The 72089-nt window shown below is 43.2% G+C and overlaps 1 long non-coding RNA gene across 1 annotated transcript; it reads left to right on the top strand.

Moving 5' to 3' along the window:
* Window positions 1-25844: 25844 nt before the first annotated feature.
* LOC109571016 (uncharacterized) lies at window positions 25845-71290 on the top strand. Its single transcript, XR_002182576.2, has 5 exons — window positions 25845-25943; window positions 56895-57051; window positions 65118-65239; window positions 65938-66077; window positions 70977-71290. It is a non-coding gene; the product is annotated as an uncharacterized lncRNA (long non-coding RNA).
* Window positions 71291-72089: the final 799 nt, after the last annotated feature.

Genomic DNA, 72089 nt, shown 5'->3' with positions numbered 1-72089 from the left:
CTGCAGAACTTTCCAGTCTCTCAGATGTTCATGTGCATCTTGTGATTTTTTTTCCCCTAGATGGATCCAGTAGGTCACATTTCTGCAGTCTCTTTTGGACCATGGAGTCTTCAACTTATGCAGTATATTGTGAGACCAGCATTCCATGGAACACTTCGGTCAAGGCTACTGTGTGAAATAAAACAGACAAAGGACTTAGAACAGGGCATACAGCCCTGTGTATGCCCTTGGTAAATACCAAATATTGTTGTTAATATTATAGAGGGGGTTGAACTTCAAAGGCACCTCCAAGTCTAAAAATCCATGATTCTAGTTATGGTGCTATCACGCAAAAAAAATGATTCTAGTTATAGTGTCACCACAAAATAAGTGGGCTTGTTGGCTTGGGAAAAATGAAAAAAAAAAACAAAAAAAAAAGAAATCAAATAATTAGTAAGGCAAGTCAAATAATCTCCAAGACAAACTCTAGGTTACTCATTTCAGCGTTTGGAGGAAAGGCATTGTCTTGGGAAGGTGGCATAATTCGGTGAAATATGGGTTGGATCCATGTCCTACTTGGACCTGCACGAACCAGGACCATATGGAAACCACCTCACTGCTTGGGTCCTGGGCTTCCTAACTGTCAAAAATAAACAAGAGATGAAAATATCTCTTTGCCACTTGTAGCGTGGTCCACAGAGATTAGCAGCGTTGACACTGCCTGGGAGTTCTTCTCTTTCTTGGAGACCGTTCCACCTACTTACCATTTCCAGGCTCTGTTTGGAGACTTGGTAAAGTGGCCACTTGCTTGGCTAGATGTGACAACACAATTTGGAATTCCAGGTTAAGAGGGCAGTTCCCGTTTTAGGGAGAGGACTGGTGCTGATTGTAACGTACATCTGTGGTTCTGGCTCTCTATGAAAAAAACCTCATCAACCTGGAAGACTAACTCTGGGTTTCCTGTCACCTCGGTGATCCTTTGCTCTCTCTTTCTCTCTCCTCTTTTCCATAATAAAACAGAAATGTAATCAGACTCTGGAATGTGCCTTGGCAGAAGGAATAAACTCAGGCAGCTTAGTTTATTAGCTGTTTCCATGGGAGAGAACTCTCGGGGCCAAACAGATATTTACAAATATTGAAATACTGTGCTGATCCCCAGTAGTGTCTGGAGATAAATAGCTTCTCAGAGAGGTGGTACTTTTTTTTTTTTCCTGCACCCTCTCCTCCTCCATCCTATTTATCCATTCTGCTTTCATCTGGATCATCCAACACGGAGAAGGTCTCCAGAAGAAAATTCTTCCCTGCCTGTGCAAATTCAGGACCCAAGGGCATGGAATTTAGTACTTCAGGGGATGAGACCATCAATGGGGTTTTGAAAGATGATTGTTTTGGTACTTTCAGTGATTTAGCCAGCTGGGAGCCTTTGTGAGCAGAGGTGAGAATTCCGTAAGAGGTGTTCTCAGCCAAAGAGCTCCTCAGAGTGGTCAGAGGACCAAATTCAGGGATTATGTTAGCATTCTCTTCCTCTGAGTATGTATTCATTCAACAAATAGGCATTGAATCCCCTACACATACAAGGCAATGTATTCAGCACTGGAGTTTCCATGTTGTATCTGTGAAGACGTCATGAAAGTTCCTTCAAGCAGAGAGCATTCAATGCAGGGGATTGAATCCCTAGGTGATGGAAGAGTCAAGGCGGCAAACGGGGAAATGAGGCAACTCAGAGATTACCAAGAGCAGGAAGTCGTTACTCCCCCTAGGGAAAAGGGACAGAAAGAGAAGCTTGTGTTATGAGAGCTCAAGTGCCAGGACCTCCACATGGTTGGTTAGCTTCTGCCAAAGCAGGATGGATGAGTGGAGTGAGAAATACCGTGGCTCTTTTCTCCTCCTTCCCTCCAGCCTGCCACCATTGACTGAGCAGGAAACCAGAAAGCAAAGCAGTTTGGGAAATGTAGTTCTCTGTGATTTGGAGCTGCTCATGGCTGGCACACGTGGTAGATGGGACCCGCATAGTCCTTACTCTCTTGGAAGGATGTGGGTGCTGACTATTGCTTGGCCCTACCCATACTCTTGACACTCATTTCCCAAATTAAAACTGAATCTAAAGGGTAAGAGACCAGTCTTCTAATTTTTTTTTAAATCTGAAAATATGGGAATTTGCCAAGGAGAAAGCAAGTTCACGTTTCAGAAGGAAATCCACTTAGTGGGTGAGCAAAAATGTGGATGAAGGAGTCCACAGTGCTGTCACCTTAACTTTTGAGCCCCAGACTGAAGTTAGTATCAGGTCTTCTTCCAGCCCTGAAAACATCTTCCCTTGTAATAAGAACTAACATTTTTGGGATGCTGGGTGTGTCGTGGTCCTAGATGCTTTCCATACATTATCTCATTATGCCTTATATCATTATGCCAATCCCATGAGGTAGCTAGGCTTATTACACCCAATTTATAGATTTGCAATCTGCAGCTTAGCTAAGCAAATCACTTTCACTTATCCCATTGTCAGGAAGTAGTAGAGCTCAATTTGGAGAAAGTTAACCTGACTTCACAACCCATTTTCTTTTTTTGAACTTTTTATTTTTTATTGGAGTATAGTTGATTAACAATGTCATGTTAGTTTCAGATGTACAGCAAAATGATTTTTATACATATACATGTATCTATTCTTTCAGAATCCATATTCTCTTTTTTTAAACTTTTTATTTTATATAGAAGTATAGCCAGTTAACAATGTTGTGATAGCTTCAGGTGATCGGTGAAGGGACTCAGCCATACATATACATGTATCCATTCTCCCCCAAACTCCTCTCTCATTCAGGCTGCCACCTAACATTGAGCAGAGTTCCCTGTGCTATACCGTAGGACTTTATTGGTTATCCACTTGAAATGTAGCAGGTTGTATATGTTGATCCCAAACTCCCTTACTATCCTTTACCCCTATCCTTCCCATGAGTCAGAATCCTGTATTCCAAGCCTTGTCTCAACACTGCCTCTAATGTCTTGTACATGGGAATTGCATAATGTTGGTGGATTTGATTGTGTGGCAGATAAAAGGAGAATGCTACTACTTTGCGTAGGATATAGTTCAGCTGCTTGAGGAGCAATTCCAAATACTTATAGCTTAAATGAGGTAGATACTTAATTCTCTTGCACATAAAAAACTGTGCTGGCTGCTATGACAACTCTGAACCTTGGGATTTTTTCCCCTTGGGTTTCTTCTTTTTTTTTTCTTTATCATCCTTCAGGTGTTTTCACTGTCAACACTTTTTGTAATTTAGCACCAAGTCTATAGTCTAGCCCATGAAAAGAGGACAAAGAAGATGGGAAAGAAATGCCCCTTCTCCTTAAGGGCTTGGCTGGGAAATTGCACACATTTGTCTCCATCTCCATGGTTATAAATTCCCACTTAGCTGCAAGGGAGCTAGGAAAAACCCACCTAAAATCCAGTTGTTCTATCAATATAGTAGAAAAGAAAAACTGGTATTGAAAGACAACTGTGGTTCTCCTTTCTTCTTTAATTTTCTGATTGCAAAATTTTACCATGTTTCATCTCAGCTCATGTACAAATCTTCAACATGGGCTAATTTTGTCTGCAATTTACACACGAGGCGACAGAGGACAAAAGAGGTGAAATTATTTGCTCTAGGTCACCAACTGTGTCAATTATGCGGGGAATGAGGTTTTCATGGGAATTAATTTTATACGTGGCCATCCACTTATGAATTCTTCTTTATATTATAAATGGCTTTTTGCTTCCAGATATAACCTCATTACCGTGTTAGCGTTGGATAATAAATTCTTATGTAATGAAGACCCCATGCCTATAAACGCCCTTTTGTTTTGTGCTCAGAGCTGTTCAACTACTAAGAATTATTACTGAGAATATTACCAAACTCAAGTTTTGGACATTTGCACAATTCCAGCAAGTCTGAGCTAAGTACTTCATATGAAACAATAAAAAAAAAATTAGTGTCAGAGCTCAAGTGTCTGGAGGATTTAGTTAAGAATATTTGTTTTTGTGGACAGAAACTTAGTCTAGCTCACGCCAAGAGGATTAAGTGTAGCATATACCAGATGATATCCTGTGTACTCAAGGGTTAGAAATAAAGTTTAGGAGATCTCATTAACTGGGAATTCATTGTCTGAGCTCATGTTGTACAGAGTCATGCAGAGAATCAAATATTGTCATGATATGGTAAATGACCAATAAGCTCATCATGCATGCTAAGTTACTTCAGTCATGTCTGACTCTTTGTGACCCTATGGACTATGGCCCGCCAGGCTCCTCTGTCCATGGGGATTCTCCAGGCAAAAATACTGGAGTGGGTAGCCATGCCCTCCTCCAGAGAATCTTCCCAACCCAGGGATCAAACCTGTGACTCTTATGTCTTGTGCATTGGCGGGTGGGTTCTTTACCATTAGCTACCACCTGGGAAGCCCATAAGCTCATCACTTATGCACATATTCCCCCTTCCACGTCACACAAGCCTAATTGTCAACCAGGGCACCAACATCTTTATGGGGAGGTTGCCAGATGCTAGAGATATCCAACGTATGATGCAAATATGATGCAAATGCTTGCAAAGTGGAATTGCAAGTCTTGCAAAAGATGCAGGGTTTCATAAAATGGATGAAAATTTTGCTGGAGAGTGGCTCTAATTACAAGCAAAGCATTTGAGGGATGAGCATGTAGTAGCATCAGGCCAGTTGACACGACAGGTGCTTCAAAAGAGAGTGATTTGTGAATCAAAGGATTAAGAGAGTCTTTTTGGAAAATTGATGGAGCCCTCCAGTATTTCTGAAAAATTATCTTCTTTATGCTCCTGCTGCAGAAAGTTCTATGTGAAGGGAATGTGTCATATTACGGTGTCATATTATCTATCTATCTACCTATCTATCTGTACAGATAGTCTCTGAAGACTTGCCAAAACTTGATTCAAGCTTCATTTGTTCTAAGAACAAATGAACAAGCACAGTTGACATTACAGCTGGACTGTTGTTAGAGATGATAAAATAAAACCTGTTTTGATGATTTTCGGTTTGAAGAGTTTTCAGCCCCCTAGGGTCCCTTGCATGTTTTAGTAGATTGTGGAGTTGATTGCCTGCACCTTTTGAAAGGCGGGAATGGAGATCTTGACTTGCCTGTCAATCACAGAGCTTTCAGTTCAGTTCAGTTCAGTCGCTCAGTCGTGTCCGACTCTTTGCGACCCCATGAATCGCAGCACGCCAGGCCTCCCCGTCCACCACCAACTCCTGGAGTTCACTCAGACTCATGTCCATCGAGTCAGTGATGCCATCCAGCCATCTCATCCTCTGTCGTCCCCTTCTCCTCCTGCCCCCAATCCCTCCCAGCATCAGAGTCTTTTCCAAGGAGGTTTAGATGGCTGGAAGGGACACCAGGAAGTAGCATGTGATGGGGGAACACCAGTTCCTGGCAGTTGTCTGAGCACTGGAGTAATAAGGATGTTTCTGATGATGATAACAAAAACAATAATAGCAAACATTAATTGGGTCATTATTATGTTCTAGGCAGGGTGCCAAATACTTTGCATGGGTTATGTCATTCCATCTTCAGATAACTCTGTAAGGTAATTACTGTTTTATCCCCATTTAACAGTTGAAGTGATAAGAGTTTAGCAGAGTCCAATGCTCTGCCACTCATGTTCAACATTTAGTCCTTTGGGAGACTAAATTACCCCCTTTTTCAATTGTAGTAAGAACATTGAATATGACATTGAACAGATTTTTAAGTGTACAATACAGTATTGTTGACTGCAGATAGGATGTTATGCAGCAGATTCCTAGAACTTATTCATTTTGGATAACTGAACATTTATACCCATTAAGCAGCATCTCAGGGACTTCCCTGGTGGTCCAGTGGCTGAGATTCTGTGCTTCCAATGCAGGAGACTCAGGTGTGGTCCCTAGTCGGGGAACTGGATCCCACATACCACATGTAAAAGTTTGCATGCCACAACTAAAGATCCTGCACGCAGCAAAGATTACAGATCCCGTGTGCCTCACGTAAGACCTGGCACAGCCAAAAAAAAAACAAACCCTTCCCATTCCCCACTCCCTCCAGCCCATGGCACCCAGCATTCTACTCTCTACTTCTGAGGGGCTATATTAGATACCTCATTTAAGTGGAATCATACAGTATTCATCCTTTGGGGACTGGTTTATTTCACTTAGTGTAATGTCCTTCGGTTCATCCATGTTTCCCCTTAAGGGAAAGGATTTCCTTCTTCCTTTTTTAAGGCCGAATAATATTTCATTGTACATATATACCACATTTTCTTTATGCTAAGTTCCCTTTTGATTCCTGCAAGTTGATCAAAAATTGGAAAGTGACTGGGAGACATGGTAGAGTGAATTTGAGATCCAAATCAAGCAGAATTCACATCTTAGCTTGCTTTACTAGCAAGCTTGGGGAAGTGACTTAATCTACATCATATATTTCCATTACTTTTGTGTGTGTGTTGATAACATTTAAGATCTATACTCTTGGCAACTTTCAAGTATTGGGTTGGCCAAGAATTTCATTTGGGTTTTTTCATAACATTTTACGTCTTACAGAAAAACCCAAATGAACTTTTTGACCAACCCAATATACAGTCCAGGATTATGATCTATAACCACCATGCTGTACATTAGATCCCAAGAACTCATTCATATTATAACTAGAGGTTTGTGCCCTTAGAATACATTTTTACAAATAACGTTCTTTCTTTCTTTCTTTATTTTTGACTGTGCTGGGTCTCTGTTGTTGCCCTAGCTTTTCTCTAGTTGCAGAGAGTGGGGACTGCTCTCTAGCTGCAGTGCTTGGGCTTCTCATGTGGGGTCTCCTCTTGCTGCAGAGCACAAGCTCTGGGCACTTGGGTTTCAGGAGTTGCGGCATGTGGGCTCAGCTGTTGCGGCTCCCAGGCTCTAGAGCACAGGCTCAATGGTTGTGGCACATGGGCTTAGTTGCTCCTTGGCATGTGGGATCTTCCCCGACCAGAAATTGAATCCATGTCCCTGGCACTGGCAGATGGATTCTTTACTACTGAGCCACCAGGAAAGCCCCAGAATAATTTTGAAGATTTTCTTAGAAACTTATAACCAAGTCTAAGCAAATCTCCCCACCTCTCACTGCCACTGTGCTTTGCTCACAATGACTCTGATATGTACTGCACTTTGCACAATGGCAAGGATTTTTACCTTTATTCTCTTACGTCAGACTCACAGACTCTGCAATATAGAAAGGAATGATTAACCCCATTCTCAGATATAGAAAGTGAAGCTCAGAGAGGTTGAGTGACTGGCTTAAGGTCACACAGCTGGTAAACCTTATTCCCCACCGCAGTAATATTACTCCCAATCCTAAACTTCCATTCTGCCTTCCTAGCCTGGTCTCAGCATCCCACAGTCATCATAAGCTTGTCGATGCCTGTCTTACAGTCCTGTTGATAGAGACATTTGTTTATTCGTGCATATTTCCCTATCAGTTGAAAAGTTAGTAATGTGAATAAGGTGATGGTTAAGTTCAGGCTACAGTCCATAGGGTCGTAGAGAGTCAGGCACAACTGAAGAGACTTAGCGTGCACACACGCACAGGTTGGCTTTATCATTAAGTATACCCTTAGGTCACTTAGATGCCAGGCTGTCAGGAAAAGCTAGCCAGGTCTCTGCAAGCTCAAGGATGCCGCTGTTGATGGTTTCCTTATGTATCACCCAAGCATGGCAAATGCAGTTACCCAGTGACATCTGCGCCCAAACTTGAACTTATTTACAGTAACTACACCTGCTTCTCCAGTAAGGAGGTCCTGCGTAATTGAGTGGACCAGGCGGGAATTAGATCTGGGCCCATGATCTATACAGCCTGCCCATAGCTTAATCTATGTCAATTATTTCCACTGATCGTTGTTCTGTAGCAAAATTGAACCATGTGGCTTTTGGAAGGCCAAGAGAAGGGGCAGCAGCTGATACATTCAGAAGAGGGTCCTCAGGATAGCATGACTCGTCATTTCTAAGACGAGAATAGCTTTGGGAGTGGGCTTGGCTATTTTTTTTTTTTCCCCATAAACTCCAAAAGCTCTCTTCCCGGCACCCTGGGCATCTTCTTCTCCAGGAAGCTTTTCCTTCCCCTCCTAACAGTATCCACCCTGTTTTGAGATATTCTTTATTTGTCCGTCTCTCTGACTGGCATTTCCTGGACATCAGGATTGTGTCTTGTTTATTTCTGTATCGCTAGTATGTCATCCAGTGCTGGGCACATGGCAGACGCAGAGGGATTGCTAAATTGTTGAACTGGAAGTAACGGGGAAAAAAAAAAAGAAAGGAGAAGAATGTCTCACTCCACCCTAAGGCTCCATGGCCTTCCTTCCCAGAGGCTACCTCTTCCTTCTCACTAATGTCAGTGGAGGGTAAAGCATGGTTTGTTGTAAATAATGCATTTGGCATTCTGGAATCGAGACAGGATGTGAGAGGTAAGCTGAAATGGTCTCGAAATAAACTTTTTTTAAAAAAATTGAAGTATAATTGATTTGCAATGTTGAGTTTCAGGTGAGTGGCAGAGTGATTCACTTATGCATATATATGTATATCTATCTATTCTTTTTCAGATTCTTTTCCACTATAGGCTAGTATATTAAATATAATTCCCCATGCCGTACAGTAGGTCCTTGCTTATCTCTTTTATATCTAGTGGTGTGTATCTGTTAATCTCCAATTGCAAATTTATCCCTCCCCTCTATAAATTCTTGACTAGTATCCAAAGCTTTCTCTTCTTTCTTTCTCCTCCCTCCCCTCGCCTCCTTTCCTCTCTCTTCCTCTCTGTCTTTCTTTCTCTAGGACCCTGAATATTACATTTGATCATATTTTTCTTTTGAAGGGTCCACTTGTGTAATTAACACATAGAAGGTTCTGAGAAGCCCTATCATAATAAAGAAACTAGAATCATTTTCTTCAACTCAATATTTTACTGATTATTTTGACCCTGGGATCATTTTTTTTTTTTATTCCCTTCCTCCTCCCTCAACAAAGTCCCACGAGAAGTGTTCCCTCACACTACTTCTTGTTTTATGGCGGAGGGGTATATGGCAGGCCGGATGAGGGGGGATTGATCTCTTTGGAGATCTTTATTGTAATAGTATCTTATAATATTACATTATTGTAAAAATGTAGTTGACAATCCATCCCTGGGTTCTTTCATTCAAGTGTTCTCAGACTCATCTGAGATTATTATTATTATTCATTATTATTATTGAATTATTTGTGACTGTTTTGGGTAGCAAGTGGTAGAAACCCAATTAAAGAAGAGGAAAAAAAGGGAACTTCCCTGGCAGTCCAGCAGTTAGGATTCCATGCTTCCACTGCAGGGGGCTTGGGTTCAATTCTTGGCTGAAGAACTAAGATCCCACATGTGGGGGTATGTGCTGCCCCATCCACCCACCCTCACCCCCACCCCCCCCCCCAAAAAAAAAACAAAGAAGAAGGAAAAAGAACCAAAATTAATTTGTTGGATCATCTAACTGTGAAGTTCAGAGATGGACCTGGTTTTAGGACTATAAAGACTCTATGAATTGCCCTTTCTCTCTTTTTATTTTTTTCTTTCTTTCCATTTTTAGCTCCATTTCTCCTTCTATTTATACTGGTCTCATTTTCTTCTACAGCAACTGAATTTCCTTCTTTGGTGAGGGAGTCGAGAAGGAGAGGTGTGGTCAGAGGCGGTTTCAAGCTGATATTATCCTAACTTAGTCACTCCAAAGTAAAAAGCTCTTTGTTTCTCTAGTATCTTTGTAAAAACTCCAGGCAAGGAATATGGTTGGTTGGTTTGTGTTAACCCCTCCTCCTTTTTATGGCTCTCATTCTGGGCATTGGGATGAGAGTCTACAATACCCAGTTTGGGTGGCATGCCTACACCTGTGGACAGGAGGCTGGGATAGTTTGTGATTTTCAGCCCATCAAAACCTCACAGAATGGGTTTCTTAAAGAAAGAGGGAATGTTATTTCTAGAAGACAACTGGATATGGAGTACCAGGCAGACTGAAATAAGATTCCATTATACCTTCTTCTACTATCACCTTGTAATCTTTGACTTTTGTTTAGCAGCCATTCAAGAATTTATATTATATGCAAGATGGCAGAAATAATCATTTGGTCCCTAGTGGGGCCATACCAAGTTAGGGTGTCTCATTTGGGGGGCATGAAATGAACCAATATTACTTGCATCTGAAGATTAACTATCTCATAGAATTGAGGCCTGTTAGGAGAAGGGAGAAGGTTAAGTGTGTTACAGCCTAACCCTTTTTGGAAATGCTCTTCAGGTTAGTGCAACAGTTTACCACCTTGGGGGTGCCCAATATGGGTTTTCAGCTACTTATCATTCCCACAATCCCCTTCCCTGAAGACTGAATGACCTTCTTCTGTGGTGGTACCTACTTGGACAGCTACATTAATCAGGGTTCTTTGGGGTTTGAGGAATCTATGATCACTCAAACAAATCCAAGTTAAAAGGATTTTTATTGTAAGCTTATTCTCAATAGTAGGGAATATTATTATCATTATTGATAACAGACCCGCAATACAAGACGGAGAAGAGTACTTTGAGAGATTTGGAGTTGAGAACTGGGAAGTAAAGGCCATCGTTCCTTCTCCTGGGGGGGCGGGTGGGTGGCCCTGTGGTCCCTCTCATCTTTGCTCCCTTTTGGAGTCTTCTCCATTCTCATTTAAAAATAAAAATAATATGTCTTTTCATTCTTTTTCAATTTTTTTCCGTATTTAGATTATTATAGAATGTTGAGCAGAATTCCCTGTGCTCTACAGTAGGTCCTTGTTGGTTAACCATTTTAAATACACACTGCTGGTGGCTCAGATGGTAAAGAATCTGCCTGCAATGCGGAAGACCTGGGTTCGATCCCTGGGTTGGGAGGATCCCCTGGAGGAGGGCATGGCAACCCACTCCAGTATTCTTGCCTGGAGAATCCCCAAGGACAGAGGAGCCTGGCTGCAATCCGTGGGGTCTCAGAGTTGGACACGACTGAGTGACTAAGTAGGAGCAGGAGGAACCTATTTAAGATAGGTAACACATTCTCTTTTTGGCCCCGGCCTGTCACTGCCTGGGGTGGCTAGGCCTATGGCCTCAGCACTCCCCATCATGACCTCTCTGCTCCCGGTGACCCCCATCAACTAGCAGGTTGGTTTACTGATTCTAAATTCTTGGAGCAGGATTTATGGCCGAATCATGTCTTGGTGGACAGAACCTTATCTAACAGCATATGGATGGTCTCCTGTAGATCAGGTTACCTCCTCTGGACCAGCCTGGGGCTGGGAGCACAAGACCTACAGGCTTCTCACTGAGGGCTCTGGACCAGGATTCATCTCCAACCTCTTTCTTACTCCAGACAATTCGAGTAAGACACTGGGCTAGTGTGACCCACATTTTTAATAAAATAAAGACACCATGGCAACAAAAATGTCTTTAAGTGAAGTCGCTCAGTCATGTCCAACTCTTTGAGACCCCGTGGACTGTAGCCCACCAGGCTCCTCTGTCCATGGGATTCTCCAGGCAAGAGTACTGGAGTGGGTTGCCATTTCACATTGTCAAATATCCGCCGGAGAACTAAATTATCTTTCCCCAGTTGAGAACCCACGTCCAAGAGTCAGAAGATGACAAAATAGGTGCTGACTCAGTTTCGGCCGAGACCACAGGTTTCAAAGGACCTCTGTGTTTCAAAGCAAAATGCTAAATCACCTTAGTGAGATTTTCAAAGGAAGTATCTGAAAACCAAATGGTTGTCCCAGTGGCGTTAACCCATGGGTGCTTCAGGGCAAGCCTCCTTCGCCCCCATTTCCAGCCCAAGTCTCGACTTCTTCCCCGATTTCTTCTTCCCACTCGTTCTCGGCCCGTTCAGGAGGGGATGGCGGTGTCCATGTCCACTCATTTATCATCTTAGTCATTTTGTTTTCCACTCCACAGGCCACCCTGTCCCTATCTAATCAGGGGGCTGCTTCCTGTTTTTGTTCACTGCCATTCGTCCTGCGGGAGCGATTTTTATCATCAAACAATATGAAAATAGAATGCTAGGAATTGGCACCCCTCTCCTGTTGGGAGGCTGCGGGCCTGGCCAGTTGGCTTGGGCAGAAGATACGGAAACAGCAGGAGACCCAGTCATGTATTGTGTGTGGGACAAATACCAAAGCATGCCTCTAGTTCCCTTCACATGGAGGCCCCTCAAAAAAGAAAAATAATGATGCAATTTGTTTAAACCTAAAGACATGTATTTACAAGCATTTCATGGTCCTTCTTCCTGGGGAGCGGGGGGCAGTTTTCATAGTTTGATGAATGGGTTCCTTCTGCCATCCGGAATGTGCACAAAGGTGGGCATTCCCACTCAAGGGTGGGTCTTAGCTTCCTCCCTGGTCAATGTCTGCTGCCGGGAAGGAGCCATGGTTCTCAGTGTTGTGGGAGAATGGCAGCATATGGGTGAGATATCGGGGTGAGCAGGAAAACTCAATGACATGACATTCTCAAAAAAGCAGTTTTCTCTATAGGTTCATCAGTCTTTGCCATTGCATGAACTTAGGGGACTCATGATCTGCCTGGTGGGAGGAAAGGTGAAGTGTTGGGATTGGGCTCAGGCTCATGGGTCAAGCACCTACGGGGTGCCTAACATCGGTTGTTATTATTGTTTAGTTCCTCAGTCGTGTCTGACTTTTTGCATCTCCGTGGACTGTAGCCCACCAGGCTCCTTCCTCTTTCACGGATTCTCTAGGCAAGAATACTGGAGTGGGTTGCCATTTTCTGCTCCAGGGGATCTTCCTGACCCACGGATCAAACTTGTGTCTCCTGCTTGGCAGGAGGATTCTCTACTGTTGAGCCACCAGGGAGGCCCACTGGGTATCAGTAGAGCTGCTTCAAGGCAAGAGCAAGAATCAGAAGATCAAGAAGAAGAAAGTGTGGTAACTATGTTCTTTTAAAAAAGGTTACCACTTCCTTAAAAAAAAAAATCAGCACATTATTATTTCTTTTGCACATTCTTGGATAAACCCTGCTTCTCCTTTTTTTCTCATAAAAAAAAAATGACCCGAGTTCAACACCCCAACGATCCCATTAATTATACATCATTACAAGTCTGACCTGTGGTTGTAAATATGTGGCTTGCATGCCTTTATTCTCCGTCCCAGACCCACAGTAGACATTGCTGATCAATCATGACATTCTTTCTCCCATTTGTTGCTGTGGCTTTAGAATCATTCCTGGAACATCATTCCAAAGTAAAAAATATCCCCTCCTGTCCCTCTTGGAAGATCCCTTTCCTTCAAAAACTATCATAAGCTCAACAGGCAGCAAATCAGTTAAATTGATTCACATACATGCCAACAACTCTTAACCTTTTCCTTTCTGGTGGCTCAGTCAGTAAAGAATCCACCTGCAATGCAGGAGACCCAGGTTCAATCCTGGGTTGGGAAGATCCTCTGGAAAAGGAAATGGCAACCCATTTCAGTATTCTTGCCTGGGAAGTCCATGGGCCAAGGACAGAGGAACCTAGTGGGCTACAGTCCCTGGGGTCACAAGAGTCGGACATAACTCAGCCACTGAGCCACCAGAGTTGCCAGATAAAATACAGGACACTCAGTGAAATTGTAATTTCAGATAAATAACTAAGAACTTTTACTTTAAGTGTATCCTCATGTATTGCACAGGACATTCTTATACTTAAAAATATTTATTGTTCTTCTGAAATTCAGATTTTCCTGGGAGTCCTATATTTTTAATTGTGAAATCCGTGTCCACTGCCTAACACCCACTTCTAGAAACAGAGTTGGGAGGCTCTAACCTGTATAAATCTGTAAGGTTATCATTTCAGGCCCGAACCAAGAAGAGGTGAGACGTATACTAGTAGACCTTGGGAGGGGAACTACTTTGCCGCCAGCCATGGTGGGAGGTGAGAGTCTTCTTTGTCTTGATATTACACTCCATCTTCCTACTCAGCCTATAAAACAAATAGTGGATACTGAGACAATAAACTGTGGGAAATTCTGAAAGAGATGGGAATACCAGACCACCTGACCTGCCTCTTGAGAAACCTATATGCAGGTCTGGAAGCAACAGTTAGAACTGGACATGAAACAACAGACTGGTTCCATATAGGAAAAGGAGTACGTCAAGGCTGTATACTGTCACCCTGCTTATTTAACTTCTATGCAGAGTACGTCATGAGAAACGCTGGGCCGGATGAAGCACAAGCTGGAATCAAGATTGCCGGGAGAAATATCAATAACCTCAGATATGCAGATGACACCACCCTTATGGCAGAAAGTGAAGAGGAACTAAAAAGCCTCTTGATGAAAGTGAAAGAGGAGAGTGAAAAAGTTGGCTTAAAGCTCAACATTCAGAAAACTAAGATCATGGCATCTGGTCTCATCACTTCTTGGCAGATAGATGGGGAAACAGTGGAAACAGTGTCAGACTTTATTTTTTGGGCTCCAAAATCACTGCAGATGGTGATTGCAGCCATGAAATTAAAAGATGCTTACTCCTTGGAAGGAAAGTTATGACCAACCTAGATAGCATATTGAAAAGTAGAGATATTACTTTGCCAACAAAGGTCCGTCCAGTCAAGGCTATGGTTTTTCCAGTGGTCATGTATGGATGTGAGAGTTTGACTGTGAAGAAAGCTGAGCGCCGAAGAATTGATGCTTTTGAACTGTAGTATTGGAGAAGACTCTTCAGAGTCCCTTGGACTGCAAGGAGATCCAACCAGTCCATTCTAAAGGAGATCAGTCCTGGGTGTTCATTGGAAGGACTGATGCTAAAGCTGAAACTCTAATATTTTGGCCAACTCATGCCAAGTGTTGACTCATTGGAAAAGATCCTGATGCTGGGAGGGATTGGGGGCAGGAGGAGAAGGGGACGACAGTGGATGAGATGGCTGGATGGCATCACTGACTCGATGGACGTGAGTTTGAGTGAACTCCAGAAGTTAGTGATGGATAGGGAGGCCTGGCATACTGTGATTCATGGGGTTGCAAAGAGTCAGACATGACTGAGTGACTGAACTGAACTGAACTGAGACATACTGGGCTCACAAACTCAGTATTTTTGCACAGTTACACCCTTCAGCATTGCCTTGGGAGTGGGAGTTGGCTAGATAACCTGATTCTAGCCAACCAAGACTCCCTGGAACCAGCTGTGTTTTTGAGGATGTGGAGTTTTAGCTCAAGGGCATAGTGGGAAGGATCAGAGAGGAGAAACAGAGGCAGAGTCCCCCAGGGATCTGATTTCTGTGCAGGATTTAAGATGCTGAAAACTGGAATTAAGACACTCCACCGTGGCTTCATTGGCTGTGTCAACAGTGCTTTCTTCGACAGAGCTGGTCTTCACTGGGCACATCCAGGAATGGCCTCCCTACTTGTTTCCAGCAGGCAGACATTTCGATGTGACCTACTTTATGGACCACCCTTGATTTTAAAGGGTGCCAAGGTGGCAGATGGGCACGGAGAGTTGAGAACAAGTTCTCTGCTTCACCAGTAGTCCCCCAATTTTCCGCACGTTTGAGTCACGTGCGGAGGTTTTACTAGTCCTGTGTCCTGATGTCATGGCTCAGACCCCTCAGATCAGAGGTCTGGGGATGGGGACCAGGCGTTGCTAGAAGATCCCCAGTTGATTCCCATGTGCGGCCACATTTGCCAACTGCCGGTCTATGCTCAACGTGCTTCTCCTGCTCCAGCCGACGCCATCTCAGCTAGACATCCACGGATCTGACGGGGCGGGTGGTGGTGGTGGTGGCGGGGGGATATGGAAAGTCACCCTGCCTTGTCCGTCCAGGGGGAGGAAGAGGGAGGAGGGAGGGGGGTCCCCTCAGGATAGAGTGGCATTGTTTTGTATCAGTTTCTGGCTTTCTAGCTTGGCTGGGTTGGCAGAACAAAGAAGGCTTCATGCGGGACAAAAGCGCACTGTTTCACCTAATGAGGAACAGTTGAGAGGTCTGGTGACAGCGCCCCATCAGTGAGGGACAGAGGGCGGCAGAAGAGAGAGGCTGTCGGGCCGCCTAATGAAGACCAGTTGAGAGGTGCCGGCCAGACACCAGACTCAGCTTTCTTTTTGAGGCCCCAACACTCACCCCCCCACCTCTCCTGTCTCAAGAGGCTTGGCCCTGCTTCCAGAGAGAGAGAGAGAGACAGAGACAGGCTTAGATTCATCTGTCACGGTGACGGGTCCTGACCTCATGACCTCTTGAGCGGTGCCCTCCGGCCCCTGGATTTGACCTTTCCAAAGAGCCCCCGGTCCTCAGCCAGAAGGTCCCTATTGACTACCTGCTAGTGGCCACCTGCTGAAGCAGCCCCTGAGAAATGAAAGCCAGCAAATGGTCCACCCGGGACCCTTTGAGGCTTTGCCGGATGGAGTGCTGTGTGCGAGGCCCCTGAACCAATCTCTCTAATTGTGTTGCAAGATGCCTTTCTACTTCTTTTTAAGGGCTTGGAGCTTTGCTGAACTTGGGGGCTTGTAAAGAACAGCACCGTGAGACCGAGAAAGAGACAGAGTTGTTGGGAGGACCTCTGAAGTCCTCCTGCTTGCCCAAGGGTCCGGGTGGGAAGAGGGGATGGGTGCAGGCAGGTGATCTGGAAGGATGTTCCTCTAGCAGGGCACTGGCTTCCAGAAACACAGCCACTCTGCGGTCTTTATCGGAACAGTGTGCATCACGCCATAAACAGGCTGGTGTTTATCCAGACCCTTGAGCCCTTCCCTCGGTCATTGTAGAGATTGTACCACATGGAACTGCCATTTTGTTTGTGGTTAAGATGGTCAAACATTGGCAATTTCATAGCATTTAAGCTAATGAGGGGGCTTCCTTGATAGCTCAATTGGTAAAGAATTCACCTGCAATGAAGGAGACACTGGTTCGATTCCTGGGTCAGGAAGATCTCCTGGAGAAGGGAAAGGTGACCCACTCCAGTATTCTTGGGCTTCTCTTGTGGCCCAGCTGGTAAAGAATCCACCTGCAATGCAGGAGACCTGGGTTCGATTCCTGGGTTGGGAAGATCCCCTGGAGAAGGGAAAGGCTACCCACTCCAGTATTCTGGCCTGGAGAATTCCGTGGACTTCCATGGGATCACAAAGAGTCAGACACAACTGAGGGATTTTCACTTTCAAGCTAATGAGTGAAATTGGATAAAATGGATATTCCCTAAAAAAAGAAGTGATGATATAGCAGTTACCTATTACCCCCAAATTAGAGGCAAACATTTATCATCTGAGAGCTTCTGTCAGGACTTTGGGCTGCTTAGCTGGGTGAGTCTGGGTCAAGGTGTCTCTTGGGGGTATTGTCAAGATGTCAGCTGGGGCTGCAGTTTCATGTGAAGGCTTGATGGTGGTCAGAGGAGCCACTTCCCGGATGGTTCATTCACATGGCTGTTGGCAGGAGTTTTCTTGCCACAGGTGGACCCCTCATGGGGCTGCTTGACTGTCTTCATAACATGGCAGCTGGCTTCCTTCCAAATGAATGATCCGAGAGAGGGTGTGATGAGGAAGCAGTGTTGCCTTGTCTAGCCTTGGAAGTCACCCTCTGATGCTTCCACAATATCCTATTGGTTACGAAAGCCAGCCCTATTCAACAGAGAAGGGGAGCATACAAGTATGTGAATGGCGAAGGCCGAGTCTTGGGGGCCCATCTTGGAGGTTGGCTACCACTGAGGGACCTTGTTTCCTCCCTTCCTCTGCAATGTAATGATTTACTGCTCCCTGGTCACTTCCTCTCCCTACTTTCTGATGCATCTTCATGTTATTTGAAGGCTTAATCTCTCTGTCAGCTCTCTTCCTGCCTCCACTATGCTAAATGGGAGTCTGGGTTACCCAAGAGCTTTTAAAACTTGTAGCTGGAGAAGTAGCAGGAATAGACAGGGCCGGCAAGCACAGACATCCTTTCCTGTTCAGCTGCCAGGATTTTGGTGCCCAAATCCTGTTTTAAGAGAATTTCAAATCTGACAAAGTGGAACATTGGTATGGCATTTATTGTGTGATTAATTTATCAAATATAGTTAAGCCTCCCAAGAAACTCTAGCCTACACATTTTCCCACCAGCAAGCACAGAACAAGGTAGTGAAAGATGCTAATATTTATTGGGTGTTTACTGTGTGCTGGACCCTTGACTGAAGGCTTTGCCTGCCTTATCTCATTTAATTCTCATCATAACCCTGGACTGTCGGCACTACTATTATCTTAGTTTATAGAAAATGAGATTCAGAAGAGTTGGACTTGTCCATTGTCACATGGCTGTTTTGAGCGGTAGGATTTGAACGCCCGTGCGTGACTTTGGAGTCTGAGCTCAGAACCATGATAATGAACCAGTTTGAATGAAGGGGAGGGAGGCTCAATTGGATGACCCTTCACATCCATTCCATACTATGACTCCGTGATTCCAGACTTTGGTTTCTGCTGTGCCATGGTGGATGAGCTTCTCCAGATGACCTGACTCCGAGATGGAGATTTAGCATGCAGGAAGTTTATTAAGGAGATAACTTGGGGCCAATAACTGTAAAGGGAGGGTGGGAAACCAAGATTAGGTGGAGGAAGAAACTGAGCTTTGACATGAGCCCAGGATGGGCCTCAGCCAGCCCGTGGGGCATCTGGCGCTCAGATGGGTCCTTCACAGATGTCCCAGGTTGGGGTGAGGAGTCTGGTCTCTTACACCCTGATGTTAGTTACCTAGTGTGGGCTCTAGCCCCTCTTCCATCTTGGAAATATCCAAAGAGGGCTGAGTCCAGAGGACCGTCTTCCAGCGTCACTCTCAAGCAACAGTGACAGTAGAATCCTTCCTTTATGAGGGGGATCTAGGGCGTATGTCACGGCGTGTGGTGTCAGCTTCTAATACAACTAAGGAAGTCCAAGTTTATGGACCCGGATCCACAGATGCACATACATATGCACACCTGCACTCGCAATGGGCAGTTCTAGGCAGCAGTAAAGAATAAATTCAGCTATAAGAACCCACTTGAGTGTTCAGAAGAAGGGACAACATACATTTGAGAGCTTCACAGGAAGTTCTGTCCTTTGCAGTGTCCCACTATCCGTGTTAAATCCATCCACTTCTGCCCTCAGCGTAGATATACCCAGTCACCAAACAAAATATCTGTATGCAACACTGCTGTGTTTAACATGGATAACCCATAAGGTCCTACTGAATAGCACAGGGAACTCTGCTCAATGTTATGTGGCAGCCTGGATGGGAGGGGAGTTTAGGGGAGAATGGATACATGTATATGTATGACTGAGTCTCTTTACTGTTCACCTGAAACCATCACAACATTGTTAATTGGCTAAACCTCAATACAAAATACAAAGTTAAAAAAAAGAATATCTGTATACATGGTACAAAATGCAGCAACATATATGGAACACACACCTACTTACAGACATGATTTATTCACACACGACACTAACAAGTACCTACAATATCCACACATGTGTTTGTAGATATTCATAGCATGTATATGCCCATTCAGGGCTTCCCAGGTGGCTCAGTGGGTAAAGAATCCGCCTGCAATGGAGGAGATGCAGGAGATATGGGTTCAGTCCTTGGGTCAGGAAGATCCCCTGGAGGAGGGCATGGCAACCCACTCCAGTATTCTTGCCTGGAGAATCCTGTGGACAGAGGAGCCTGGAGGGCTACTGTCCATCAGGTTGCAAAGAGCCGGACACGACTGAAGTGACTGAGCATGCCTGCACATATGCCCACATAAACACAATACAGTTACATGCCCCCAACAAACATACAGATGGTGGGGTTAGTCTGAAGTCAGTGAGAAATATCTCTTAAAGATGAAATTATTTTTGTATAAAAATAAGAATATAGTTGATTTACAATGTTGTATTAGTTTTAGGTGTATCACAAAGTGATTCAGTTATACATATATATAGTTATACATATACGTATGTAAATATGTATATATATTCTTTTTCAGATTCTTTTCCCTTATAGGTTATCACAAGATATTGAGTGCGGTTCCCTGTGCTTATCTATTTTACATATAGTAGCATGTATATGTTAATCCCAAACTCTTATCTAAAATTATCTTTGACGAATCGATTAAATTACCACATTTTGAAAGACACATGGGGAACTAGACCAGTTTGGGGAACAACAGAAGCTCATTTTACACCTGAAGCCTTCCTGGGTCGTAAGATGTTCACTGAGTAAAATGGGTGTGTAGAGTTCAGTTAATATTATTTACTTTATCCCTCTATGTCTCTGTGTCTTGTCTCTCTTCTTTCCCCTATCTGTCTCATCCTCTCTCTCAGAAGTTGAATCAGTGTCAGATGAGGATGAGATGGTTAGATAGCATCACTGATTCAGTGGCCATGAACTTGAGCAAACTCTGGAAGATAGTGGAGGACAGAGGACCCTGGTGTAGCATAGTCCATGGGGCTGCAGAGTCGGACATAACTTAGCGACTGAACAACAACAAAATACACACATGATGTTTCTGCACAACATCATGTTATCTACACACACACACACACACACACACACACACACACACACACACACACACCAGCGATGGAAGAGAATTCCAGTAAAGATGGAAAGTCAAGAACTCCTGCCTTTCTGAGCCAATCTAGCAAATCAGTGGAGAAGCACCCAGAGCTGTGGACCATAGGCAGTGGGTCTGCTATTGTCCTCATCACCTTCGTATCAGGGCGCTGTGTCTACCAGCCTCATTGTCAAAAAGAGGGCAACGTGGAAAGAGATAACTAGACAGGTCTGGCAAAGGTCTCTGCAGTGATTGGCAGTCGGTCTCTTATCCCAGGAGCAAACACTCTGTAAGTTTGGAGGGCCCCATCAGATCTTGTAAGGTTACCTCTCACCATCACCCACAGTTGGAACAGAGCTTTATTTTTCTGTTCTTCTCCTTAAGCAATCAACTCCCTCTTTCCCTTTCCCACTGCCTTGAACCCTCTCTCTCTCTCTGCCTGTTCACCTTACATTGTTTTGAAATGACCATTCCTATTGCCACCTGTCCGAAATCAACCCACTTCTCTCTTCTCCTGATGGTGGGCTCCCCATCTGTGAGTTCACCCTTCATTTCTCATCCAAAGTTTCCTTCTGTTCCCAAGTCCCATTTCAGCATCCCCCTTCTGCATTCCCACAGCCCATAACTCTCAGACCAGGGGATTAACGTGCTGATTTATCTGCAAAATTCCTTGAGTGAGAGATGAGGAGGGAGGAAAGCCCAGAAAGACCTTTGTCCTTGAATATTGAGTGGCGATTCTGTACATTTAGCAAATGATAAAATAAGCTCTGGGGGTCTGGAATGGGGGGAGGTGACTGGATGTTTGAGTCCAGTTAGAGGGTATTGTCAGTCTGGAAAGTTCCAAGATTTCCTCTCCATCCTCTGCCCGACCTGTATGTATAGCCCAGTCCGTTTTTGTTAGCAATGTACCTCTCAGATATACATCCCCCTTCTGCATTCCTACAGCCCATAACTCTCAGGCCAACTCATCTACCTTCTTTCAAGACTCCCTCAGCCCCATGGAGATACCTGGTGGTTCCATTAGTAACCACTTAACCATACTTATAAACAGCCATGGACAAAAAGACCAAAGAAGCTGTCTTCTTGTATCACTGATCAAGGAAGGGGTAAGGAAAAAAATAGGAAGAAGGGATAGAAACAGAAAGTGTGATCGGGACTTCCTTGGTGGTCCAGGAGTTAAGAATCCATCTTCCAATGCAGAGGATGAGGGTTCCATCCCTGGTCAGGGACCTAAGAGCCCACATACCATGGAGCAACTAAGCCCACATGCCACAACTAAGACCCAATGCCACCCCAAATAAAAGAAATAAATAAAATAAATATATATTTTTTTAAGTGTGATCAAAGTCTCTTTCCCTCCCAACTTTGGCTGTGATAGTTACCATTTGTGATGAATATCCCTAAAGATTTCCACAAGGACAACTCCATTCACTACCTGTTGTTTGTTCTGTCGTAGGTGCCTTACTAGTTGGGAAGTGCTAATGCAACAGCACACCTTCTCTTCTGGCTGTCTTAGCATCCCATGCCGTCCGTAAGTCAACCAGCCTAGACCAAAGGCATAGTTCGTTGATGGAACATTAAAAGAAAGGAGCCCAAAGAATGTTTCCTTTTTCTTTGTCTTTAGTCCTTCCCTTAAAAATGGCATTTCAAGAGCTCTAGAACCTCAGTGCGGAGGGAGGTGGCAATGTCCCTGAGATACGATAAAAATGCATAGGGAATTCTTGGAGGTAGATTGTGGCACCTGAATTGTGTGGTTCCTATATTAACTATATTCTCTTCCTATATGTAGAGAATCTAGAAAAATGGTGCAGATGAACCTATTTGTAGGGCAGAAATAGAGATGCAGACATAGAGAACTGAAGTGTGGACATCGGGAGGGGCAGGGAGCGGGGGGTGAACCGGGAGGACAGGATTGGCATATATACACACACTACCATGTGTAAAATTGACAGCTAGCAGGAACTTGCTGCAGTACAGGGAGCTCGGCTTGGTGCTCTGTGCTGACCTAGAGGGCTGGGATGCGGAAGGGTGGGAGGGAAGCTTAAGAGGGAGGGGTTATATGTATACATATAGCTGATTCATCTCATTGTATAGTAGAAAGTAACACGACATTGTAAGGCAACTCTACCCCAATTAAAAAATAACAAATGTACCCGTATTGGTTCCTTACCTTGTGATAAAGGTACCAAAGTTGAGTTAGGTGTTAACAGTAGGGAAAACTGGTGAGGGGGACATAGAGAATGCTCTGTATTATCTTTTCAAATTTCCTGCAAGTCTAAAATGATTCTAAAATGTAAAATGTAATATAAAAGCATTTGTGTGCATTGGTATCAATAAAAAAATGCACCAAATAGAGACCCTCTAAGAAAAGGTAAAGATCCCCTGGTGAAGGGAATGGCTGCCCACTCTAGTATTCTTGCCTGGAGAATTCCATGGACAGAGGAGCCTGGTGGGACTGGGCTACAGCACAGCCCATGGGACTGCAAAGAGTCAGACAGGACTGAGTGACTAACACACACACACATGCACACACACACACACACACGCGCATGCACACACACACAAGAAAAGGTAAAGTGGATTTATTGGGAGGAGGGCTGAGACGCTGCCCAAATCACCTGTGAGATTATTCTGTTACTGCTGTTCATCTATCCAGAGGCTGGGGAGCTGGGGAAGCTGAGATAATGAAAGAGTACAAATAAACATGTGAGAGCAGAGAAACTGGTAAGGTGGTGATGGAAACCCCCCCCCCTCCCCCAGGCATCTTTGCTTCCTTCCAGCTGTTGGCTAAAAAAGACTTGAGGGTAACATTCTATATTGAAGCTCAGAGTTCACTAAAGAGTCCTTGCCCCAGATTTTCAAATCCCTCATGGTTTACCCCTCTTTCCACTTAAAGCACTCCCTCAATGCCCTTTATTGCCTCTTTTTCAAAAGGGTGTCAACAGCCATTGGAGATCAATACACATTAGTCCATCTGTTTTCACTTTGAGGTGCTACATTCAGCATATGTCTTGCAATTCTTCTGATTGATTACTTTGAGCACCTCTATATTGCTTCTGAGTCGGAGTTCATTCTCTTGCCTTTTCTGCAGTTGAAATTTCATTTGTAACCAACCAAATTTTTCATAAGATTTGTGGTAGAACATTGCTTCTCTTTGATGTTTCCCAAAACAGAGAAGAAGGTAGCGTGCTCCAATCTTGAAAGCTCAAACCAGGAATATGTTCTCTGGTCCTTGATTTGGTTCATCCTTTTGGGTACCACTAATATCCCAAAGTCCAGCCCAATATACATCCATTTATTTACACAAGAGTCTGCGGAGCTGTTTTACTTTTTCAAACCAGATGCCAAAGCAACTAGCTGCATTTGGAAAATGAACTTGTGTATAATGAAATCAGAAGGAGACCAATTCAGGTGCGGCCCCACCCCCCAATCCTGGGCCAATGCATTACTGCTGCTGCTGCTGCTGCTGCTGCTAAGTCACTTCAGTCGTGTCTGACTCTGTGCGACCCCAGAGACGGCAGCCCACCAGGCTCCCCCGTCCCTGGGATTCTCCAGGCAAGAACACTGGAGTGGGTTGCCATTTCCTTCTCCAATGCATGAAAGTGAAAAGTGAAAGTGAAGTCGCTCAGTTGTGTCCGACTCTTAGCGACCCCATGGACTGCAGCCTACCAGGCTCCTCCATCCATGGGATTTTCCAGGCTAGAGTACTGGAGTGGGGTGCCATTGCCTTCTCCGAATGCAATACTAGTTTTTTTTTTTTTGCCACATAGCATATGTGATCTTTGTTCCCTGACCAGGGATCAAACCCAGGGCCACTGCATCGGAAGCGCGGTCTCTAACTTAAGTCTTCACTAAAGAAGTCCCACATTGTGAGTTATAGATGAGCAAACTCTGGAGGGCACCAGCAATTGTGTTCTGATAAACAATATTTTATACAGAAAATATAACAGCATTTTGTAATAGGGACTGTCTCTTAGTGCTCTAGCCAATAATTCCTTACATCTGATGTGAGGTCAGATGACTGGGAACTGGGATATTTCCATGGTTGAGGTTGTGAATGCAAAAGTACAAATTACTGAAGGCTGACCAAAACCACATCATGAAACCCCTAATTACCCACGTCCACTGAAAGAGGCATTTTAGCACAGATAATACAAAAATGAGTACCCAAGGTGTCATTTATCTTTGGTTTTGGATTATGTGCAATGACTGCTTCTTTTTGCATCAGATTTTCCATATTCAATATTGTTATCATTATTAATTTTACATAAAATCATAATATTTCAGAATTTGCAGAGCTGGAAAGAATTTGGGGATTTGATAGTTTCAGGATTTTCAGACTGTGTTCAATGAGGGTCCAGAGTTCTGGAGAGGATCCCTGGGAAGTAAGGGGAGGAGAAACTGGATGCAGGTCTCCCATTGTACAGATCACAAAACTGAGTCCCACAGAAAGGGTGAGAACTTTCTAGCTGGTTGGTGCTGGAGTCGCCCAGACCTGTGATCTTCTCTCACTGCAAAGAGAGAAATTCTTTTTTTATTCATCTTTCAGATTTGGCTTATTAAAATAATTTTCATCAAGCAAGTTGTTCTTGTCAGTTAATAAGAATTTGTTTTTCTTTTTACACAAATAGCTCTTTTTAGCATTATTATATTTTACTTAAAAAATTTTTTTGGCCACACCATGCAGCATAGGGGATCTTAGTTCCCTGACCATGTGGGATCTTAGTTCCCTGACCAGGGATCAAACCTGTGCCCCCTGCATTGGCAGCCTGGAGTCTTAACCAGGACCACCGGGAAAGTCCAGGAGAAAGTGGACTTAAGGAAGGAACTGAGGGAAAAAGAAGGAAACGAATACGTATTTTCTTCCTTATATCAGACCCTTTACATAATTTATTTCCTTAAATCTTTGAAACAACCCAGTGATGCTGGGATTATCACCTGCCTGTATGTTACAGACAGGAACAGTGGAACTTTAAGAAATGACAGAGTTTCTTGCCTAATGTAGAGCAATCAGAAAGTGTCAGAGAGTGGATGTCATGCTGCTTGTGCCAACTCAAGAGTTCGATCTTCCCAGGAGGGAACATGAAGAAACAGCCGAGAGAGGTGGCTCAATCCAATCCAGTAAAAACGGTGGCGCATGAAAGTCCAGGATGAATTTGTCAGGTGTGGCTCTGTGAGTGTCTTGGTAAAGAGAATGCACTGGCTGCCCAAAGCGGTTTCCTTTGCTTTCCTTGTCTTTTTTTTCAAGATTTTTTTTTTTTTTTTTGATGTGAACCATTTTAAAAGTCTTTATTGAATTTGTTACAATATTGCTTTTTCTTTCTTTTCTTTCTTTTTAAAATGTTTTGGTTTAGTGGCTGCGAGGCACGTGGAATCTTAGCTCCCAGAACAGGGATTGAAACAGCACCCCCTGCCCTGGGAGGTGAAGCCTTAATCCCTGGACCGCCAGGCAAGTAAGTCCCTTCCTTGTCTTTACAGACCAACAGAGCACCCAGCAGAGATAAAACTCACTATGTACCAACCCTTAATTTACCCAGCTAAGGAGCATCCAAAGACCGGTAAATTTCCTGTCTCCCAATTTGGCTGGGAATGTTTTTCTTGGATAATCACCCCGTTTTTTTTCCACTTCTTTTTCTCTCCTTGTAGCCCTTGGCATACTTCCATGCCACCCAGCGACTACAATAGAAGCGATATAAGATTTTCCCCTGAAGCCAAATTCCTTGGGTGTTAAAGTTGCATTGTTTTAAAAAGGTTGATGATGGCTTAGCCTCAGAAGAATGAACATCACACTATTCTTTGCTCCTTGCTGGGGAGGCGCCTATGGGGTGGTGTCACCTGTCACTGGGAGACAAAGAAAGTCATGTTTGTTACTCTGAATGGCATCTCTGTAAGAGTCACTGACCTTGTTTGTTGAGGTCCTGCCTCTTGTCTAGCAGGTTGCAACCTTTTTTTTTTTTAAGGCTCTGTTCCAGATTTCCTTTGTGAATGCCACCTTCTGAGATTTGGGGATGTAAGAGACCTGTTTCTAGTGGCTTCCATGATTTCATCTTTCTGCCAGTTGCTCCTAAGACAATGAGCTTCACATAGTAAAATGATTTCTGATTCTGCCTAGCTGCTTTCATAGAAATAGGTGGCAGAGTGAATGAGGACACATCTTTTCTCTTTTCACCTGGACCAGAAATCTGGGGCTAAGGAAAGCATGAGCTTTTTTGTTTATCTGCTATCTTCCGTGAACTCACAGTAAATGAGAACTAGCTTTATACAAACCAAGAAAACGATGTTAATTGTGAAGAATCTGATAAAAAAAAATTTTTTTTAAGTACTACTACTCAACGAAAGGCTAGTATTAAAATTGTGGAGGAGAAAATTCTATAATCCTCCTTGGTGATGACCTTCGATTCATGTGTAATCCTCATAGGTATTTGGTCTTGAATATTACAGATATTTATGGATTACCTACTACATGTTAGGGCTTCCCTGGTGGCCCAGACGGTAAAGAAGCTTCCTGCAACTTGGGAGACCCGGGTTTGATCCCTGGGTCATGAAGATCGCCTGGAGAAGGGAATGGCTACCCACTTCAGTATTCTTGCCTGGAAAATTCCATGGACAGGAGCCTGGTGAGGTACATAGGATTGCAAAGAGTCAGACACAATTGAGTGACTAACACACACCCACTACATATTCAATTCAGTTAGTCTCTCAGTTGTGTTTGACTCTTTGCTCCCATGGACTGCAGCACGCCAGGCTTTCCTGTCCATCACAACTCCAGCACCACTCACAACAGCCAAGACATGGAAATAGCCTAAATGTCCATCGTCAGGTGAATGGGTAAAGAAGGCGTGATGCACACATACAATGGAATGCTCAGTTCAGTTCAGTCGTGTCTGACTCTTTGCGACCCCATGGACTGCAGCACACCAGGTTTCCCTGTCCATCACCAACTCCCAGAGCTTGCTCAAACTCATGTCCATCAAGTCGGTGATGCCATCCAATCATCTCATCCTCTGTTGTCCGGTTCTTCTCCTGCCTTCAATCTTTCCCAGCATCAGGGTCTTTTCAAATAAGTAAGTTCTTAGCATCAGGTAGCCAAAGTATTGGAGTTTCAACTTCAACATCAGTCCTTCCAGTGAATATTCAGGACTGATTTCCTTTAAGACTGACTGATTTGATCTTCTTGCAGTCCAAGGGATTTTCAAGAGTCTTCTGCAACACCACAGTTTGAAAGCATCAATTCTTCGGTGCTCAGCTTTCTTGATGGTCCAACTCTCACATCCATACATGACTACTGGAAAAAACATAGCTTTGACTAGAAGGACCTTTTTCAGCAAACTGATGTCTCTGCTTTTTAATATGCTATCTAGATTGGTCATAGCTTTTCTTTCAAGGAGCAAGCATCTTTTAATTTCATGGCTGCAGTCACCATCTGCAGAGATTTTGGAGCCCAGGTAAATAAAGTCTGTACCTGTTTCCATTGTTTCACCATCTATTTGCCATGAAGTGATGGGACCAGATGCCATGATCTTAGGTTTTTTGAATGTTGGGTTTTAAGCCAGCTTTTTCACTCTCCTCTTTCACTTTCATCAATAGGCTCTTTAGTTCCTCTTCGCTTTCTGCCATAAGGGTGGTGTCATCTGCATATCTAAGGTTATTGATATTTCTCCTTGATTTCAGCTTGTGCTTCATCCAGCCTGGCATTTCACATGATGTACCCTGTGTATAAGTTAAATAAGCTGGGTTGCAATATACAGCCTTGACGTACTCCTTTCCCTATTTGGAACCAGCCCCTTGTCCCATATCCTGTTTTACTGTTACTTCTTGACCAGCATACAGATTTCACAACATATTAGGTACTGCAATAGAAGTACAAGAGCAAACCAGACAGATACTGTTTTTTAGGGAATTGGGGAGTTGACAGGTCATCGGGAAGGAGAGACATCAAGAGAGTATTTAATAAATAGAGTCCAGTGAAGAAGGGTGTATCATTGGAAGGGAGCTTGTAAGAGGGAGTCTTAACTTTGGGGATCAGGGAAAATGCCCTGTGTGAAGTGACTCTGAATTCCTCAGCACCATGTCCTATTTCTCCAGTCTGCTAGACCCAAGCTTAAATGGTGTCTTCTGAAAGTTTAATTCTCTAACCTAGAAGATTCCATGACCACTATAAACCCTGTTAGCTCCGGATCATCCATCATATCTTGACACTCAGAGGTGATGTCAAATCTCTGATAACAAATCTTCTTTGAAGTTTGCCTTCCATCCTAACATGATTGTTGAGTCTAGATGTATCCTTCTATTTTTTATGTGAGTATTCGGTGATGGAGGGAGGCATGTGTCCTTTTTTTTTCTCTCTATATCTCAGCTCTTCATTACAAAATGATAGCTGTGATGTAGCCTATTAACTACTCTGTCTCGTAGTAGATCTAGGAGCTATTAGAATCTCTTAACAGTCTTCTCACATTTCTACAGACTTATGAGAAGACAGGGAGAAGGAAATGGCAACCCACTCCAGTATTCTTGCCTAGAAAATTCCGTGGACAGAGGAGCCTGGTGGGCTGTTGTCCATGGGGTCGCACAGAGTCAGACTCGACTGAAGCGACTTGCATGCATGCATTGGAGAAGGAAATGGCAACCTACCCCAGTGTTCTTGCCTGGAGAATCCCATGGACGGAGAAGCCTGGTGGGCTGCGTCTATGGGGTCACACAGAGTTGGACATGACTGAAGTGACTTGGCAGTGGCAGCAACAGCAGCATGAGAAGAAAGGATGGAGACTTTTATCATCACTGTTATCAAAAAGGAAAAACAAAAAGACTTAGCTCCTCATTCTCTAAAACATTTAAGAGTTTGAATAACCATAATTAGGTTTTTTTTAAAACCAAGAATTAGTTGATTATGACCAAGTGTATCCCAAGTACCATATGACAAACATTTGTATCAAACATCCATAGGTTTTTAGGAAAGGTGCCTCTTCATTTTTATACTTTAATTCTTTAATTTGTGAAACCAGAAGGTGAACTAAATAATCTCAAAGTTCATTTCTACTCCTAAAATTTCTAACTGATGTCTTAGACCTTAAAACATCTTATGATATTCAGATTTTATAAGTTCTAGCCCATGGTTGGGGGTTGGGCTTCCCTGGTAGCTCTGGTAATAAAAAATCTGCCTGCAATGCAGGAGATCTTGGTTCCATTCCTGAGTTGGGAAGATACCCTGGAGGAGGGCATAGCAACCCACTCCAGTATTCTTGTCTGGAGAATCCCTGTGGACGGAAGAGCCTGGCAGGCTACAGTCCATGTGGTCACAGAGAGTTGGACACGACTGAGACTAACCACAGCACAGCACAGCCCATAAAGACTTCCAAAATGGTCTTTGCTATCTAACACCAGTTAAAGCAACTGAGTGAACTTTGAAACATGACCCTAAATAGAGCTGCAGAGAAAATCCTTCAGCTCTGAGCTAGGTACCATTTTGTTTTCGAAGACTGGGGTAGTCTCTGATCATCTGGAGTGTGAGAATATTCTGGAAGCCAGTTTGAGAGATTGGAAAGGCAATGTAGAACAAGAGAGATGAAAAAAAAAAAAAAAAAGAACAAGAGAGATGAAAATCTGCCAATGAATGTGCAAATAATGGGCTGATTATATTGATGAGTGGAGGGATGAATGAGAAAGCCTTCATCTCTGACCTGGGGGTGATTCAATCACCCAAGTGGACCTCAGTGAGGAAATCCATCTCTACTAAAATAGACTGAGTGCTGTAAATGGTAGAGGCTCTAGGTTCAAGTCCTGCACCCTCCTGCCATATATACTTACTTGCTACATGGTTTTGATGGGTTTAAATAACCTCTTTGACCTTCAGATTATTCAACTGGTAAATTTATTTGGTGTGAGGATGCAATGAGATCCTACATTTATGAATTATTGGCTTATATGTAAGCGTGCATGCTCCATCTTGTACTACTCTTTACAACATTTTGGACTGCAGCCCGCCAGGCTCCTCTGTCCATGGGATTTTCCAGGCAGGAATACTGGAATGTGTTGCCGTTTCCTCTTCCAGGGGATATTCTTGACCCAGGGATCAAATCCACGTCTCTTACATTGGCAGGCAGATTCTTTACCATTGAGCCAACGGGAAAGCCCTCATAGGACATGCTCAATAGAAGTGATGAATCTGATTAGAGTAATGACTTCTTCACCGAGTTCGCTGAAAAGCAGTTGGTCCATTTGATAGTAAAAGTAACCAAGCAGCTAGCGTTGGCGTTGCAGTCTGTAATTTGGAGAGTTCTTCTCATGTCTCCCAACAGTGTTTTGCTTTTTCATTTCCTCCAATCTCTTCTTCACCTCTCTTTGCTCCTTTCACCCGACATGCTCTTCCCTCAGTTCTTCTACATGGTATACTCCTATTTTTTATTTTATTTTATGGCCACAGCAGGCAGCATTCAGGATCTTAAATCCCTGACCAGGGATGGAACTTGGACTCCCTGCAATGGAAATGTGGAGTCTTAACCACTGGGCCACAGGGGAAGTCCCAGTATACTTCTACTTCTATTTTCAGGGTAAGTAGCTCTCTCTTTCTCCAGGCTTCCTCCCCTGCCCTCCCCCATCGAGCCTGGATTACCACCCTCACTGGTCTCCCACACCCTATACTCACCCGTCCATGCGTGCTCAGTCGCTCAGTAGTGTCCGACTCTTTGTGTGACCCCATGATCTGTAGCCCACCAGGCTCTTCTGTCCTGGATGTTCTCCCAGGCAAGAATACTGGAGTGGGGTGCCATGCCCTCCTCCAGGGGATCATTCCCAACCCAGGAATTGAACCCACGTCTCTTGCATTGGCAGATGGATTCTTTATCGCTGAGCCACCAGGGAAGCCCTCTATACTCACCCACCTCACTTCTCAACTGTCTCACTATTGGATCCTCAGCACCCAGCCCAGCTTGGAAACAGTCCAGACTCTCAACACACATCTGCTGGTTGAGTGAAGAGGGTGCAGATGAACAGGAGCTCTGGGCACCACAGTGAGAGTGTAGGGAAGTGATGACGAAATGGCGGCCACAGATTGGACAGACGGGGAGCTGAGATTGCCTGGCCTGCTGATTTCTGTCATGTCAGCTCTCCAGTGGGCCCTCCATTGCAAATCCTGAGCTGTCTTGCCATTGCCAGTGGAGCAAGTCCCCTGGCCCACCCAGAGGAGGCCAGCTTCCTCCAGCCCTCTTTGTCTGCAGCCTCCCTGCCCCCCACTCTCCATTCTGGGGCTCTGTCTGCTTGTGGAGTCAGGAGGGGACTGTCTGCACCTTCTGCAGAGACAACAAGGGAACATGACGTTTCACTCTGGCCCCAACCCCAAGCGTCATTGGTGTTGGCTGGCGATCAAAGCCGCCGTTCCATTTTTAACCTTCATCAGGCCCCACCTCACCCTGAGCATGTGTTCCCGACATTTCATTGTGTGCCAGGGGGATAAACAAAACCCACCCCCTGAGTCCAGGGGAGGATGCCTTCGGGGGAGCTCTGAACCCGGCTGAGGCAGATAAGTGACTTTTCCACCCGGAGCCCCCCTTGAGTGCTGTGGTTTTTCCTGAGCTTACATGACACCACAGTAAGGGAGATGGATGGCTTTATTTTTGTGCAGAACAAATCTACAGATGGTGACCCCCGACCAAAAAAAAAAAAAAAAAAGCAGAGGCTGGGAGGAGGGTCAGAGAAGTCTATCTTAGACTTTCGTTTTTCTGTCTCCAGTCTCCGAACTCATGTCTCCTAAGTCTCCTATAAATGTCTCTATCGGTGATTATTGGGGGATATTGACAAGAGATAATTTGATTTGATTTTCAAATGAATCCAGATACAAATGAATATATGTTTTTAGAATTTTCAAGCAATTAAGAATAAATAGGAGGAAGAAAGGGGCTTCCTTGGTGGTCAGCAGTAAAGAATCTGCCTGCAAATCAGGAGCCGCAGGAGACATGGATTCAATCCCTGGATTGGAAAGATCCCCTGGAGGAGGACATGGCAACCCACTCCAGGGTTCTTGCCTGGAGAATTGTACAGACAGAGGAGCCTGGCAGGCTACAGTCCACAGGGTCACAAAGAATCAAATATGACTTAGCAGCCAAACAGCAGACAATACTATACGATATAGTACTATGGTATAAAAAACATAGTTCACACTATACATGCAAACAGGATCAGACTCTTCATGGTGTTTCACAAACTGCTTTTTTCCACATCCTAGATGTCTTTCCATGTGTGTGAATTTAGAACAAATTCATTGCATTTCACAGCTGCCAAGTAGCCATTTGTGTAGCTCTGTTATCACTTACTTAACCAGTTCAAGAGAGCTGGTTTGAAATCCCTACCTTAAAGCAAGCTCATACTTTATTTTTATTCTTATGATGCTCCCTCTCTGCTGTCTTGACCCAGCTGAGGTCTTAGTTTTCTGCTTCCTCGATTGCAACCTTGTCAGCACTAAGATGGTGGATGCACACTGGCAGAAATCCATTTGGATTTCTCCGTTACGCTTTAGCGAAAAAGCAGCCCATTTTCCTTGGGCTTCACCCCCCTAACATGTTTCCACATTTGTTTCTTTGTGGTGGCAATTATTACATCAGGCTTTCAAGGGATGGGGCCTGGAGATTTATAGTCTCTTTTATTTTTTAAAGATTTTTTTTGATGTGGACCATTTTCAAATTATTGAATTTTTTACAATATTGCTTCTGTTTTATGTTTTGGTTTTTTGACCGTGAGGCATGTGGGATCGTAGCTCCCTGACCAGGGACAGAACTCCCACCTTTTGCATTGGATGGTGAAGTCCTAACTGCTGGACCACCAGGGAAGTCCCTGTAGTTTCTAAAGAGCTCTTTGTGTGCTCTGATGAACTTCTAGAACCAAGAAACACGAAAAGGCATGGAAAGAAATGACCTCTGTTGTCCAAAAGGACCAAGATCTTATTCTATCTCTGATTTTGGGATAGATAGCGACTTTTCAGTTCAGTTCAGTTCAGTTCAGTTCAGTCACTCAGTCGTATCTGACTCTTTGTGACCCCATGGACTGCAGCACACCAGGCCTCCCTGTCTATCACCAACTCCCAGGGTTTACTCAAACTCACGTCCATTGAGTTGGTGATGCCATCCAACGATCTTATCCTCTGTCATTCCCTTCCCCTCCCACCTTCAATCTTTCCCAGCATCAGGGTCCTTTCAAATGAGTCAGTTCTTCGCATCAGGTGGCCCAAGTATTGGAGTTTCAGCTTTAGCATCAGTCCTTCCAGTGAATATTCAGGACTGATTTCCTTTAGGATTGACTGGTTGGATCTCCTTGCAGTTCAAGGGACTTTCAAGAGTCTTCTCTTTTGAACCACAGTTCAAAAGCATCAATTCTTTGGCTCTCAGCTTTCTTTATGGTCCAACTCTCACATGCATACATGACTACTAGAAAAACCATAGCTTCGACTAGACAGACCTTAATTGGCAGGGTAATGTCTCTGCATTTTACCTTGCAGGAAAACACAGTTTCCTTGTCTGCAAAATTGGGAAAATTATAACCGAAGTGACCTTGCAGGCTTATTCTGAAGATGAAAGTAACTGTGAAGGACACAGCTGTTGCTTAATAATGCCAGCTTTTCTTATTTTCTGAGAAGTGTTAGAAGTAGGAGATGGTCCATTTCTGGGCTTGAATCTAAGCCTCACCTCTTTTCAGATAACTGGATAACTAACTAACCCCTGTGCGTTTCCATTTCCTCATCTGTAAATTGGAGCTGAAATAGTCATCAAAAATTATTGTCAGATATATTGAAGACTTCCCTGACAGTCTGGTGATTAGGACTCCAGGCTTCCAATTTAAGGGACTAGGGTTTGATCCCTGGTTGGGGAGCTAAAATCCCACATACCTTGCAGCACAGCCAAAAAAACCAATTTAGAATAAATTGTATAACACGGGGAATATAGCCAGGATTTGATAAAACTATAAATTGAGCATAACCTTTAATAATTGTGAATCACTATTTTGTACACCTGTAACTGACATATTATACAGCAACTATACTCCAATAAAAAATTTTATCACAAAGCTTACAAGTAATGTATATAAAGGACCTAGTTCAAGCACTCAAATGGTAGCTGTTCTTACAGTTTACTTAATTCTGATTCTTCTATTTTCACTCTAGGCAAGGATTGAATTGTCTACTATTCCCACCCTGTGGCCATGCTTTCAGGGCTTTCTTGCTTGAAGAAGATGCTTATTTATATGTAGAAAGTATGGAGACAAAAGTCAGAAACTGCATTCTAATCCTGCCTTTCCTATTTACTTCTCATATGACCTTGAACAAGGCACTTGGCCTCTTACTTTTGTTATTTCTAAATTGTGCCATTATTTGTAATACAAACAACACCGTGTTTCCTTGATACTTAACAGTTTATGAATCATCTTCATAGTCCTTATTCTAGGCCAACTTCCTGGCTAGCGTGTTGAAGATCATAAATACACATTCAGCACATCAATGTTCTATCAAATTTGGAGCCCCTCTAAAAAATAAAATCTTTTTTTTTTTTTTTTTTAAGAAGCAAGTTTGGGCAGAGGGGTGGGAATGGGTGTTAAGATTTCCTGGGCTACTCAAAGTATTTGCTTCTTCATTCATTCAACAAACACTGTACAATTGCTTATAATGTGCTCATTCCTGTACTATGATCTGAGGATAAAAGAAGACATTATTATCATTACTCTTTGGAGTTTCTTTGTCGAATGGGAAAGATGTACATGGAAACATTTAATATACTGGAGGGGCAGCAGGTAGTCTGATTGAGGCATGTGGGGGGTGGGAAGTGGAGGAGTGAATACTTAATCCTACTTGCAAGGCTGGGAGTTAGGGGTGGTGTTAAGAAGAGGTTTTAAGACAACGATATCCTTGAATTCATCATCAATGATATGAGTTCACTGAATCAAGATGTGGTCAATGGGCATGATGGGGTCATTAAGAGAGTTTAAAGCTTTCCCGGTAGCTCAGATGGTAAAGAATCTGCCTCCAATGCAGGAGACCCAGGTTCGATCCTTGGGTTGGGAAGATCCCCTGGAGGAGGGCATGGCAACCTGCTCCAGTATTCTTGCCTGGAGAATTCCATGGACAGAAGAGCCTTCTGGGCTACAGTCTTTGGGGTCACAAAGACCCGGACACGACTGAGTGACTTCCACTTTCACTTTCATCGACTGTTTAAAGTCTTATAGGCATCTTCAAGATACTCCAAGAAGCCTATGGAACAATATATGAGAATGGGAGATGAAGTCAGAGTAGTCCGTGGGGCAGAGCTTGAGAACCCTGTGCTCCCTAATAAGGGACCTATCTCTTCTGAGGGCAATGATGGGCTTCAGGCGGGCGGGCCACATGGGGGCCCCAGTTGTGTTTCTCAATGATGAGATTTGGTAGCGACCCAGTTTGGGTTCTCCAAAATGCAGAGCCTGAGGCAAGGATTTGGGTGAAAGGGATTTCTTTGTCAACCCAGGAAGCACTGGGAAGGGGTAGTGAAGTGAGTCAGGGTAGGAGAGAAAGCCAAGGAAAGGTGCCCTACAGGGCAAATGAGGTTCCATGCCTCCAAGCCTTTGAGAGACATTGTGGACACCTCAGGCTTTTCCACGGTGGGTGAGGAAGCTGGGTGTTTATCCATCAGCTCCTCCCATCACAGGATGTGGGATGCTCCTGGGACATCCACTCCCTGGCACTTCCTGTATGCCCGTCCTGGCCCGAGCATACTCTAAGTCAGAGAACACTCTTGGACAGAGTGACAGGGCGGTTCAGGCAGGAAGCCAGGTATGAGGACGGTCACTGAAGCTGCAGGTAGTTTCTTCTTCTTCTTTTTTAGAGTAATCAATCAAAGAAGTTTATTTGTTTATTTCTTTATACTTTTTATTGAGCACCATTTTTTAAAAATTGAAGTATAGTTCATTTACAATGTTGTGTTAGCTTCAAGTGTAAAGCAGTGACTCTATCGTAAGTGTGTGTGTGTGTGTATTCTTTTATAGATTCTTTCCCCTTATAGATTATTACAAGATATTGAGTATAGTTCCCTGTGCTACATATAGTAGGTCCTGTTGGTTATCTATTTTATATAGTAGTGTGTATCTGCTAATCCCAAACTCCTAATTTATCCTTTCCCCCTTTCCCCTTTGGTAAGTTTGTTTTCTATGTCTATGAGTATATTTCAGTTTTGTAAATAAGTTCCTTTCTATCATGTTTTTAGACTCCGCGTAGAAGTGATATCACACGATGTGTGTCTTTCTCTCTCTGACTTACCCCACTTAGTACGATGATCTCTCTGTCCATCCATGTTGCTGCAGATGCCAGTATTTCACCCTTTTCCAGGGCTGTGTAGTGTTTCATTGTATATATATGCCAGGTCTTCTTTATCTATTCATCTATTGATGGACCTCAAGGTTCTTGCCACGCCTTGGCTGTTGTAAATAGTGCTGCAATGAACACTGGGGTGCATGTATCTTTTTGAATTATAGTTTTCTCTGGCTGTATACCCAGGAGTGGGATCATTGGATCATATGGTAACTGTACTGTTAGTTTCTAAGGAACCTCCGTACTGTGAAAAGAAACACTAAATCCTGATGGCATCATCTGAGTATCAGAATCCAATCATGCCTAAAGGCAGACAGCTCTGCTCCTAGACTTTATGTAAATCAAGACACTATTTTTATTTCCTTAAATCTATTTGAGTTGGATTTCTCTCCCTCTTTTATGTTAAAAGACCCAGTTAATAATGTCTTTGGGGCATAGCAGGATCTCTTTATCTAAGGGATAGGCATCTAAGATACTAGGATATTGAACCATCCAAATAATAACTAAAACCTCAGCAACAATTATGGGCTTCCCTGGTGGCTCAGAGGTTAAAGTATCTGCCCGCAATGCGGAAGACCCGGGTTCGATCCCTGGGTCAGGAAGATCCCCTGGAGAAGGAAATGGCAACCCACTCCGGTATTCTTGCCTGGAGAATCCCATGGATGGAAGTCCATGGGGTCGCAAAGAGTCAGACACGATTGAGCAACTTCACTCAGCAACAATTTATTGAAGGCTTTCATACAGCACATAACTAACTACATCCAGAGGCACTATTATCAATCCCAGTTTATAGATAGATAAATCAAGGCTCAGAAAGGTTAAGCAACTTGCCCAAAGTCACACAGCTGGTGAGCAACTAGCAACCACACTCCCACTTCTCTGTCTCCTGACTCTGCCTTGTCAACGTCAGCTTCCCACGGTTCCTTCCTAAAGCATTGCAAGTCCCCTACTGAATAGACTGAGATGAGCTGAACTTTGCTAAACACTCACGGAGCATCTGTAGTGTCACTTCATTACCAAGGTGTTAGTGGAGGTCAACAAACAGACAAGAGAAAGGTCGTGCTCTCGCTCAGAGCTTTTAGCTCTTCTTCCCTCCCAGCCAGTCTGCTAGCGTGCCAGCGTGGCTGGGAAAATGGCCTGTCACCAGATACTCTGTTCATCTCCGAGTTTCTGTATACAATCTTATTTCCTGTCCTGATTGGAACCTCCATTAGGGGGGCCGAAACAAAGTCTGCCCTATAAAGTATGTACACATAAACGCTGTCTCCGGAGCCCCCAGAATCTAGACTATTAAGTGTGCTTATCCAAGTATCTCCTAAAGCTTTGAAACATTAATCCTATTTGCTCCTAAATTCTGTATAACCTCATGCAAAAAGCAGAGAAAGAGCCCTGGTCTTGTGGCTTTTGGAAATGAAAGATTTTGATAGCACTGAGTGGTGCCCAGCCATTGAAAGTCTATCAGCCATTTAACGAAGCCACTGCACCTGATAGATACAGGTAAATACCAGGGAGTGTCCTCAATCTGACAGTGAAATCAGAGATATCAAAACCATTTAAATATTAAAAAAAAAGAGAAAAAATTCTGAGTCCATCCAGTGTTAAAGATCTGCTAGTAGTTTTAAGGGCTGCTTACCACAGGGAACTCTGCTCAGTTCTCTGTGATAACCCAAACGGGAAAAGAATTTGATAAAGACTAGATAAATGTGTTGGGCTTCCCAGGTGGCTCAGTGGTAAAGAACCCAGCTGCCAGTGCAGGAGACATAAGAGACACGGGAGGAAGCCATGGCAACCCATTCCAGTATTCTTAGCAGGAGAATCCCATGGACAGAGGAGCCTGGCGGGCTACAGTCCATGGGGTCACACGGAGTCAGACACGACTGAAGTAGCTTAGCACACACACTTGCAAATACATGTGTAGATACAACTAAATCACTTTGCTATATACCTGAAACTAACACGTTTTAAATCAACTATATTCCAATATAAAATAAAAATTAAAAACAAACCAAGACCAAAATCAAAGAAAGCCCACTCTTGTTCTATTCCTCAGCTTGGTTTTAGCTGTTTTCTGAACTCTGCTCAAGCAAGAAGAAAGGTGGAGTGTGGAAAGGGCATGCTAAGTCACTTCAGTCGTGTCCGTCTCTGTGTGACCCCATAGATGGCAGCCCACCAGGCTCCGCCATCCCTGGGGTTCTCTAGCAAGAATACTGGAGTGGGTTGCCATTTCCTTCTCCAACTGGAAAGGGCATACCTCTGTAAACATGGGGATGTAGCAATGAACTGAGACCCAGCCGGTCTCTCGCAGGAGGCTGCAGGGTCTTCTGTGACCTAGGATTGAATAAAGGGGCTGGGATTTTCCCCATGTTTGTTCTCAGGACAAGGGCAACCAGAGGGGAAAAAAAATACAGAAGAGAGTTTAGATGATTCCGAAGCCCGAGTTAAAGTCTTCTCTATGCCACTGGTTGGTCTTGAACAAGTTCTTCTCTTTCTCTGAGCCTCAGTTTCCTCCTCTGCTGTAACCAAATTGGACCGGTAGCTCCAAAAGGCCATCGTTGAACCCCCATGTTAGAAACACCAGGGCCAAAGACATTAAAACGCAGTTTCCTAAGCACTAGCCTGATGGAATCAGAATCTCCCACCCACGTGCTATGAACCTATATTTTTAGCAGGCTTCTTCAGGTGATTCTGAGTCGAAGTCAAGTATGGAAATCACCCGAGTAGCTCTGGCCGTGGTCCCTCCCAGCTTTAGCATTCTCCTAGGATGTTTTCAGGACAGATGTCTGGGTGTTCTGTTCTCTGTTGGAAGAGAGACAGGGGTTCTTGGGGGCCCTGAAGTGAAACAACCCGATCATCTTTATCAAACCAGCCACATGGGAAATAAACTGGAGGATCTAGAGACTTCAGGTTTACCATTTAAAGAAGAACTCAAGGACTTCCTTGGTGGTCTAGTGGTTAAGAATCCACTTGCCAATGCGTGGGACATGAGTTTGATCCCTAATTGGGGAAGATCCCACATGCCGTGGGGCAGCTAAGCCTATGGCATTGCCGCTACCGAGCCTGTGCTCTAGAATGAATGCTCCACAATGAGAGGACTGCACAGGGCAACCAGAGTAGCCCCTGATCGACGCAACTAGAGAAAACCCCCCACGCAGCAATGAAGACCCAGCGCAACCAAAAATAAAGAAAGAGAGAACTAAGCCCCATTTCTAGATTAGCTAGACAAAGGCACTAGATGTCAATACTTGTTGGGCACTTACTCTGGGCTACACACTTCACATGGATTACTCTTTTCGAACTCCCCATCCTAGAAGTTAGATGCTATTATTAACATCCTTATATTACATTTGAGGGGATGAAGGCTGAGTCATTTCCTGCAAATTCCAGAGCTAAGAACTGTGGCAGCTATAATCACAAACCCAAATAGTCTAATTCCTGATGCTGAGCGTCTCATAACCATACCCTCTGGTCGCTACTGCTGTCACGACCACTTGTGATCGATTTAGCATCTGCTCTGGTGGATCAGACGGTAAAGAATCCACCTGCAGTGCAGGAGACCTGAGTTCAATCCCTGGATCAGGAAGATCCCCCGGAGAAGGAAATGGCAACCCACTCCAGTATTCTTGCCTGGAGAGTTCTGTGGACAGAGGAGCCTACCAGGCTAAAATCCATGGGGTCTCAAAGAGTCGGACACGACTGAGCAACTAACACTTTGACATGTGCCTGAAATCTTGCAAAGTCTTTATGCTTATTGACTGTTTATGAAAACCTTGTTGATACTGGGTTTTTTTTCTTCTCATTTTAAGGATTAAGAAATTAAGGCTAAGAGTGCTTTTCTCTATTGTACCCAGACTTACATAGAAGTTGGCCTTAAATATATACACTTGGTGGAGAAAGTCCACCCATAACATAAACGTCGAGAGGGATGCATGTACATATGTGTGTTTGTGTCTGTAGCCCGATTACCAAACAGCTCTTTGTGTTTAAAGGGATGGACTTTGCATTGTCCAGAACAGTTGAGAGGGTGCAGACTCCAGTCTTTAATTCCCTTTTTGTAAGAAGTGTTGTCCAAATAAAATAAACAGAACTTGTAATGGCTCATTGTGTTGCTGGCCTGAGCCATCTCACACGTCCGGCCTCTGTCATCCCATCTGGAAGCTGCCCCTTCACTAAAAGGAGCCGGGAACATTAGCAGTGGAATATATATTTTTTTAATTATAGAAAGGGATTGTTTAGACTGATCTCAGGACCATAACATGGAATCATAGAGCAGCAGGTTGAGACGATTTTGCTAGGCCAAGAAAGGACTGATTTCATGATGGTTTTGGTGACTGCTTCTCCATCACTTTTAACATTAATGCTGAGATATATGGTGGAATGGGAGGTAGTGGGGTTTGATCACTCTTGTCTTCAGTTTACCATGACCACAAACCTTTGTTTTGGTACAAAGACTGAAAATGGGAGACAGGAAAGTGTGCTGGGCTGAGTCCGGGCTTTTGTTCTCTCTGCAAACAGAAGGTAGGTGACTGCTTGCCACCTTGGAAGTCTCAGTCTGTCCATCTGTACAACAGGATGACTGGGTGGGAAGATTCCCCAAGTCAGGCTGTTTTTGGCTGGAGACCTGGGGTACAGTAAATGCAGCCACAGTCGTCACACCTGGTTTGCAGGCAGATGCAGTCGAGCGCCTAGAGTACAGGACATGGATTAAAAACCTGTCTCTAGCCTGGATGGTAAGGAAGTTTCGGGGAGAATGGATACATGTATATGCATGGCTGAGTCCCTTTGCTGTCCACCCCGAAACTATCACAACATTGTTAATTGGCTATACTCCAAAATAAAATAAAAAGTTAAAGTAGTAAAAAAAAAAAAAAAAGACCTGCCTCTGCCACCATCCAGCTGAATGACCTTGGGCAAGTCCTTTACCTCCCTGAGCTGTTTCCTCATGGCATGGGGCTTACAGAAAGAAATTTCTCAAAGTGCAACCAGAGTACTTTCTGGATGAACAAACCCTGGGGCGCTTGTTAACAACTCAAATCCCTGGATCCCATCCCAGATCTGCTGTATCTGAATCTCATGGAGGGGAGAGGGGAGGAAGGGGATATGCATTTCAGCAAAGACCCCAAGGTGATTCTTAAGCACATTGACACCAGATAATGTGTTAAAGTGCCTCACAATTTTTGAGTGAAGGCTCCAGGCATGACTGATGACTTTTATGAACTCATGCTCTAAAAAAATCACCTACTTGGCTCCATTGAGCAGTGTCTTGTTGCACCTGTAGATTTTTTCTTTATTTATGAATATATCTTAAACTCTGTTTACTGAACACTTATCCTGAACCAAATTTAACATATAGAGCCTCACTTATTCTTACAAGCACCTTAGGAACTAAGGACTATTTACTTAGATATTTATTTGTATTTTTTATTTATTTGACTGCGCCAGTTCTTAGTGCAGCATACAAGCTCTTAGTCATGGCGTGTGGGACCCAGTTCCCTGACCAGGGATAGACGCCAGGTCCCCTGCATTGGGAGCTCAGAGTCTTAGCCACTGGACCACCAGGGAAGTACCAGAACTAAGGACTATTTAAAGTAAGGAAAGTGACCTTCAAGGAGATTAAAAAGCTTGTTTGGGATTGTGCCCTACGTAAGATATGGAGCTGGATGTGAACCCAGATGCATCTGACTCCAAAGCCTATTTAATAGGCAACCTCCTATTCTTTCTTAACCAGGGTTACCATGATGAACTTCTCTGGGGGTGGGGGGTACTGTTCATGTAGAAAATAACATAAACAGTGCCCTCCATCCCCCAGAGTTCTGAATCAAGGATGTCCTGCAACTCTCTATTCCTCTTCTCTGCATCCTTCCCTCATCTTCTTTCAGTCTTAGCTAAAATCTCCTTACTTCTGGCTAGAATAATCCAGTCCTAAGTGATAACATTTTTATTTTCTACTCCATTTTCACATATGACATTAGCAACTGTCATGCTTGTGGGGATGGACTGAGAGTTATCCCTACCTCCCTCCCACCCCCACATTTTTTAGGTTGTAATTCTTTTGTTTCAGTTATCTATGGCTGCATAACAAACTGCCCAAAACTCAGTAGCTTGAAAACAAAATTTGTTACATTTTTAAAATGTTTTGCAGATTGGGAATGTGGGCAGGTCTCAGCTGGGTAATTCTTCTGTCCCTTGCAGCATTAACAGAAGTCACTTGGGGTTCTAGAGCAGAGGTCAGGAAACTATGGCCTGAAGACCAAATCCAGCCTGGCAACTGTCTTTGTAAATAAAGTTTTATTGGAACACAGCCATGCCCATTCTTTTTTTTCTTTTCAGATTTCACACTTTAATTTCTATTTTTCCAGTTTCAAAGGTAAAATGTCCTTATAAAGATCAAATAAAATACATACATAAAACAGAGATAATGAAATTGTTGCGCATGTTCTTCCTCTGGAAAATCTGTGGAAATATTCTTTGTTTAAAGCTTTGAGAGCATTCCTTTGGAGAATTTTTTTTTGGGATACACACATTTATTTCAATGAAATAGAGAGACAATACTAAAAATATATTTATTATTCTGCACGTATTTTTCTAATTCACAGGCTTACAACATTTGCAGGGTGCACTTTCTACTTAGCAATAAATTCTGAACATGTTTTAGGTCAGTATATATATTTGTACATCATTTTATGGATCACTCAATTTTCAGTAAGATTGCTTCCAATTTTAGGATTTTTTTTTTTCTGTTCACAAGTTATATATCATGCCCATTCTTTTATATACTGTCTATGATGGCCTTCATGCTGTAAGAGTAGAGTAGGAACAACAGATGCTGGATGGCCTGCAAAGCCTTCAGTGTTGGATATCTGGCATTTTGTAGAGAAAGGGTTCTGATCTCTGATCTGGAGGGGCAGAGCAGGGGGTGTCCAAAACAGTTTCATTCATTTCTCTGGGGCCTTGGAGGGTCTGGCTGGCAGAGTGGCTCAGTCAGAATTGCTAACTGAACCACCTACAAGTGGTTTCTCCCTAACATAGAGAAATGAACTGCTTCCATGGCAGCTAAGGCATAGAAAGAATGTTCCAGGGGGTCCAAGTATAACTCAGAAGGCCTCCTATGACCTAGTCTCGGAAATCTGAGAACATCCTTTGTGCCAGATTCTATTGATCAGGAAGTTTACTAGAACCAGTACAGATTCCAAGGAAAGGAATTAGTCACCTCTCAGTGAGAAGGGTAGCAAATAATTTATGACCATCTTGACTCCACCACACCTCATTTTTGAAAAGCTTTTCTAAAACATCTGTATCTCCTTTCTCGCCTTCCTTGGTAGCTTAGATGGTAAAGTGTCCAACCCGGGTTGGATCCCTGGGTCAGGAAAGATCCCTGGGACGGGAAGATCCCCTGGAGAAGGAACTGGCAACCCACTCCAGTATTCTTGCCTGGAAAATCCCATGGATGGAGGAGCCTGGCGGGTTACAGTCAACGAGGTTGCAAAGAATCAGACATGACTGAGCGACTAACACTTTTACTTTCTTGACTTGGATGATAATGATCACAGTTGAAATATTCCTTTGTTGCTTAAATATCTAGGAGACACTTGAGTGGGACAAGGGTCAGCATTTATTTAATAAACATTCACTGCACTCCTCGGAAGCACTATACACTCCACTAGGTATTAAGGACACAGCAGTGACAGAAAAACGTAGCCTGTATCCCCATGGTGCGCACAATCTGGTGAATATAGATCGAAAAGATGCAGGAGATACTGGAAATTAAGTCGAATATGTTCTGACTCCTCCTTTGACTAGATTTCTGAATCCACCTTCACTTATTTTTCTACTCCATTCTTTTTTTCCCCTAAAAGTGAAATAAGAAAAAAGAGTTATGGTTAACTGAAAGTTCAGTGAGTCAGAACTCGGGTTCCATACTTGTTCGTTTTTTATAGTGTTTATGTGTAGTTTTACTGACAACCTTCATTTCATCGGTATTTCTTCCTTTTTTTAATCCACAAATATGTTTATGGCACCACTGTTCATAATACTCCAAGGATACCTAGATGTCTATCAGATATAATCTATTAAATAAATGAACTGTAAGTTCTACACAACATAATGCTATACAAATAATACATCTATATTTAAGGGCAAAGGAAAATGTATCCATTCTATATGAAATGAGAAAAGGTTACTAAACAGAGTATATTATATGATCCATTGTTTATTAACGAAATACTGGAATGTATTGGGAAAAAGTCTATCTGTGTATATATACATGAATTTTAAAAGTTTTTAATTGAAGTAGAATTTTTATGTATGTTACAGGTGTACCAGACTGTGATTCACAATTGTTAAAGGTTATACTCCTTTTATATTTTTCTAAAAATATTGGCTATATTCCCCGTGTTCTTCAATACATCTTTGTACCGTGTATTGTACATAAGAATCTGTGCCTCTTAGCCTTCTTCCGTGTATCGCCCCTACCCTCTTCCTTCTCCTTGCTGGTAATCACTAGTTTGCTCTGCCTATCGACCACAGATTTTCTTTTTCTTTTTTCTAATTCTGCCACAAGGGTTCTAAACCGTCACCCTTCATGTTCTAAGTACCGTGGTGGTGATGACCAGAATCCCATCTCTCACTGCCCCTCAGTTGAAATTCAGACACAGCAGTGGTGCAGTCATGATGTTGCACCTTCACGGCTGCACGTGCAAATGCCTCTTGGGACTCTGGAACGAGAAGGAGGGATTCTGAATCTCCCTCCAAGAGTCGACTTGATGCTGTGCATTTGTTCACTGGCCTGTCTCTCACATGGAAGGGTCTCCATGTACCTGTTAGTTTGGCCCACAGGAATTTCCTGACAGTCTTGACCTGTTGGCCCCTTGGGAGCTGATGCTCAATCCATGTCACATCCTGGTGCCTCAGTGGCCGGGGGTCTCTGGAAGAATAGAAGCTTTATTAGTCTTTTCCCACATCTATCACATTTCCATCAAATCTCTTCCCCCCTCGGACCTTTCATTGTTGGGTATCAATGGCTTCATTGTAGGGAGAGGCTCTCATTACCTGTAAGTTCCTTTCTGCTCACCTTTTTTTTTCCCCCTAGCTCTGGAAGTGGAAGTTTCTTTGTGTGTGTGTGTGTGTGTTTTAGTGAACCTACCTGTATGTCCATTGATCTATTTTCATTGAGTATGTCATGCCTAGGAGGTAGTATCAATTTTTTTTTGGAGGGCGGTATAAATAGAATCTTTAAAGAAACAATTTTATTGAGGTGTAATTGATATACAGAAAGCTGTGCATATATAATACATACCACTTGATGATACTGGAGATAAGTAAGTATATGCCCGTGAAACCATCTCTACCTGTATAACATAAACCTATCCATCACTACAAAAGTTCTTTCCTTCCTTTCCTCCTCCCTCCCTCTTTCTTTCTTTCTTTCCTCGATTGTTCATAAGATAATGACACAAGACCTACTCTCTTCGCAAATTTTCAAGTATGCAATTCAGCATTGTGAACCAAGGTCACTGTGCTGTATGCAAAACTCTAGGATGTATTCATCTTGCATAACTGAACTTCTGCACACTTTGACCAACTCCTCTCTGTTTCTGTTGAGCCCCTGGCAGCCACTGTTCTACTCCTTTTCTATGAGATTCCTGATAGAAGTGATATCATACTGTATTTGTCTTTCTGTGTTTGGCTTATTTCACTTTGCGTCACGTCCTCCAGATTCACCCATGTTGTCACAAATGGTAGACTTTCCTTCCTTTTTTAAGGCTGAATAATATTCTTAGGTATGTAAATACCACATTTTCTTGATCCACTCGCCAGCTGATGGACATTTAGGCTGCTTTCATGCGGTTGGCTGTGGTGAATAATGCTGTAAGGAATGCAGATATGGCTTAGAGATCCGGATTCCAGTTTCTTTGGATGAATACCTAGGAGTGGAATTGCTGGCTCATATGGCAGTTCTGTGCTTAATTATTTGAGGAACTCCCATACTGTTCTCCACTTGTCTGGTGGCTTCACCAAATTCCATTCCCATCAACAGCATACAAGGGTTCTCTCTCTCCACATTCTTGCCAACATTGGCTAATTTTTGTTCTTGTTTTTTTGGTAATAGTCATCCTAATAGGTCCAAGGTGATGTCTCCTCATGGTTTTGATGTCCCTGCTGAGCATACTTTCCTGTACCTTTTGGTCATCTATATATATCTTTTTTGGGGGGAGAAATGTCTATTTGGTTCCTTTGCTAATTTTTGAATTGGGTTGTTTCTTTGCTGTTAAGTTGTAGGAGTTCCTTGTATATTTCAGACAGTAATCTTCTATCAGATCTGCATTTGGCAAATATTTTCTCCCATTCCATTGTTTGTTTTTTCACTCGAAGGTTTCCTTTGCTCTGCAAAAACTTATGAGTTTGATGTCATTCCACTTGTTTATTTTTGCTTTTACTGCATATACATCCAGTGAATAACTCTGTTTGGAGGTGACACTTCCCTTGACTCTTCTCCCTAAATTCTGATAACCTTTGTGTTAAAACTATGTTATGAGCTTAGTTTCCAGAGTCAGGTAACATAGGGGTTGGTGCTGTCATTTACTCTGTGACTATGGGAAAGGTGTTCCATCTCTGAATATTTGCTTTCTGTATAATGGGGGTGATAGTACTCAGCTCAAAGACTTACCGTGAGGATTAAGAAGGCTCATGGCACATAGAAAGCATTCAATAAATATAATCAATAGTTATTATTTACTACCGCCCTTCCTAATTTTCAGAAAAGGTCACAGAGGCTCAGAAAGATGAAGTTACAAACTCAAGGTCACATAGCTTATGAGAACAGAGCTGAGATTTTAGCACAGCTCGAGGCTTGATTTTATTTTATTTTTTTTAATAGAACTTAAAAAAAACTTGTTTATTTTTGATGGCACTGGGTCTTCATTGCTGTGGGAGTGGGGGCTCCTCTTCACTGTGGTATGTGGGCTCTCATTGTGGTGGCTTCTCCTGTGACAAAGCACAGGCCTCTAGAGCGCAGACTCAGTGGTTGTGGTGCTTGGGCTTAGTTGCTGCGTGGCATGTGGGATCCTCTTGGACCAGGGATCAAACCTGTGTCCCCTGCATTGGCTGGCGGATTCTTATCCACTACGCCACCAGGGAAGTCCAAAATAAATAGTTTCATTTGGCTGTGCTTGGCCCTAGTTGCAACACCTGGGATCTTCCATCTTCACTGTGGCATGCGGGAACTAGTTCCCTGACCAGGCATCAAACTCGGGCTCCCTGCATTGAGAATGTGGAGTCCTAGCCACTGGACCACCAGGAAATCCCAGCCCGGCGGCTTTAGTATGTGTTCTTTCTCAAGGTTCTATCAATGCCTGTGTGTATGCGTGCGTATTAGTCGCTCAGTCGTGTCTGACTCTTTGTGACCCCTACCAACGCCTATCACCCACTAATACACACATGGCCCTTGGTATGTGCAGAACAAATCACGGTAGAGGCAACGTCACTCCTGCCTTTTTTTTTTTTTTTCTCATTTTATTTCCTGTTGGGCGAGTATCTTTTCCCTCTAGATGACCTTTCTTCTTTTTGGTGATTCTTCTAACATGGAGCAAAACACACACACACAAGCAAACTAAACAGGGTCCACATTTGCAATCAAGAAAACACTTCACAGATGTCTTCAACTTGGAAAGAGCACAACAATCAAAACAGATAAACAATCCCTGGCTAATATTGCCCAAGACTTGGAAAGCCCGAATGCTTTCTGGAAAACCAGGGTGGACTGGCCCAGGATCGTTCCTGTCCACAAGAGTAACTACACATGAGCGGTCTCAGCTGGGTCTGGAGACCTTCTCTTCAATTTCCACATATGTGTGACTGTGGGTGGGAGCTGGGAACATTTCAACTCACAAAATCTGGCAGTTGTATTTTTTTGACATGTGCGTGGTTGACAGAATTAATTGTGAATAACTGGAGACCGCTGACCTCATCTGGGGAGGTAATGGCATGAAAGAACTGAGTTGAGCAGCCTGGGGTTCCATTTGCAAAATGTGTTTTTTACCCTCTTTGAATTCAAACCGAGTGCAAATAGAAGGAACTAGTGCAGATGAGAAAGAAACCTACCATTTCATATACCTTTAGCTCTGACTTAAGGCTTCTACTTTCATCTCTTGAACTCCTTCTCACCCATTGCCTTGTTCGTCCTTAAAGCACACTGTTGATTTTGAGGGTGAGAAAAGCAAGGTCCTAGGATAGATTGCTTTAAAGCATTGCAAAGTAGTGATGCGGATGGACCTAGAATCTGTCATACAGAGTGAAGTGAATCAGAAAGGGAAAAACAAACACCGTATATTAGTGCATAGATATGGAATCTAGAAAGACGGTACTGATGAACCTATTTGCAGGGCAGGAATAGAGACATAGACTTAAAGAGACTTGTGGACACAGTGGGGAAGGAAGGGGTGGAACAATTTGAGAGAGTATCACTGATATCCAGAGAAGGCAATGGCACCCTACTCCAGTACTCTTGCCTGGAAAATCCCATGGACGGAGGAGCCTGGTAGGCTGCAGTCCATGGGGTCGCAAAGAGTCGGACATGACTGAGTGACTTCACTTTCACTTTTCACTTTCATGCATTGGAGAAGGAAATGGCAACCCACTCCAGTGTTCTTGCCTGGAGAATCCCAGGGACGGGGGAGCCTGGTGGGCTGCCGTCTATGGGGTCGCACAGAGTCGGACACGACTGAAGGGACTCAGCAGCAGCAGCAGCATTGATATATATATGCTACCATGTGTAAAATAGCTAGCTAGTAGGAAGCTGCTGTATAACACAGGGAGCTCTGCTCAGTGCTCTGTGATGACTTAGAGGGATGGGATGCGACCTGGGTGAGGCTCAAGAGGGAGGGGATATATGTATGCATATAGTATAGCAGAAACTAGCACAATATTGTAGAGCAATTATACTCTAATTAAAAATAAGTTAATGGGTTATTCCTCAATACAAAACAAAAAGTTAAAAAATAAAGTATATGGGAGAAAAGAATTTAAAAGATATATATATATATAAAATCATAAAACATCGCAGAAAAAATATCTTCCCAAATGCTTTGCACACAGAGCAATATTAAACACTATAGTTGCTAATGGAAGAAGAACCTAATTACCTGGTTTTATAATAGCTAAATATTAAGCATTAATCATGGCATAGTTTAATGCATTAAGTTCATGACTTCAAGAGTCTGGCAGGCTTGTGTTTGATCCCAGTCTCAACTGTGTGAACTTAAACAATTGCTTAACTTCTATGATCTTCAGTTTCCTCCTGTGAAATGCCATTAGTAACAATCCCTGCCTTTAGGATTGTAGGGAAGTTTTTAAATTTTTTTTTAAAACCACAGCACATGGCATCCACTCAGATCTTAATTCCCTGACCAGGTATTGAACCTGTGTCCCTGCAGTGAAAGCATGGAGTCTTAACCATGGGACCATCAGAGAAGTCCCAGGATTCTTGGGATGTTTGATATGAGTTATATAAAATTCTTGGTCTTCCCTAGTGGTTCAGACAGTAAAGAATCCACCTGCAATGAAGGAGACCTGGATTTGATCCCTGGGTTGGGAAGATCTCCCAACCCGGAGAAGGGAATGGCAACCCACTCCAGTATTCTTGCCTGGGAAAATCGCATGAACAAAGGAGCCTGGTGGGCTACAGTCCTTGGAGTCACAAAGAGTTGGACATGACTGAGTGACTGAGCATGCATGCATACAACAAAACTTCACAGTGAGTCTCTAGAATGATGCCTTTATTTTTTTTTCTGAAGGTATCCCACAATCTAGATGGAGATTATGAGCTACTTTCCTCTCTGTGAATAATTCCAGTCTACTTGGCTTAATGTACCAAGGTTTATGGTAGAGTGTTTAAGACAAAGCCAAGCTTGGGTTTCTTTGAAGGACAGCAAGGAGTAACTTACTGACTTTATTCCCATTTAGGATGGTTTAAAAACACACAAGCGAATGTTCTCTTCCAAACATCAAACGACGGCTCCAAAAATACAGGCTGAAAAAAAAATCCCATCATCCAATTTTTTGGCCACAACAAACAACAGTTTACGAGAAACACAATAGACTCAAGAGACACGGCAGCATTCCTTAGCGTCTAATGTCAGTTGACAATCAGCAGGAGAACCACAATAAACAAGCAGCAGGCGGAGCAGAAAAGTTACACACCCACACCATATGGTGGGGCTGCCGCTGTTGTCGGCCAGTGAATCACCTTCGGTCCCCCGACCTCATAGAGGACCAGGCACAGCCACGTGACTCTGAGATGGCATTGGTCTGATGGAACCCCACCATCCCTCCAGCATCCCAGAGCGTGAGACAGTGCGCACATTCATTGCATATGGTCTTCTCGGTCCACTGGCATCTCAGCCATGAACTCTTCCCTCCAGATCACCTAAACCACGTTGCCCAAACTTTGTTCTCATCCCAAAAGATGGTCCTTAACGAACTAGTTCCAAGGGTCAAGGAAGACTCAAAATGCTACCTACATCATTATCACCAGGGGCTCAGGTAGCTTCTAATTCCCTGTACTGTGAAACCTAGAGCATCACTTGCATTCGGGGCAGTGGGGAGAGGAAGACAGAAGAGAAACCCCCTCCCTCTTAGAAACTTCCTAGAAGTAAGATCATTCATTTAGATCACTGTTCATTTAGAAAGAACAAATAGATCATTCTTTTAAAGTTTGTTGACCTAAACGAGGGCCCACGGCTTCTCAGGGTTATAGGAAGGCTGAAAGAAGTGGACTTTTACCTGGGACGTAACTACACTATTAAAAGTTAGAACACTAAGACAGAGGATGAGAAGAGATGCTGGGACTGGGTGGGGAGCATCTGGAACCCTGCTGTGCCACCACGATCCACTTCTCATGAAACACTGGACACAATAGTGACTGCCATTGAACAGTTTTTGATTGCTTATTATGTATCAGGCACTACAGTGAGCGCTCTGCATCTCTTACCTGGTGAGTCCTCAAAACTGATGAAGTGAGTACTCCTATTTTACAGATGAGGAAATCAAGCCTCAGAGAGGTCAAATGATTTTTCCAAAGACACCCAGCTGGAAATTAGTGCAGTGTTCTGCACTAATTCAATTTCATCTTGCCTTTGCAAACAAATGAACAAAACTCATGCTCTTAACAGCATAGTATCAATACATCATTTTATAATTCAGCATCCTTGCCCCAGGCTCTTACTCTGTCTTTGCCTTAATATTGGCCTAGTGCACTTCTATTCACCCGTCAAGGCCTGTCATAAATGTCCCTTCTTTAGCTAAGTTTTCTTTGAATCCTCCAACCTCTGTAATATGACAAATTGATCATTCACTTATCCTTTCAATTATCATCTGTGGAATCTTATGGATTAATCATTGTTCTAGGGGATATAAAAAAGGGGAAAATACATGATTATCTTCAATGTTTGTAGGTTTCTTAGACCATCAAGAGCAATGCTGTTCCAGTTGAATTTTCTGCAGTGATGGAAATATTCTATATCCCTACTTGTCCAATATGGCAGCCAACAGGTACTGGGACTGTTGAGCACTTACACAACTAAAGAACTGAATTTTCAATTCTGTTTAATGTTGATTAATTTAACTTCAAATTTAAAAACTGACATGATTCAGCTATTGGAAGCTATTCAGCTGAAGAGCATGATTCAGCTATCCAGCTATCGGTTTTCAAGTATGTTTGAAACAACTTTAGCATGTGAATCTGTACTTTTCAGCTATAGTGATTATGACTCCTAAATATAAAATCTCCAGAATTTTTGATGACAATTTAACATCCAAATAAGAAGGGTTGTTAGTATAAAATATACCTCTTTTTGAAATCTTAGGATGAAAAAAGAATGTAGAATTTCTCATTGATAATGTTTATCTTGATCACATGATAAAATGACCATATTTTGGATGTATTGGGTTAAATAATATACATAGTAGATTAACACATGTAATGATATTAAATTAATTTCACAAGTTACTTTTTAAAAATGTGACTGCTTGAGGGAATTCCCTGGTGGTCCAGTGGTTAGGACTCTGTGATTTCACTGCCAGGACCTGGATTCAGTCCCTGGTTGGGAGACTAAGATTTTGCAAGCTGCACGGCATAGCCAACATTTTTTTTTAAAGTCACTGCTCAAAACTTTAAAATGCCAGATGTGGCATCCCTTAGATTTGTATCAGCTAGTGCTGGCTGTAGACCATTTTCCAGGTCTGTTCCTTCTGCTGAAGTATCATTTCTGAATTACCACTGGCCTTAGCATGAACATAGCACACACCAGCTCCTCATTTAATAACCATTGGAAGAGCAAAGAGGTATCTCTTTATAACCCCGGTGAAATATTTTTTCTCTTTCTGGGTTTTACCACAGTCGCCGAAATCTTCCAATTCATGTGAGAGGCTTCCCTAGCTATTTCACATTTGGTCAGTGATTCCATGGTTTATGACCTGAAATACTTTTCTTATATTGAGACAGTGTTAGGTCTCAGAATTGACATCAATCTAGGATTAAGACAGTAAAGGATACTCTCATTGGCCTCACTCATTCATTCAACAAATAATCATGGAGCCTCTACCATCTGCCCAACATTGCCTTCAGAGGCTGAGGGTACAACAGCGAGGCAGCCAGACATATTCCCTACCCTAGAGGGAGAACAAAGAAATAATAAGAAACATGTAGATCCTTCATTTAAGGAGCTGATCTACTGGATTTCTTTCCCCATGATCTTTCAGTTATTTCTCTTACTGAGACTCTTTTTCCTTTTTTTCTCCCTTCCCCTTCCAGGTGAGGTTAGGGAAATCCAAAGAAGAGATTTTGTGATGAAATCCTCCTTGTCACTCAGACAGGTTCCTGGAGGGACCTGGGAGAGGAAATCTCAAGCCAGACCCCAGGATGAGACAATCCCTCAAACGCTACGATGGCTTCTCCGTCTTCAGTTCTTGACAGATAGTTAAGATTAGGTTAAGATTAGTCAGCAGGAGGATTGACTGTGGTTCTTTAAAGTAGCATATAATTATAATGCTCGGTACTTAAGGGTTGTCTTTTATTTCAAGCTCTTTCAGCACAAGCATACGATGAGTCCTAACTTCATAATCTTGGCAATTTTCACTACGTTATTATTCTTTTTTTATGAAATTGTAAAATGACCTACTTGAACACCATTTTGAAGAAAGCCTTTTTATTAAAAAGCATTAATCTTCTCAATGTTCTTTTCTGTCTCTCCTGTTATGATCTACTTTTCTGAGCTTACTGTGTGCAACTTGAAAGCCAGGTTATGCACGCTTATATAGTGCCCTGAGTGCTCAGTCGCTCAGTTGTGTCCGACTCTTCCCAGCCCCATGGACCGTAGCCCGCCAGGCTCCTCTGTCCATGTGATTTCCCAGGCAAAAATACTGGAGTGGGTTGCCACTTCCTCCTCCAGGGGATCTTCTCCACCCAGGGATCGAACCCAGGTCTCTTGGGGCTCCTGTATTGGCAGGTGGATTCTTCCGAGATCAGACGAGATCGGGCGCCTTCAGGCTGATATGGCCGGAGACTGGCAGGTGGATTCTTTACCACTAGGGCTACCTGGGAAGCCCCATGTGGTGCCATATGTATGCCCTATATATGTTTTGGTTTAAGAGAAAAGATTGTTCCATTCTTCTACCCATTCACTGCTCTAGCCATAACGTGTTGAGTTAGTCAAGGGCTTTTTAGGTCATAGGGAGCAAAATTTTACATAACTTATACCCAGAACATGAAAGCATTGGAGGACATTGGTGGATATTAAAGAAAACAAGGACAAGCGTACACGGTAGACCCCACAGGGGCCTGGGACCAAGACCCTCGAAACTCCGGACCCGAGATGACTCTTTCCATCTGTTGTGGTTCACAGGGCTTCTCAGCTGGGTGTTCTGTTTCTGTGTATCAGCTTTCTCTTCTTTTCTCTCTGTATTTTCCTGCTTACTTTCACATGGGCCAGACACGGCCACACTTGTTCCTGTGTACTACCAAGATGAAGCCCCAGATCTCAGTGCCTGACTCAGTGAATGTTTATTTCTCTGTCTCATCAGTCTTCTATGTATTTGGGGAGCCCTTCTCCATCTTTTTTGCTCTTGTGAAAGAGTACATGACCCCTAAGGTCATCACAGGGGAGGAAGAAAGGGCTAAAGAGTTGCATGGAGGGTGTTTTTATTTTATTTTAATAAAAAATGACTTAGTTGACTGCACTGGGCCTCGGTTGTGGCATATGGGATCTTTTGTTGTGGCGTGCGAACTCTTAGTTGTGGCACGTAGGATCTAGTTTCCTGACCAGGGATTGAACCCAGGCCCCCTGCACTGAAGTGCAGAATCTTAGCCCCCGGTCCACCAGGGGAGTCCTCTGGAGGGTGTTTTTAAAGGTGGGCCTATCTCTGCCCACATTCCCATCAAGCAGAACCCAGTCAAGGGACCCCAGTCTCATGTCAAGGGCAGCTGGAAAATGTGGAGGAACACAGGGAGAGCTGGTGAATACTATTGCCTCTGACATACAGCCCCGGTAAAACGTAAGCTTCCTGAAAGAAAATACCCTCCATGCAACTCTTCAGCCCTTTCTTCCTCCACTGTGATGACCATAGGGGTCACGTGCTCTTTTGCAAGAGCAAAATGTCAGGAAGGGCCTTGACTGAGCCTTCTAGCACCTGTCACATGCTAAACACAAATTAATGAAGACGTAAATGAACGACAGCTTACTATCTGGAACTTCCATTTCCTTCTTAGTTATGAGCTGTGTTGTAACATTCATTGTGAACTCTTGTCTTTTTAATTCCATTTTCAGTCTTATTAGGGTAGGGATGAATCTTGACATTCTTTTTAAATCTTGACACCATTTAACACCATCCCAAGTTCCTTGCAGATGTCCTTCTCTTTGGAGGAATAACAACAACTGCATTTACCATAGTTCCCAGAAGGAAAACTGGTAACAAGACTTGAATTTTATTCCACTATGGTTTCTATTTTTCATTGCTTTAATGATTTTACAAGCACTCCGTAACATCATTATCACATGCCAGAATTAGATTCCTTGCCTCCCTCTTATGCTTTCTCTCCCCAATCTACTTCCTTAATCTTTTGAAACTTTCAGGCCTTGAGTCAATGACCCTGAAGATCCTAGCATCCAGACTCAAGGATTTCCAGGTACATTAAAAAAAATCCTACAAGTTACTTTTTCTAGGCTAGTTTGTGGGGAGTCTGCAAGACTATGGCTTTATATGTCAGAACTTGTTTTTTTTTTGGTCATGAACTCTTTCCTCCAGATTTTGACCTTGGTCCCAAGAAGATTTGGAGATAAAGTATAAATGTCTCCATAAGGGCTCAATACCCCTACCACAAAGTTCAGACCATAGATCCTAGAGCTTTGTTTTCCAAGCTTTCTTCAGTGAGAGTTCTGTAAGAGGTCAAAAAGTATTTCAGCAGGAAGAATTTCCTGGGGAAAAAATTTGGGGAAAAAATGCTTAGTATGTCCTCCTTTTGGGAATTTGCAATATAAAGTACAATATTAAAGGCACTGAGAAGTTCTGCACATAAGCAAATGAAAAAAGCAAGCAAACATATTTAATTTTGTTTAGTTTCGTTTATCCCGACTTATTCAGCCATGGATCTCTTTTGCATGCAATACGTGTTAATATCTTGTGGACTTAGAATCCTTCTGAGCATAGTTTTGGAAACTCTGCTTTCACCTATGTGATTTCCAATTCTTATGTCCATTGTGCAAACTTTTCCATATGTCAGAATTAAGGCGCAGGGAAGGGAAGGAGCTTATGTACAGTAACTGAAACTTACGAGTTACATAGCTGGAATTCGAGCTCTTGCGTGATGGATTGGAAGCCCCCCCTTTTTTCCCTCTCTCTGTCCTATACTATTCCCAAGGTATGGTGAGTTGCCTGGAATTCATTTTAATTGTTTGATAAAAATAATTTGTAATTAATCGTTGATTGCCTGTCAGTGAATGCTATTCTGGAGAACTTGAAGACAGTTTATTCTCAGCTCCAACAGTCTGCTTTGCATTATCAATTTGTTAAGAAACTCTCTCTCTCTTTTTTTTTCGTGTAGAACTGTGCAAAAAGCAACTTCCATCCAGACTGTCTGAATTATCCAAAAATTCTGAACTGATGGCATCCAAATGAATAAGACTTTACAGAGCTGCACTGGGAGAATTGATTGGATTTGTCAGTTTTCCTGTGGATACGAAGTCCTGGGTGGCTTGACTGTAAGTACGTTGGAACATAAATAATCACCAAGTTTTCAGGTGAATTCCACAGAGTCCATGGGAAAAGAAAAACTGGCTATGTGTTTGGGAATCTATAAACTATCAGAGAAAATCCAGCACAAAGTCCCAAAGTGGGAACTCAGGGATGAGGGTGTTTGGGGGAAAAGAAAGAAAAAAAAAAACAACACAAAATTTTTTTTTCCCCCCGAAACTAAATTACTTTCCAGCAACTAGTGCTAAGATTTAACAGCCAAGAAGAGTCAGGGTAATGAACTTTCCAAGAGTTCGTGGACACTAGGCATTCAATAAACTCCCCAAACTCCAAAATGCTAGAGGGTCAGAAAGGAAGGAAAACATGTTTGTATAACAAAAAAGATGACGTCTTGGATCGATTTATTTATTTCATACAAAGGTTTTGTTTTGTTTTGTTTTGTTTTTACAATTTTCTGTCTCTTGGCTTCTTGATCTCTTCCTCATCAGGGGAGGGTGAGAGATGGGGCAAAGGCCTTGCAAAAACTAGACTTGGATCCTTCTCGTGTATATTTTCCAGAGACTTCGTGCTGGTGATGAAAGGTCTGACCCAGGAATTTGAAGTTCATCAGAGGGGTGTGGGGCGGGCGGGGGGAAGCCAAGAGGCCTCCCCACCCCAGCTTCCGTCTGCCCCTGTTGGCTGGCCGCCAGCCACTCTCATTCTTGAAGGCTTGGGTCAGTGCTGCAGTTCACTCGTGGCTCTATCTTCCCTTAGAAGGAAATGGCTTTTGCTTCTTTCTGGGATTTGGGGTGTGGGATTTGGGGTGTGTTTGGCTTCCCTGGCGGCTCAGATGGTAAAGAATTTGCCTGCAATGTGTGAAACTTGGGTTCAATCCCTGGGTCGGGAAGATCTGGAGAAGGGAATGGCTACCCACTCCAATATTCTTGCCTGCAGAATTCCATGGACAGAGCCTACAGTCCATAGGCTGCCGAAATGTCAGGCACGACTGAACGACTAATACGTTCACTTTCAGGTGTTTCTAGGTTAGAAACAGACGACACTACCTCTATCCTCTTGGGAATTCCCACATATTTATTTTTACTGGAGTTTAGTTGCTTTATAATGTTGTGTTAGTTTCTATTGTACCGCAAAGTGAATCAGTCACATGTATACATAAATCCCCTCTTTTTTTTATTTCCTTCCTATTTAGGTCACCACAGAACACTGAGTAGATTTCCCTGTGCTATAGGATAGGTTCTCATTAGTTATCTAGTTTATATATAATAGTATACATATGTCAATCATAAATTTCCATCTCCTCCCACCTTCTTTTCTCCCCTTGTTCTCTACATCCATGTCTTTATTTCTGCTTTGCAAATAGATTCATCTGTACCATTTTTTTTCTAGATTTCACATGTATGCATTATACACAATATTTGTTTTTCTCTTTCTGATTTAGTCCACTCTGTATGACAGCGTCTAGGTCCATTCATGTCTCTGCAAATGGCACGAGTTTGTTCCTTTTTTTAAAAAAAAATATGTGACACCAGCTTGCACTGTAGGTCACTTGGACTGAGAGGTATCATTGGAAATCATCTCTTCCAGTTCTCCCATTTTACAGATGGGAAGGCGAAGGTGCAGAAAGGAAGAATGGGCTTGCTCAAGGTCACATCATGGGTTAGTTACAAAGCCTGAGGAAAGATCCAGTTTTCTTGCTTTGTAACCCAAATCTCTTTCCTTAGTCCCATGTTGCCTCTCACAGTTCATTCAGTTAGTCTGTGCTGAGCCCCCACAAGGCACCACGAACTGTACTGTTGTTAAGTCGCTATGTCATGTCTGACTGTTTGCAACCCCATGGATGGCAGCATGCCAGGCTTCCCTGTCCCTCACTATCTCCTGGCATTTGCCCAAGTTCATGTCCATTGAGTTAGTGATGTTGTCCAACTGTCTCATCCTCTACCGCCTTCTTCTCCTTTTGCCTTTAATCTTTCCCAGCATCAGGGTCTTTTCCAATGAGTCATTTGTTCACATCAGGTAGCCAAAGTATTGGAGCTTCAGCATCATGAACTGTGTTAGGTGCTATTAATATTTGGAACTCCAAGATATCACTCAAGAGACTGAAGATCTAAGCTGGAGGCTGTAGACCCTTAAGTCATGAACTGGGAGATGTAGAGGGGAGAGTGTGGAGTTGGGAATCAGATTAGCTTGGGTTCAAATGTTGGTCTTCCATCGATTCTAATTCATCATGTATTTTGGGCAAGTTATTTAGCCTTTCTGAGCTCCAGTTTTCTCATCTTTAAAACAAGAATGGTGATAGTCTCTACCGCTTATGAGTTGGGGAACAAAAGCGGTAATACATGGAAAATATCTTGCAAAGTGCCTGGCATAAAATACAGAACCCTGCATGATTGTCATGAATAATAACTACTGTGGTAAGTGCTTCAGATAGTTAAAGGTACAGGATTCTACAAATACATGGGAAGAAGCAGCTAATTATGTCCCCAGGCGGAGATGAGAGAAAGTGGAGTTCTCTTTTGATTGGATTTTTCTGCCTGATTTGTGTTTGGGGAGAGTGTATATTTTATGGCTGAAATCTCTCTACAGGCATTTCCAGTCTAAGAAGTGCATTTTCCTATAAGAAGTGACTCTAAAGACAGAGCTGTATGCTGATGTAAATGCAAAACAGGACTCTCTAGTTATTGACCAGCCAGACAGGAGAGTCTTTTAATGGCTATGACCATGTCCGAGTACAAAGATGACCCATGTCCAGAGGATGACCCAAGACACAGGAGTTCTCAAATGCCATATGCATCATCAGAGATCAAATTAGTTGAGTCATTTAGGATTACATACATTTTAAAAAATGTTGGAATGCTTTGAAAATTGACAGTGCTATAGAGTTCATTTTCTGATGATGCTCGTAGCAGTTGGTCTCGACAAGCGTTTCCCAAAGCCTGCTTTGTGGAACACTAGATCCATGACGTGCCCAGCAACCTTGAGCAAAAATGTGTATTCAGATACTCCCAGTTGTACCTTTGAACTGATCCACTTCTTGACCCAGAAGACTTTTCTGTAATCCCTAGATTATGAGGCCTATGAATACAGGAATTGTACCTGTTTTTTTTTTTTTTTCCTACTGTATCCCCCAAACCAGCATGATTTCTGGAACATGTTGTGCTGTGCTTAGTCATGTCCAACTCCTTGTGAGCCCATGGACTGTAGCCCACCAGGCTCCTCTGTCCATGGGGATTCTCAGGCAAGAATACTGGAGTGGGTTGCCGTGCCCTCCTCCAGGGGCTCTTCCCAACCCAGGGATCGAATCCTGGTCTCCTGCATTGCAGATGGATTCTTTACTGTCTGAGCCACCAGGGAAGCCCAGCAATCCTGGAGTGGGTAGCCTATTCCTTCTCCAGAGGATCTTCCTGACCCAGGAATCGAACCAGGGTCTCCTGCATTGCAGGCAGATTCTTTACCAGCTGAGCTACCAAGGACCGCTTAATATATATTTATTAAAAGCAATTTTGTATTTCTTAGGCAGGAGGAGGGGAGAGGAATGAATTACAAAGGAGCAAGAAGAAACTCTTAGAGGTGATGAATATACTTTTTATCTTGATTGTGTTGATGACGCCATGGGCATATATATAAGCCTGAATTTTAAGTTCATACTGTTTATGTCAATTGATAGGTAATCCAATTATCAATAACACTGTATTTTTCAATTTGAAAAAAAAATTATGTATTTCCTAAACTTGGCCATAGAAACTCCTTATCAGTCCACAGTATACCTACCAGCATTGACAAAAATGAAGTTTCTTTCCAATCAAAATTGCACAGTTTGTCCCAGGTGGGGCTCCAGAGGTGTCTTAGGGTAGAATTGGGGAGGAGGGGACATGGATGGAGTTCCAGACCCCCAACCCTTGTCTTAATCAGAACACCTTTGCTGTCCCAGTAACCATTTTACTTACTAGGATTTCTTTTGAACTGAGAGCTATATGTTTTTACCACATTTGACACATGCTTGTTTGAGAAGAAATAGCATCCCTTGGGGGTGCTGATATCACTGAAGGGAATAATAAGAGTTGGGCTTGACAGATTAACTTGATGTGTTTTAGGGGAGAAATGTGACTTGAAACTCATTTAATTATAGAGTCATTCCTCTATACTTATTGAATGTCTTTAAATGCCAGGCACTCTTCTAGAGTTTGAAAAGACAGGTAGTATGATAGACAAGATCTCTGAGTTCAACAGAGAAGGAGAAATCCTGCATCTTGTTGTTCTTCAGTCGCTCAGTCACGTCCAGCTCTTTGCGACCCCATGGACTGCAGCACATCAGGCTTCCCTGTCCTTCACCATCTCCCAGAACTTGAAATATTGCATGATGTCCCTTATATGCAGACTCTAAAAAGAAACGATCCAAGTAAACTTGTTTATAGAACAGAAACAGAGTCGCAGACTGAGAGAATGAACTTTCGGTTGTCAGGGCAGAAGGATGGGTTGAAGGGAGAGTTAGGGAGTTTGGGATGGACATGTACACACTGCTGTATTAAAAATGGATAACCAACAAGGCCCTACTGTATAGCACAGGGGATTCTGCTCGATGCTGTGAAGCCTTAATGGTGTGTGGGGGTAGTTCATGTATATGCATGGCTGAGTCCCTTTGCTGTCCAACTGAGAATATCACATTGTTAATCAGTTCTACCCCAATATAAAATAAAAAGTTTTTTTAAAAAAGATGTCTGACTTTAAGGAGCTTACAGTTTGGGAGGGAAGGATACTGGTTAATAAATCAGAAACCAATCCCCTATCAAGCATGATTCTATATAGACACACATGTTGTGAAGACACTTTGGCAGCGAGAGAGAAGTGGAAGTGTTAAGGGGAGGGATGGTAAAGAATGGTCTCTACTGAGATTTGAGTTGAGATCCGGGTCTGATGACTAGAAAAGGGGTCAGTCTGGGTGGAGGGGACAGCATGTGCAAAGACACCGAGGCAGGAACAAGATTGGTGTGCTCCAAGAAAATAAGGCAAGCCAGTGTGGCCAGTTTAGGGCAAGCTAGGGAGTGAAGTGAAATTGAATTGATGTAGGAGGCTGCATCTAGCTCATTCATCTTCTAAGTGCTGAGTACTGTATCAGGCAAAGACCAGGTAGCCATGGATATTTGATGACTGTACATATGATGACTGAATTTGCATCCCTTGGTTCCTGTCCTCCACAACCTTAGGTGCCACTATTTATGCATATTTTATAAAGTAAAGCTAATTAACCCCTTAATACTGTTTTTGCTATTTTCCTAAGTATGATTGTATTCATGGGGTCAGTGTAAAAGACGATTTGATACTGACTATCCCCCTAAAACTTAAGATTTTGGTGAAAAGTGTTGCCTGATTAACTGGAGATGCAGAGGAATTGCCATCTACTACTGAAGGATTCCCTTTAAAGGCTGAGAGATCCAAGAAGGACCAATGATGTGGCTGAGGCCACACAGGGCGCTTGTCGTATACCAGGTGTGGGAACCCACTTTCTCACCCTGAGATCGAGCTCGTGGCTAGAAGGATTAGCTGACCCATTTAACTCCATTTGCTTTGACATGCTCACGCTTGACACTTCCCCAGTACAATGTGCTCAGTTCCCCAAATATGGGATTTTTGAGTGAAACCCTGATATTTAGCTCTAGGGCTAAAAGCAATGCTTAAATCCCCCAATTAGAAGCAGAGATGGAGATGAAATGGTCCCAAGGAATCTGGAGACACAACAGTTTCAAAAGGCAGCAACAGGCTGGGGCAGAGAGAGAGAAGTTTTAGATCTTGCACCAGGAATGCAAAGCTAAATAAGAACCAGTCGAAAGCTCTGGGGGTTATAAAGTGGAATTCCCTCTTGTATAGTACACAAGAGTTATTAAGTGTGTATATAAGACTCCTGTTTTACTTCATGTACATGATTATTTTATACAGGCGGGTTTGGAAAGAATTATAGGCTGAGAGCTGGCCAAGAGGCAAGATGAGCAGTGGGGAATGCGGGTGGCTGTTGCAATGTCATTCTTGGGAGCTTGGCCTATTTGGAGAATGCCACCGTGGGGTCCATTATGGGCTGAGGGGTTAGGGAGAAGCAAAGTGGAATTGGATTTTGTGTGGATTCATCTTCAAATCGGCATCTCAGGACTGCTCTTTATAGGATGGGCCAGGTTTGAGACCGAGAGGAGCAGAAGCTGGGACGAAGCCCAGCCAACTGGGTTTGCTCCACTGATGTCCTGAGATCAGGAGGATAAAGAATGTCAATCTGACTTGCCAGACTTTAAGGCCTGAGCAACCTCGGGCTGTTCTCAACACACCCAAGTGATTTCAAAAGTGAAAAATGCATTCTCTTTCTGAAAGAAGTCCAGGAGGCAGGGAGCTGGGGCTAGAGGGCTGCCTCGAGCAGAGATTCGATTACCTGCAAGACCCGCCTAGTGTGTGAGAGGCAGTGAAATTGGTCTCCTTACGTCATCCTGGGGTTGTTTGTTTGTTGCTGTTGTTCAGTCGCTAAGCTGTGTCCAGCTCTTTGCGACCCTGTGGCCTATAGCTCTCCAGGCTCCTTGTCGTCCACTCTTTCCCGGAGTTTGCTCAAATTCATGTTCATTGAGTCAGTGATGCTATCTAACCATTTCATCCTTTGCTCTCCCCGTCTCCTTTTGCCTTCCTCGGTTACCTTCCTTTTTAAGGGAGGCAGGGCTCTGTATCAGAACTATTTGAATTCTTGATTTTGCTTCTAACTCTGTGATCTTGAGAAAGTTAATTAACCTCTCTGAGCCTCAGTTTCACTGATTATAGAATGGGGATTCAAACAGCTGCTTATATGAAAACATAATAAGGCAAAGGATATGCAAAGCTGGTCTCATCAAGTGACAGTCATATCAATAATAATTGTTAATAAAATTTTTAACGAAGGACAATTGATTGGACTGGAGTGGGGAGCAGTCCAGCAGTGGCTGGACTGGCATTGTGTGTGGTATCTCTTGTTTGATGACTGGAGGTCACTTACCAGCTGTTCTTTGTGCCCTAGGCTCTCTCTGGGGCAGCATGCAAAACTTTGTTGAACTGGAAGTGATTTTATAACTTGAAAGGAGTGGTCTTTATGGTGGCCTACTTCTCAATCCTGGATAATTGAGATTCTATAGACTCTAGACTGGCTGAATGCCAACCATGTAGATCCCAAAGCTCTCCTCTTGAGTATCCCGAAGATACACCTGAAGCCCAAATTCCTTGAAGCTACAATGTACCTCCCATCCTCCTCCCTCCTTTTTCTTCTTTCACTGAGCAACACGTTCCCCACGCCCTTCCCCCAATAAATCACTGTAACACGTCAAACAGAACACAGCAAAGCTTCAGGATTTGAAAACAGTAGTCCCAGGAGGAGAAGAGGGCAACAGAGGATGAGATGGTTGGATGGCATCACCAACGCAATGGACATGAATTTGAGCAAGCTCCAGGAGACAATGAAGGACAGGGAAGCCTGGTGTGTAATAGTCCATGGGGTCACAAAGAGTCAGACTTGACTTAGCAACTGAAAACAAGGCTTTACCCATTAGGTTTCCCCATTGCTTCTGCAAGGAGTTCTTGAACAGTCTAGAGTGGGTTCTTGAAACCCACTCTAAACCATCAATTTAGTTTACCCATTTCTCATACAGAGGGTAAGGTGAAACTAACTCTGAAAGGAATTTGTCCAAGTCTAGATAAGATATGCAGATCATATCCCACCGTTCAGTTCAGTAATAGATGTTATGAGTTTCCAGGAGGACCAGCAGATTCTTTCAACCACGTCACCCAAATTCAAGACTCAGAGGTTCCAGTTCAGTTACTGTGCATTACAGCTTCAGATATCTAAAGGGAACACACTGATTAGTTAAGACTTGTTTTTAGGCAAAAACATACGTGACCCATATTCGGAATCAGAACATTCGTTGCAATCTGTGCTTGGAGGCAGACGTGTTTGTTTATTTTACGAGTTTTTAAAGTGCCAACTCCCCAGCAGTGAATTACTTAATGACTCAAACACAAACCCCAAACTCCAAACTGGCTCAAGAGAGGTGGCGATTACGGAAAATTCTACTTCATCTAGCCCAAAGAACTGACCACCCGTGAGCTGGAAAACAGACCTCAAAGCAGGAAAGAAACAGAAGTGTCCAAAGAAGATGTGGAAAACACAACCCAGAAAAAGCTGACCCTCAAGAAAGAAGTCCGGTGAGTGGAGTCGGGGGTAGATTTCCTGATGGTTTCTCAAGGCTGCCGGGGTCCTGCTTTCTGGGTGAGAATGTGATTGAAGACAAGCATTGTCTATTTTACAAAGTCCCAGAGAATTTGGATCCCAGATGTGGTAGACGATGCTCTTAGATCTGGGGTTGCAAAGTCCACATCTACCCAGACCGGGCAGGAAATGTAAATGACCGAGTGAACTGAGTGTAAGATGATACTAGACAGCTGACACTCAGTCCTGGGGGCTGTGAGGAGATGGGGGGCTGTGAGGAGATGGGGGACAGACCTCAATTAAAGAGAGCAGCTGCTGACCCCTAGCCACTGGTTGCCTGTGGAAAGGTGGGTTCAGTGTTGACAGTTGTTCTGAGGTATCAAAAGAATCTCCAATCCTTGATTTTCATGAGCAATCTGCTTTCAAAAGGATTGGCATTGAATGCACAGTTTTAAAGTCGTCCGAGGGCTTTCCCCTCTTTCTCATTAATAGGCCTCATGATGGCCGTGGACTCCCAATTGTGGCCCTCCTTTTAAGACCCTTGGAGTAGCAGAGGGTGCTTAATTCTACCCCTTCATTCTACTTATGCGGAAGATGGACCCCGGGTTCATCTTAAGTCACACACAACGGTGTCTGTGGCAGAGCTAGGAGAGGACTGGTTCTGAGTTCTGCCTCTCTTTCTTTCTCAACACAGATTCCAGACCGGTGTCAGTTTCCAGAACTGAAGAGCTATATGTGCTGAGTGAGGACATATTAAGTTTCCTGCTTTCCATGGAGAAAAGCAAATGCTACCCTAGCCCTTAATTAAGGATGTTATCATTGGTGACAGTGATGGTAAATATCAGAAGGAGTGCTTTGAGCAGCAAATAACAGAAAATTCTGAGTCAAATCGACTTAAACAATTCATCAGATTCTTACCTTTCATGCCTGGAAAGTCAGAGGAAGGGTATGCCCCAGGTCCAGTGAGATCCATGATATAACCAGGAATATGAGTGCTTTCTGTCTTTCTGCTCTGCATGATTCCTCCTCCTCCTCCTCCTTCTCCCTCACTCTGAACCTCCTCCTCTTGGTTACAACAAAGCTTCCAATAGCAGGTGAGTCTATGTGGGTCATTGTCCCATCTGGAAAGAGAGAACGAAAGAATCTTGAAACTCTCCCCCAGGTATGGACTACAGGTTATTCCCTTTCATCTACTGGAGCTGGATGTCCAGTCCTGAACCAATACCAGTTACTCAAGGTAAATTGTGTGCTGATTGGCTGACCTGTGCAGTCTATTCCAGGAGCGGAGATGGGACCTTGTGGGGGAAGGGTTTACATGTGTGTGTGGTCACTTTCCTGTCCGCCCAGATACCTTGACTCTTCTTGGTAACCAGTGAACCAACTTATGAATCTTCACAATATCCTCAAGGTGGGCTGGACTTAGGCTTTTCCACAAAATTCCTGTTTCCTGAGCAAATCTAGTTTTTTTTTTTTAATATTTCTTTGGCTATACCAGGTCTTTATTGTGCCACCTGGGATCTTCCATCTTAGTTGTGGCACGTGGGACCTCATTCCCTGACCAGGGGTTGGACCCAGACCCCTGCATTGGGATTTCGGAGTCTTAGCTGCTAGACTACCAGGGAAGTCCCTCAAATCTAGTTTAAAGTGGAACTTCTCAACCTTCAATTGCACTCAGAACCCTCAATGGATCTGATAAAAATGGACATTCCCAGTCCATACCTGGAAGAGTCTAATTCAAGGAATTTGCATATTTCACAAACTGTCCAGGTGATCCTGATTTGGGTGGTTAAGTATTAAACTTTAGGGAAAGCTCTGTGTGTGTGTGTGTGTTAGTCGTGTCCGACTCTTTGTGGCCCCATGGACTGTAGCCCACCAGGTTCCTCTGTCCATGGATTCTCCAGGCATGAATACTGGAGTGCGTTGTCATTTCCTACTCCAGGGGATCTTTCCTACCCAGGGATTGAACCTGGGTCTCTCTGCATTGTAGACAAACCCTTTACCATCTGAACCACCAGGGAAGCCCCTTAGGGGAAGCTACTCGAGGCTATAAAACCTGGTTGTCCTATAACTCAAGAAAATTCAAGAGGCCACCAGCCATCAGGGAAATGCTGAGAGTTTTAATCTTTTGTGCCATTTATTGTGATGGCACAATAGAACTCTCTTTTTCCTAATTACCTGTGAATTCTTAGAAGAGAAAGTTTCATCTGAGTTTCTAGTTATTGTTTTCTTCTGGAGTGCATTGAAGGAATTTTTGGACAAGAGTGAGGAAGCACTGAAGGAGACAGACATGTCATTTGTTCCCTCGGCTTCTACCCACATCCTAAATTATCCTTGGCCCATGGGTCACAGGATACTGGATGGAGGGTTGTTCTGATTTAATCAACCTGTTTGTGGAATTTTAGCTACTGTATGATTTAGGTTTTATTTAAATAAAGTTGAATCCCAAGTGAGAAACTATTTCCTTTTAATGCTCATTTAATCATTCTGCTAACTCAAGAGACTTAAAGTTCTAACATTTAACTCCTGCCTATTACGTGTTATATCCCTTTTGGCCAAAGAGAGAGGCGAGCTTGGGTTCAGAGGCTTGAAATATAATATCACCATAATTATATTAACTTTAATATAATTAAAAGCATCTAGCTATCATTTAATTATATTGTTTTGCTTTCATCATCTGTTGGACAGGATACATGCTAGATTATGCTGACCTAAAAAAAAAATCCCAGTGGCCTAAGACAACAGTCTTATTTGATACACTACCTGTCTTTCATAGATCTCAGGGGGTGTTCTGTTCACTGGAATTACTCAGAGTCGGGCTGATGGAGTCACCACCATCTCCAACACGGTCAGTTTTCAATGGCAGAGAGCAAGAGAATCTTTGAATGTTCTCGCATTGGCTGTTAAATACAGTGGCCAGAAGACACATGGAGCTTCCGTTCACAGCCCATTGGCCAGAACTAGTCACTGGGCTCCAATGTAATCACAGGGGCCCAGGAAGTGAGAAGCTTCCTGTGACTGGGAGCAAGGAGATGGAGATATTTGGTAAAGAGCACAGATGCTCAGTACACACTTGGTGACTGCCTCTGTCTCCCAGCCAGTGCTCTCCCATCCTTGTCTTCTTAAAGCTTCTGAGGAAGGCACCTTCCCTTGGGATGTGTGGACATACGTAGAACAGTTCATTGCAGACCCATGTACCTTCCCCGGTCACTTTGGCTTGGATTGACTCACCATGAACACTCAGCCAGGTGTGTGGGTTTCAAGAAAAGTGCGTTGAGTCCTAGTCTTGGCCTCTGTTGGCCACCCAGCTGACACTTTGATCAGGCTGCTGGGTGGTATCATTTGGCTGGCAGCCTGGCCAGAATGCCACTCCCTGGGCAAACCTGACTTTCTGGAAAGAACGTGCACTTGACCATGAGGCAAGTAACAAAGCACGTGTGGTGAGGCGCACTGGAAGTTTCCTACCCTCTGAGAATCACAGACCAAAGGAGCCTGGTTCTGACTAGTTAACGAAAGCACCAATCAGGGCAGCAACATCTGCCACCGTGACTTGACCTCCTACCAGGCTCTGGGCACCGCCATTAGCCTTCTGTCTAGATGATCTCATTTAATGTCCACAACAGCCTTGAAAGGGGAGCAAGGTTTCAAGAAGGTTCCTCTACTTTATCCGATTTGACACAGTTCATTGGAGGGAATAGCCATGGCCAAATGTAAAACTCACGGTTTTTATTACTAATAAACATGTGTAATTGATGCTCCGGACTTCTATCCTATTTCTGATTCTCTAACCCATCTCCTCATTCAAGCAAGAGCTTAAGGATTTAATATTTGACTGCTTTTGCCATATCACCCGAAAGAAAATGTCTCCCATGTTGGTACTAAAACCCCCAATTTGAGATGATGGACCCGAGGCTCAAAGAAATCAAGTTATACAGAATTCCAAAGTGGTAGAGCTGAGATCTTTTTCCTTCAATCTTTTATTTTTTTTTTAACAGTCCCTTTTCTTTTCTTTTTTTTTTCAAGTGAGTTTTTTTTTTTAAATTACTTTACAATATTGTATTGGTTTTGCCATACATCAACATGAATCTGCCACGGTATACACATGGTCCCCATCCCAAACCCCCCTCCCTCCTCCCTCCCCGTACCATCCCTCTGGGTCGTCCCAGTGCACCAGCCCCAAGCATCCAGTATCATGCATCGAACTTGGACTGGCGACTTGTTTCATACATGATATTATACATGTTTCAATGCCATTCTCCCAAATCATCCCACCCTCTCCCTCTCCCACAGAGTCCAAAAGACTGATCTATACATCTGTGTCTCTTTTGCTGTCTCGCATACAGGGTTATCGTTACCATCTTTGTAAATTCCATATATATGCGTTAGTATACTGTATTGGTGTGTTTCTTTCTGGCTTACTTCACTCTGTCTAATCGGCTCCAGTTTCATCCACCTCATTAGAACTGATTCAAATGCATTCTTTTTAATGGCTGAGTGATAGGCTGCACTGAGTCTTTGTTGTGGTGCTCAGGCTTTCTCAAGCTGTGGCACAAGAGCTGAGTTGCCCTGCCACTGTGGGATCTTAGTTCCCCAACCAGGGATTGAACCCATAGCCCCTACCTTGGAAGGTGGATTCTTTACCATTGGGCCACCAGAGAAGTCCCTCAACTTTTTATTTCAAGTTCAGACCTGCACAGAAGTTTCAAAAAAATCCCTGTATACAGTTTACCCATGCCCTTATATTAAAACTTCATCACATTTGCTTTACTCTCTGCCCCCCTTTTTAAACCATCTGAGATTCAGTTGCAGACCTGATGCCGTTTTGCTTCTAAATACTTCAATGTTTATTTCCTAAAAATAAGGATGGTTTCTTACATAATCATAGTACAGCTATTAAAATCAGGGAATTGATGTTGATATAGACACATTACTATCTAGTCTTTCAACTTTGTTTATATTTTACCAGTTGACAGATGGTCTCAATAATGTCCTTTATAGCAAAATGATAAGAAAGAAGAAAGAGGCAAGGGAGGGAAGAAGAAAAGGAGGGAGGGGAGAGAAAGAGGCAAAAACAAGGCAAAATAAGAAGAGAAGAAAAAATATTTGAATTTTTAAAAACTTGCAATGTTTGTCTTTATTTTGTTCTTTATATTTTGAAAGTGAAAACAAATAATATTGATAGAGAAAGAGGGAGGGAGAGACAGAAAAAGAGAGGGGGGAGAGAGGCAAAAACAAAGTGAAATAAGAAAAAAGAGAAGGAAAGGGGAAAAAATTGATTTTTAAAAGACTTGCAGTGTTTGTCTTCATTTTGTATTTTATATTTTGAAAATGGAAAGAAACAGTATTGAGAGAAAGAGAGGGAGAGAGAAAGAGAGGGGCAAAAAGAAAGTAAAATAAGAAAAAAAGAGGAGAAAAAGGGGAAAAAATGGAATCCCTTAGTGTGCTCAGTTGCCTTTTGAGTCTGTTAATCTGGGAGAATCCTCGCGCTTTCTTTGTACTTCACTCTGTTGACAGTTTTAGAGAGTTCAGGCCAGTTATTTTGTAGAATGTTCACCCATTTGGATGTGTCGCGTTAGATTTACGACATGTACTTTGGACAGGAACTGCATAGAAGTGACGTGTATCTCTCAGTGCATGGTAGCAGGAGGCATGTGACGTCAAGCTTTGTTCTGAGATTGCTGAGGGTAGCTGGGATCATTCAGTGATGGTGGGGTCTATTTCTCCCTTTCTACTTAGTACCTTGAGCAGGGAATACTGAAAAGATGATGAAGATCAGAGCCAGGACTTGTAATCCAGCAGCCTGAGTCCGGAACCTGCAGTCACCTACTATGCTCACTATTTCCCTACATTCCCTACATGAAGATTTACCAGGCACTGTGCAAAGTAAGTAAATGTGCTATTTTTTTGAACTCTCACAATAATTTCCAGAGCCTGTCTATCACCCTCAGCCCTTCATCCACATTATACAACACATTCAGGACCCAGATGAAATGATCATTTCTCTCACTAGAAGAATTCTGAGGATGTTCATAGCAGCATTATTTACATTAGTCTAGGCATGGAAATGACCCAAGTGTCCATCAGCTGATGAATGAATAGAAAGTGCTAGTCACTTACTATCAAGTCTATTGACTTTGTTTATATTTTACCAGTTGACAGATTGTCTCAATAATGTCACTTACAGCAAAATGATAAGAAAGAAGAAAGAGTCAAGGGAGGGAAGGAAGGAAGGAGAGGGGAGAGAGAGACTGAGTCATGTCCAACTCTTCTCTTTGAGATCCCATTGACTATATCCTGCCAAGCTCTTCTGTCTGTGGAATTCTTCAGGCAAGAATACTGGAGTGGGTTGCCATTTCCTTCTCCAGGGGATCTTCCCAACCCAGGGATTGAGCCCGGGTCTCCCACGCTGCAGGAGGACTCTTTACTGCGTGAGCCACCAGGGAAGACTCTAACGGATAAAGATGTGGTAGATATATGTACAACGGAAGACCACTCAGCCATAAAAAAGAACAAATTTTTGGCATTTTCAGTGGCATGAATGAACTTAGAAGGCATTATGCTGAGTGAAATAAGATAGAGAAAGACAAATACTGTATGAGATCACCTATATGTGGAATCTAACACATGCAACAAACTAGGGAGCCTAACAAAAAAGAAGCAGACTCACAGATAAAGAGAACAAACCAGTGGATACCAGTGGGGGGAGGGGCAGAGAGGCAATAGAAGGGTGAGGGAGTGGGAGGTGTGAGCTATTGGGTTTTAGACAAGCTCAAGGGTGTATTGTACAACATGGGGAATAGAGCCAATATTTTGAATAACTGTACATGGAAAGTAACTTTAAAAATAGTA

Source organism: Bos indicus, chromosome 17 (genome assembly GCF_029378745.1).
Source record: "Bos indicus isolate NIAB-ARS_2022 breed Sahiwal x Tharparkar chromosome 17, NIAB-ARS_B.indTharparkar_mat_pri_1.0, whole genome shotgun sequence".
Taxonomy (NCBI): domain Eukaryota; kingdom Metazoa; phylum Chordata; class Mammalia; order Artiodactyla; family Bovidae; genus Bos; species Bos indicus.
Note: the sequence above shows the minus strand (reverse complement) of the source record. Positions and strands in the feature narration are given on the sequence as shown.